The sequence below is a fragment of the Ammodytes marinus genome, assembly GCF_949987685.1.
Source record: "Ammodytes marinus genome assembly, chromosome: 11".
NCBI lineage: Eukaryota > Metazoa > Chordata > Actinopteri > Uranoscopiformes > Ammodytidae > Ammodytes > Ammodytes marinus.
The window spans coordinates 17,071,003-17,143,091 of NC_137215.1; the positions used below are offsets into that span (position 1 = coordinate 17,071,003).

General features: G+C 39.4%; 4 protein-coding genes across 4 annotated transcripts in view; 3 read left to right on the forward strand and 1 right to left on the reverse strand.

Moving 5' to 3' along the window:
* The first annotated feature begins 20,457 nt into the window (after positions 1–20,457).
* On the forward strand, positions 20,458–29,574 carry fam83b (family with sequence similarity 83 member B). Its single transcript, XM_080036676.1, has 5 exons — positions 20,458–20,627; positions 22,522–22,995; positions 25,113–25,277; positions 26,470–26,594; positions 27,003–29,574. Exons 2-5 carry the CDS (start codon positions 22,546–22,548, stop codon positions 29,011–29,013), a joined length of 2,751 nt encoding a protein of 916 aa, XP_079892802.1. The 5' UTR covers positions 20,458–20,627; positions 22,522–22,545; the 3' UTR covers positions 29,014–29,574.
* Positions 29,575–39,442: 9,868 nt separating this feature from the next.
* On the forward strand, positions 39,443–55,787 carry hcrtr2 (hypocretin (orexin) receptor 2; the record flags this gene model as incomplete). The annotated part of the gene is made up of 7 exons (XM_080037087.1): positions 39,443–39,647; positions 49,197–49,375; positions 51,192–51,435; positions 53,792–53,907; positions 54,461–54,681; positions 54,969–55,090; positions 55,618–55,787. 7 exons carry the CDS (start codon positions 39,443–39,445, stop codon positions 55,785–55,787), a joined length of 1,257 nt encoding a protein of 418 aa, XP_079893213.1.
* A 4,124-nt stretch (positions 55,788–59,911) lies between these two features.
* Positions 59,912–63,106, forward strand: gfral (GDNF family receptor alpha like; the record flags this gene model as incomplete). Its single annotated transcript, XM_080036891.1, has 8 exons — positions 59,912–59,948; positions 60,196–60,321; positions 60,749–60,904; positions 61,283–61,598; positions 62,259–62,518; positions 62,595–62,687; positions 62,832–62,913; positions 63,037–63,106. 8 exons carry the CDS (start codon positions 59,912–59,914, stop codon positions 63,104–63,106), a joined length of 1,140 nt encoding a protein of 379 aa, XP_079893017.1.
* Positions 63,107–67,170: 4,064 nt separating this feature from the next.
* The window catches only part of hmgcll1 (3-hydroxymethyl-3-methylglutaryl-CoA lyase like 1), a 12,850-nt gene continuing 7,931 nt past the window's right edge, over positions 67,171–72,089 (reverse strand). The window contains exons 8-9 of the mRNA XM_080036415.1: positions 67,746–67,871; positions 67,171–67,348 (exon numbers count right to left, since the gene is read on the reverse strand). Of these exons, the coding sequence (XP_079892541.1) occupies positions 67,244–67,348; positions 67,746–67,871 (231 nt within the window). The 3' untranslated portion in view covers positions 67,171–67,243. The remainder of the gene's footprint in view (positions 67,349–67,745; positions 67,872–72,089) is intronic.

Genomic DNA, 72,089 nt, shown 5'->3' on the forward strand with positions numbered 1-72,089 from the left:
AGGCCAAGTTACATGTTAACATAGGACCCCTTCTTTGATATCACCTTCACAATTCTTGCATCCATTGAACTTGCGAGTTCTTGGAGAGTTTCTGCTTGAATATCTTTGCAGGATGCCAGACTAGCCTCCCATAGCTGCTGTTTTGATGTGAACTGCCCCCCAACCTCATAGATGTTTTGCCTGAGGATGCTCCAAAGGTTCTCAAGGGAAGATGGGGGCCACACCATGAGTTTCTCTCCTTTTATGCCCAAAGCAGCCAGTGACACAGAGGTATTCTTTGCAGCATGAGATGGTGCATCGTCATGCATGAAGATGATTTTACTATGGAAGGCACTGTCCTTCTTTTTGTACCACGGAAGAAAGTGGTGAGTCAGAAACTCTACATACTTTGCCGAGGTCATTTTCACACCGTCAGGGACCGTGAAGGTGCCAACCAGCTCTCTCCCCATGATTCCGGCCTAAAACATGACTCCGCCACTTACTCTCTGCCGTCGCAGCCTTGTTGGGACATTGTGGCCATTCACCAACCATCCACTACTCCATCCATCCGACCATTCAGGGTTGCACGGCACTCATCAGTAAACAAGACTGTTTGAAGATGAGTCTTCATGTATTCCTGAGCCCACTGCAACTGCTTCAGCTTGTGATCATTGTTTAGGGGTGCGGAACAATAGGTTTATGCACAACTGCAAACTTCTGGATCCTACACCTTGAGGTTTGCGGGACTCCAGAGGCACCAGAAGCTTCAAATACCTGTCTGCTGCTTTGTGATGGCATTTTAGCAGCTGCTCTCCTATTCCGATGAATTTGTCTGGCAGAAACCTTCCTCATATTACCTTTATCCGAACGAACCTGTCTGTGCTCTGAATCAGCCACAAATCTCTTCACAGTACGATGATCACACTTAAGTTTTCGTGAAATATCTAATGTTTTCATACCTTGTCCAAGGTATTGCACTATTTGACGCTTTTAGGCAGCAGAGAGATCCTTTTTCTTTCCCATATTGCTTGAAGCTTGGGCTTACTTAGCAAACTGATTACCACAGGTGTCTGAGATTGATTTCAATGATCCAAAGCGCCCTGAGACACAATACCATCCATGAGTTTAAATTAAATACAAAAAATGTAATATTTATTACACTTAATTCCAATTTGCACAATAATTTGTGACAGACTGTATTTTACCAGCACCATAGGAAGAACTCATTAATTCATAGACTTACCTCATCACCCATCTCTCGAGTCTTCAGTTTTCCCTTCTGTTCCTTCTGTTCCCCCTTATATCAGCCTCATCAATATGCAGTATTGTCACCCCAGGTTTTGGGTGCTACTGGTGTGTACTCACACTGATCCTCAAGATACGGTCCTTGGCACGATTGCTTCTTAAAGGTTCATTGTAAAACATGTGTTTATTGTGTAAGCCAGTTGATATTAAATGAAGGGTAAACATCGATGCACTCATCTTAATTAGCCACTCCAGAATCCTCTTTGGTTAGGCAAACATCAGACAGGGTTATTTGAGTAGACCTCCTTTAAAGTCTGATCACAGCTTTATTTTCTCACGGCAACATTTTCAATTTGGAGAAGTGGTAGCCACTTTAAATGGCTCTTCATATCGTTTTGACTGATTGATTCTGATGCAAAATTCATAACGTCTCAGCTAGGGAGTTTTACGAGGTTCTTTTTTTAATCAGCTCTACTTTGAATGTTTCTTGTTTGGCCACTCAAATGATAAAGAATCAGCATGGCAAAAGCAACGAGAAAGTTATTATGATGGGATTTTGCTAAATTGTTATAATTTTAGCCGCAATACATTCCTGAGCGAGCAGCAGAGGAAATGAGTAATCCTTTTGATGTGCAGCGAAGAAAATACCTCATTCAGTTTTCGTTACATAATGACACAAATGTGCTTCCTAGACCACACAGAGTCGTTACACTGTGTTGTGACCGCAGCTGTTGGAGTTGTTTTGAATCACTCGTAGTACAAGTGAGCACACAGGCAATAACACAGCTGTGCCACCCAGATGCCCTCACAACAAGGGTTATGATGGACCATAGTTGACAAAAACTGTTTGGTTTAATTTGTGAGAAACTCTCAGGAAGAGAACCCCTCTTTGATATTTTATGACAGGTGGCTTTTTAGTGCATAGGATTTTTTTTTTTTTACAAGGATGACAATTCGTCTTTAATGGCAAGAGACATCATTGTTTGTTTGTTTGTCAGACACATTACAACTCCAGAGTCCTAAGTAATTTTCTGTTCTATTGCTCCATTCTGTATGTGATGGAGGGATGTTTTTGTGTTGATAGTGTTTGACGGGAAAGCACAAAGGACACAATGACAATTTCATTCTGGAGGTAGAGGACACACAATGCTAAGTCTTGTTCTTATAGTCTTTTTGCAGTTGCCGAGTAAAGCAACACTGCACATCTCAGAAATGTATTGGCACCATATAAGGCCTTTCTTATGAAGTTTACTTTGGGACTCGTATATAAATAGATCAGCACACACTTTGAGTGATATGAATGCAGAGAGAAAAGCAGTAAAATGCAAATATACAGCTAGAGATTGTTAAGAGGACAAAGACATAAACAGTGGACCAGAGATGCACAGGAAATGAGAGATGTCTGTGAAAATAATGGTGGTTATTTCTTTGATGAGCAGAAGCAGATGAGCAGAAGGTCTGGCAAGAACAGATAAGCCCATTAAAGGATAGCACACTGTGTACCAGCCCTTGAACATTAGGCTACTTTAAATGCAGGTAAATGCAGTTAACAATGCAAAGTCATGGCCTCAGGCTCTCTCTTCTGTCCTCTGCAAGCAAACCATTTGTACCAAGAAAATGTGAAACTACTGAATCATGATGTCAGAAAGCTGAAGTAAATGACACTTTCAGTAGGCATTGTTTCAGTTGCAGCTTATTTGCTTTCCTCATGCAAAGTGGAAGGTTAGCTTTGGTGGTGCAAAGTAGCACTGCAATACCACTTACTTCCAACAGCTAAGGTTTTTGGTCTGGACGTGACAGCAATGGTTTCACATCAAACTCTTACCCTTTAAGAAACAATTTGATGCAACATTGCAATAGAAGGGTCTTTCTGCTGCTTTATTAGGCTACACTTTTCATCATATTCTATTTGTATGCTGAGCCATAACAAAGCAATGTTACAATGCAACCTGCCAAGCAATAGTTGGGCCAAGCTCACATAAGCACACTGACAACTCCTTTAACCTCTCCCTTACACCACAGCACTGCCCAAACAATGAAAACCAGACAAACAAGTAAGCTTAACAAACAAAACTGACATTCCACTTGGCCGTATTACAAAAAGGACAATAACATAGTTTAACTTTCACCACCTCAAAAAACTAAATTTAAGATGGCTCTTTAAGGTTTGTTTTGATATTGACATTATGAATAAGAGCTAAGGCAAGAATGCACTGTGTTGCATTTTATCATATGATACCATGCATTCACTTCAACAATTCACCATCGTGATACAGCCAGAGGGTGTGCCTGCAGGGCTCTTCTTTGGAGTTGCTTTCAGTGCAGGCTCTGCTCTGTCGGCTAAAATGACAGAACAGGAGATAACAAACAGAATGTTTTTTAACCTCCCCCGAAAGACAACACTAGGTGATTCATTTACATTAGGCCCTATCCATCACAGCCAAAAAAAAGTCTGAATGTTTTATTGTTGCATATGTTCACCGCCAACATTGCTACCCCAACCAATATGTGTAAATTACCAAATGTTACACACGTGGGTAGACTATTTTTCAGTTAACATGTAGTTTCTGTAAAGAGCTTAGCATTGATCTGCTTTGTCTTAAAGCCACTACGAGTAACTTTGTCAGTTGGCGGCCCCTTTGGACAAAAGCGGTAGTATTTTTGCGACGCCAGCTGTCGTAAAGCTGTTTTCTAGCGCATGCCGGCCGTGCGAGTGTCAAATGATTAGGACGCAATATAGTGCATGTCCGTGTGTTGAAAGTGTCAGGGCACCGTGAGAGTGGTTAGTGACACTGCATAAACTAATGCCAGTCAGTGCCACACACACCTGGGGCCTATTTCAGGTAGCTGGTTTTGAGGCAACCCAGAGTTTGTTCGCTCTGAGTTGGTGGAAACTCTCGGTTTTCCGTTTCAGGTAGCAGGTTCAGCGCAACCGAGAGTCAGTTACTGCGGCAACATACGCCGTGGGTCTAACCTGCTGGATAGGTGATTTGACTTACTCTGAGTTTGTTTTCACTTTACGCCACAGCTCCGACTGAAGAAAGAGTGTCACTGTCACAACGCGTCCCTGTACAGTTTGAAGCAAAATCACCCCATAGAAATCTCCATCGGGATGTTTTTATAATTTCCTGATGATTTTACGTTTGACCGATCATTTATCTGATCAGTAGCCTTGTTCTCAGCCCTCGGTCCGTTCATATAGGTGGCCACATTACACATCGTGACATGCTCTACATTCAGATGAATAAACCTTTTTGTATTGTATACTTTTTAACGTCTGTGCCACTGAACATATTTCTGTCAGGTGGATTCATGTAACGCTGCAGCTGCAGGCGATCGTTACTGTTCAATTGTGCGATCCCAAAGTCACAGACGAGCCTCGTTAAATAGCCTAATATGAATATAAAAATTATATAATAATTTAAACTGTGATCACGTGAGGAAAAGGGATCTGGTAATAAATCAATCAAGCTCTTCAATGGAAACTGTCACCTAATGTGTCTGACGTTAATGTCTTTCACTCCCCATTTAGAAGAAGCGACAGTCTGTTTACTGCACAGTATTAGGCTACAGCTTCCCAACATATTATACAGCGAATATAAAACACTGTCAGCAATGCCGCGCCAGCTTAATACTTTTGCTGCTGCTGATATGCGTAACTTTTTTAAATAGACTATTGCTTCTCATATGGAAGCGAAATGATTCTCTTGACAAAAAATGTTTGCTCAGTTTTTTTCTGAATTGCTGAATGATTAGATCAGAGTTATGAGATAATATCCCAGTTAATTCTTCTTCATACCATAAGCTTATTCGTTAATATTTCTAACTCTAGTGGGAGGAGTGGAGAAGTTTTTTTTTCTTTTCTTTTTTGAGAAGTGGAGAAGTGGGAGGATCAATCATTTGTTTCTCCTGTTTCCATGGTGAATCATGTTATCAGCGATCCATTGACGATGGCTTTTACGCACATGCTCCACCCAGAGTGAACACGCTCAGAGTTGATTGACCCAACGCTGATCCACTGTTCTGAAACCGAAAACCCAGAGTTGCTCATCAACCCTGCGCTCTGAGTTGACCAACTCAGAGCGCAGGATTAAACTCAGAGTATGTAAAACCAGCTACCTGAAATAGGCCCCTGATTGCAATGAGTTGATGCAGGTTCACTAACCACTCGCACGGTGCCCTGACACTTTCAACACACGGACATGCACTATATTGCGTCCTAATCATTTGACACTCGCACAGCTGAAAGATTCTGTGTCCTCACAGAAAGCGAATGAACGCGATACGGCAGTATGGATCACGATGAGGTAATGTGTTTATGTTGTTGTAAATAATGACTATTTCAGATGAATAATGATCATCTGATGATGGTGAAGCAAAGTAAACTTTGTTTTAGTACCGCTCATTCATTTAGGAGTAAACACTGCAGTCTAGTTCGCTCCTGTGAAATTGTGTAGGCCTACACGTTGCTTGGCAACGCCCTCCTCCCGCCCGTCTATCACTCTCCCTTTTAGCTTTTCTTTATTGCATTTTCTTTTTTTTCTTTGATGGTTCAGCCCCTTTATCAGTCATTATGACGACAAATAACTGTCTCAAACAAGGCTCCCGCTCCCCTTCCCTCACCTGGAGGGATAGGCTTCTCAAATCGCGTTGCTGCGCTACACTGAAATCTGCGACCAAAACAAATATGTGACCATAGAGCCTGCATGCGCAAGCCGAAAATCGGACTGGGTGTGCGACCAGACCAAATGCAGTAATAAAAACTAATAAAAACGTCTTTCTTTGCACTGATGGTCTCGTTTGCTGTTAAGGTAATTTATGATTATCAGAGGAAACATTATTAATTATGAGGCTGTTTAAAAGATATTTAAATGTTACTCGTAGTGGCTTTAAGATATTTGACTATGATGCTCAGGTTGGTTATACAGTATGTCGTCCAAAAAGAAGATCAAATTAATTAAGTAAAGTTTTAATTTATTTTTTATTTTATTGATTTTTTTAAGCATTTTTCGGCATAGACGGATATGGACAGCGGAATAAGCTGTTTTCACATTTACAGTAAACAGTATATAGTATCTCTCTCTCTCTCTCTCTCTCTCTCTCTCTCTCTCTCTTTTCCATAGGAAGAAGTGGAACCCATATGGTGGATTGCACATGACTTCAAAAAGAAAGCAGAATAGGCCTAAGCAAACCAGTATGTGTTTTAAGCAAAGGTGGAGTTGATCAACACACTTAGGATGGGGGAAGAGAACTGGCAGAGGCTGTACAGCTGTATGTGAAGGAAATGATAGAGGGCTTGGATGAACATGAGAGGGTATCAATCTTGGAGCAATTCAGGTTTTGTCAAGATATAAAGCTTTGTCAAATAATTACAGATGGCCAAGGGTATTTGGCATATTGTGAATGAGACTGTATAATAAACTAGGGCTGTCAAATTAACGCGATAATTTCGATTAATTAATCACAGAAAAATTAACGTGATTAAAAAAATTAACGCAGATTATTCGCACTTCTATAATGCCCTTTGACCCGGTGCAAAAGTGGTGCACCTGTAGCTTGCATACACAGCCCGCACGGGTGAAAGAGAGAAAAGTAAAGAGAGAAGCAGAGGAAAGGGCGGGGCCGAGGGCTCTATGGACGGTTTATGGGATGCTTCGGGAAAATAAGAAGGTAGGAAGACATCTTACTTTATTCTTCGCCTTGTCTGTGCATTATTGATTCAGTGGTGCAACAATATATATATATATATCTTCCTCAGTGTGTCTCAATTTTGTTTGCTAGCTGTCTCGTCTCCCGCGTAAACGGACACCCGCCCCGTGTGTGTGTGTAAATATTTTTGCCTATGAGTACGACGATGGTGAATGAATCGGCATAGGCATCTGTGGCAGTGCAGCGCTGTCTGTTGTGGAGGAGACAGAAGGTACGAGAGATGGAGAGCGAGAGAGAGAGAGAGAGAAACAAACTGTAGCAGGCTATACAGCTGTTTATAAATAGGTATAAAAGTGTCATAAAAGTATGCGATTAATTTAGATTAATTAATCATATTTATAATATTACCTAATAATCATTTAGAAATGAGTACAACCTGGGAACAACCTCCCGGCCTGACTCCAGCCACCAGCTCCAGCCCTCGCCAGCCATCACTTCCTCCCGGACCCCTCTGCCTTTCTGCTCTGGCCTGCTCTCGCTCAGCTCCCTGGACTCTCCCCGCTGCTCTCCCCCTAGAGCCCCATTTTTTATGAAAAAGTAAGTACCTGAATGTATTACTCCGCTGTAGAAAATAACGTCACTTTCAAAACTTTTTATATTGTGTTTCCATAGGCATCCTTTTGTCCACAGTGAAACACCTAAATCAGAGAAAACTGTACAAAGTATTTTAATTTGTCAAACAGCAAAGGAGTGAGACACACAGCCAAGCTGACCAAATAATAATTTTATGATCGCCTCATAGTCAACTTAAATAGAGCTCAATGACAATAGCTCTCCAGAAGGATGGCCTTGTTTGTATGGGCCTGAGTACCATTATCTGACCAGTGCATAAATGACCTGCCGACGCAAACATGTAACTGATAATGACTAGAATATATATCTAAGCATTTCGCTACATTGTGTTTCTTTGTTTATCATCCACGATCTACCAAGCGACGTCTCTCCTTTTTGTCAATGATTGTATTCCTTTGTGATTTTCTATTCTTTTCAACACGATACATGTACTGTATTGCATGATGTCAATGGGAGACGGATACATTCATCCGTCACTCTGTTTCTCAATTTTTCTATTCCCGTTAAAGTTTTTTTTTTACTGGGAGTTTGTTTCTCACACGAGCTAAGGGGCTAAGGGCAGAGTGTGTCATACGGTATGGAATGTGAAGCCCACTGAGGCACATGTCTGTTTGTGATATTGGGCTACAAATAAAGCTGATCTGATTTGATTTCTTTTCAGCTATTCTAATATGTTAAATGAGTGAAAACAGATATAATGTCACTGTTCAAAAGCAAAAGCTTACCTTTTCCCCATATACTGAAAACACCAAACTTTTATATTTATTAAGTCCAGAGACCATTTTTGAAAAGCTTAGTTTTTCGTGAGAACTATTGTAACTAACTCAAACTTAAAAAACTCTTTAACATGTAAGGATGAAGTCTGAAGCTGTGTCTGTGGGATCGACAGCGGCTACTCTGGCGTCAGTTAAATTTGCAGTGAAACATGGATTGATACTTCCACTCTGTCTCCAAGAAATACCAGGGTCCTGACTCCTATGTTTACATGTTGAGTTTGGGCAACAGAAGAACTTCAGGTTATGTTATCTTGTAGCAAAACAAATCAAATGGTGTCAATAACGATCTCTATTTTCCACACTATGTTGAATTTAAATTATAATCTAGGAGTTCAAACTGTGTCTGCTGTTGCACATTACTATTACATAGATGCAATTTATAGGACACAGGTATGAATTCAAATTGCACCAGTCACCAAACCTGTATATTAAGTGTGCAAGACCTACAGGTTGGGTGAGTGCTGCAATTGCTTTTGTTTGTCATACCTTATTCAGCTGTCCTCTCCTTATGTACTGTGCTTTCTCTGTCTTCTTGTCCTTCAGTCTCTCTGTTACAGGACAAGCTAATAGACGTACTGTAGACTATTCATATATTTACTCTCAATAAAACAGGGTGTAATCTCACATTGACACGCATACTGTAGCATTGTAAAGGTTGTTAGATTTAGGGAGGCTTTATCCCAAGCTCTTCCATGCAGGCAGGAAGACAGTGGGAGTAGCCAGCCACCATAGCTCCACTGCTCTCTGCTTTTTATTTTTATGTTGACTTTTTTTACATCATTTGGTGTGAGCTATCCAAGAAAATACACAAATCAAACAAATAAATCATAATGAGAACAGTTAACATATGTTGGTTACACAATTAGAGAAAAGTACCCTCTTATAATATTACTCTAATACTTAGACATCTCTAAGCATAAGTTAATCGTCAGAGAATGTCAGATCAGTGTGATCCACACAGTAATAGTAAATACAGATGTGTATTTTTGTTTGAAAGAGGTTGTCTGTTTTTCATAATTTCTGGAGTGTTGTACAGTGACCCAGTAAAAGGCTGTGATTGAAAGCTTGTTTGCTAAAGGCCAGCGATGATGTGAGTCCTGTCTCCTGCCGCCCACCCTGGCAGGAGATTTGCTGCCTCAAAGGGTGTTGCTACCTCCCACAAGGAGACAGTCAGGAAATGTGGGGACTAAAGCTCAAATTCAAAAGTCAACCGGAAACAGTTTTTTCGACCAACTCATAATGAGCAAGCCAAAGAACTCTACCAGTGGAATTGGCCTCTTTCTTGTCAATTTTATTTTTTTAAACACAGCAATTCTGCAGCTGTCAATTTTAATAAACTGCTTATATAACGCAAATAATAGCATTATATTTAGTTTAAAAAGGACAGTCACATTTTGATCAATGGCTGACTTGTACCTAGCCTGGCTGTGCCCTCCCACCTACTTCCGCCTAGGGTTGCAAAGGGGTGGAAAGTTTCCGGTAAATTACCGGAAAGTTTCCGGAAACTTTCCACGGGAACTTTCGCTCGGGAATTTTGGGAATATTCAAAATTGGAAATGATAGGAATTAACTAAATGTCGGTAATTTAAATGATTTTTTTTTCATATCCAAACATAAATCTAAACATTTAAACACTATGTTTGGTCATAGGCAGACATCCATGCAAAATAATACAATTAAAAAACATTAGATTTGAACAGATTTATTTGTAAAAAGAATTTTCAAGTTTTGATTATTTTATGAACAATCAATAATTTCACTGAACAACAAAAAGATGTATGTTGAGTTAAATATTACTCATCTGTCTGACCCCACCCATTCAATGAATAAAGTAAACTGCCCCCCCACCATGTGATGGAGGAATGCACAGTGCATGTAGGGGACGTGGCCTCAGTACCCCTGCAGTAGGATGTGTGCTATGTGCAATTTGCCAAGTGTACTTGCATAAAATCTGGTTGTTTTAGTCAAGATTATGCTAAAATATATTTTCCCCAACTATATTTAAAATCACTGTTTAAGCCTCTGTAAGCCTGGTCTAGTAAAAATCAATAAATTATATCAAGTTGGGTGTCTCAATAAACTTTTTTTTAAAATCTGATTTGAAATTAAATGTTCATAAATATATTAAAACTTAGTTGAAAAAACTGCTTTTTACAGTCTAGAACATTTGCCTGGACTGAAATAACATAGTTAGGAGAATTTAGTGCATTTGGGCTGCTTTAAATTTAGTAAATTCCCGTTTATTCCCGTTAATTCCCAAAATTCCCGTTAATTCCCATAAATTCCCGTTAATTCCCATGGAAAGTTTCCAACTTTGAAAATTCCCGGAATTTTGCAACCCTACTTCCGCCCAAATTTAATTTTCCCTTCAGTAGTCAGTCTGGGGATGGGGTAGCCTGGCATTCCCAGACCTGCCACTAGGCGCTGGCAAATTAAATTTGCTGCGCCTGTTGGTCTGGACACTCTCCATTGAAGCTTTTTCAGAAAGTCCAGATATCCTGACTCACGTTTCAATTGGTTCTATCTGATATGGGCGGGCCAGAGCCCTTTGTGTGCTCTGGGGCGGACGTAACCGGATGACGACAGTGACGTGCATGCACCGTTGAAGCCGTGATAGTAAACATCAAAGATGGCTGCGGATATGTTGTTTGAGTTTGAGACTGCTTTGGCCTCGACCCTTTACGATTTGGAAGACGGCACTCAAATCTTTCATAAGCAAGTAAGTGGAATGTTCTGTTTTTCCGACCGACCACGGCAAAAGTTTAATTTAACAGTTTAACAGCTGTTCACTAAACGAACGGGGCTTAATATGTCACCTTGTACATCGCTCTGATTGGTTGTAGTGCTATCCAACTGCGTGCAGTGGCATTTGAAATGCACGAGTAGGAGCCGCCCTTTGAGTTGGAAATTACTATTGATCGTGGCCAGACCCTATCGTTCAAGATATCAGGGTCTGGATTTCCAGGCTAGGGATCGGGCGTATTAGTGGGACTTTGCTCGAACAAATTTCTGAGTGTCCAATCAGTGAACACAGGAAGTGGCTGAGAACGATGACGTCAAAGTCGCGCTCCAGTTTCAGTTGAATGCTGCGTTACTTTACACTCGGAACTCGGAAATTTCCGACTTGGTAGTTCCGAGTTCCGGCCGGTCTGTGTTCCAGTGCACCTGCTCGGGAAAGTATGGATGCCTACAACCTTTCTCATCCAAATAACTAAACGTTAGGCTCTAGCAAGTTACCGTTGCCAGGTCCATAGACTACAATATGTAGTGAAGTCGGAAATTTCCGAGTTCCCTGAACGCACCGTCAGAAGCCGGCTCATGACCAAACGCTATGCGATTGGTTGGCAAATTCAGAGTGGCACTGAGCAGATCCAATAGTTTTAAACTTCAACAAACACCCGCCTCCAAATGAGTGAACGTTTGCCAATTACAGCACTTCCAGACCTTCTGTACAAATGAAATTAAGTGCAATGGTCTGGTAGCACCAGACTAACTTGTACCTGTAATAAACCTGAAATTAGCTCACCTAAATGCAATGCAGCCGTTTTTGCTGTTATCAGTATCAGTTATCAGTAATACCTATACTTATCCTTCTTTGAAATGTTGAATTGTTGTCTGCTGTTTAAAAGGACTACATTGTCATTGCGAGTAGAGACCTGGTGGAATTTATTCTCAAACAATCCCAACACATTAGAGCACGCTGTAATAACCCCTTAACACTGATAAAACATGGGGCAGCAAGATATCTGCCTTAGTTTGTTGATTGGAGCCAATGTGTTGATTCAATCTGGTATCCGAGGCTGTCAGCCCAGATTAATGCAATCAACACAGGAGGTGAATAGTCCCAAAAAGGCAGATGAGTGGTAGCAGACTAAACATAATAGCAGTATACCAATATTACAATACTAGTCTGCAGAAACATGTTCACTCCCTTTTACTTTAAGATAATTTCTATAAAATACAGGATTTGTCATCTGTCAATGACAAACTCAATTAAAAATCCATGATTTTTTTTACATGAGATTTCACTCTGTTCAAACTATTCTTCCTCTGATGAACAGCAATCTACCGACTTCAAATTGCCCTTATTGGAGAAGAAAAATACTTACAAACTATACAAACGCAGTAAAATGTGTGTGTGCTACACACTATTACATTAGAAATTTCACCCATCGTAGCTACAATATGCTTGCAATATATATATCACAGACGGGATGTGATGACAGTCTGCTGAAAGGACAGAAATAAGACAGAAGCTCATATTTTGTTGTCTTGTGTATTTATTTTATTTGAAATCATTCATGGAGGATAAATGTTCCCTTTGCGGCAATATATCCCAAATACGGAGAGAAATTATCTAACCTGATGAAAATATTCAATTTCATAAACTTAAACTTCCAGACTAAGTGAATTAGTCGTTTTTCTTAGACTTTGTGAAGTTAGATGCATTCCCTTTCTTGCCCTGCTTTTCTGAATCAACAAGATGATTATAACAGAATTGTGAGTAAAGTTTTGTATGGAAAAAGATTCAACTCTGTTTTCTTCTGAATTAATGAGACACCTCAAAATAGGGTGAGAAGCTTTCACCTATATGGAGCAAATTGATACTGCTAACTGGCCCGACCCTCAGTCACTCAGTCAACACTTTCGGAGACAGCGGTGTGTGGATTTTTTATTCCCTGCAATTTCCCACAATTCTGACGATTCTCATGATGATCCTGCCTGGGCCTCTTTGCCCCGTGTTGTTTTTGCCCTTTGCCCTTGTCTGTGTCTGGTGTAATTGCAGGGTTTGAGTCAGGTGTGTTGGAGTCAGGTACCAGCGTTCACAGCTGCCATCTATCACCAATCAACTGTTCTTCTTAAACCCGGCCCAACCTTCCAGACCCTGCCAGATTGTAGACCCTGTTTCTCACAGTCAGTCGCGCTCGCTAGTTTACTTAAATGTTTGCAGCTCTGTTTGCATGTTGCCTCGTGCTAGCTCCTGTTCTCTCTGCCACAGCCCTCAGTGCTTCAAACTGTTGCTTGTTGCAGTTTATGATAGTGCTAATGTTGGTCTAAACGTGGCCTTATGTATTTAAAGAATACTGAATCCTTAGGAAGAGATGAGAACGGCAGCAAAGATGGGGGGGTAAAAACACAGTGGGTGGTGCAGTCACGAGAATGACTTGCTCTCTGTCAGATGACTGTTAGAATGAGGTTTTGCTCTCTAACAAGGCTTCTCATCCAGAAAAACAGTGTAGTCTGACAGAACCAGTTGACAATGCAATTTTAAAGCACCGTTCTATCTGACAGAAAATCTAAATTGAGATATTTTTCCTTATCCCATCTCCAACCACTTTAACTGCCACCATTAGTCCATGGCTGGAGAGGCTAGTTTGACAGTTTTTTCTCGATCACTAAACAGCGACATGTGCAAAACTCTAACAACACTATGCACAGCAGCAGTTAATGTGGACCAAACTCTATCTCGTTTTGTATTGCTTAAACACAATTTTCCAAACTCTACACACTTATCTCCTAGCTTAACCACAACCTGCACAAAACTGTGGATTTTCAGCACTTTGTTCAAATGCTAACACTCTGCTGTCACAGCTGTAAACCAGACGTTCAAAACAGAATTGAGATTTCAACTGAAACACTAATAAGGTGTCTTGTTTTAGACTTGTTAGTGAACATACAGTATAAAAATAAATAAGATGTATCTATTAAAGCAAACTTCTGATTTTAATTTATTTTTGCTGACCTAAAAAAACTGGTATTTCAGTGATTCTTGAGAAACAGACAAAAGGATGTCTTCCATATGTAACTGCTTTTATCTTTAAAACTAAAAATATTTAAAATTGTTATTAGGGATTAAGAATAGAATGTCTGGAGCACAATTATTCCCTTAAATGTAATTGTATCATTATTATGTCAAATATATGACACGTGCTATCTTTTCACGACAGTGTGTCCTCAGAGAAGGTTTGAATCTTTCATAAGGCAACAACACCTATTAAAATGTACTTTAATGACACGTCATTAACCTACGCTTAGATACATTACAAATTGCCTGGGACTTTTTGTTGCTAGGTTTGACACCCTCATTTCAATGCAAAATGATCCACACAATACATGGTTGAAAAGAAACCAAAATAGTTTATTGAAACCATATGGGGGAGGGGTTACTCCGCGCTGTCTTTACTGGGCGTCTGCATCACCAGCAACGAAGGGAGATTGATTAGTGAAACCTTCTCACTCTTCCTTTTTGTTTGGTTCTGGAACTCCTGCCACTTCTTCCTCACAGCACGCCTGTCACGCAGGCCACATGGGATGGAGGGGGACATCTTTTCGGCTATGGCCTGCCTAACACGGTTCTTCACCGTGATGTTCTTTTTGCCCCTTGTTCCCCCGAATAAAACTCCCCGGTGCTGCCAGACCTCGTCCACTAAGATGCCCATCTCCTCCGCGGTAAACGGTGCCCGCTTGTTTCTTTTGCTGCCGCTTTCTTCCATTCTCACATCACGTGTGTGCCTATATCCACGGGGTATATATGCGCTAATGGGCTTGATTACTACTTTGATACACTTGTTGCCACACACACCCGCACTCACACACACCCCCACACACACGATACATGCGTAGCCTAATTCCACCTGTGTGGGGGAGACCACGGGGCGCTGTGTGTGACTTATGCGCTGATAAAGAGGTGGGTGATCGATTCGCCTGGCATCGATTTATTCAGTTTCAGCACGACCGCGGTGGACAGCTCCCACTAAAGAGCTTCTTTCGCTTCAACTTACGCATTCTCCAAAGATGGCACACCCGTATCTTAGCGCTCCTTCTTAGGCAAACCCTTCTTTCGACCCTTCTTTGGTCCCAAAGAACGATCGAATCTGGGAAACGCGGCCAATATCTGAAGAAGTTTTGAAATTTTTTAATAATTTTATTTTCCTGAAATAGTTCATACTAGCACCTAACATCAACAGAAAAACAAAAAGGCTACTAGATAAATTCCATTTGTTATGTTTAAGAAACATAATAACAGTATTACAGTAAATATAACTTTTAAGAAAAAAACAGTTTTGAAAAAGCAGTTACATGAGTGCAACCACATTGTTTTTTTTGACACACTCACAATGGCCCTCATTTACATACTGTATAAGTGCTTGGAAATGTTCTTACTTGCCGCAAAAAAACATATAGTATGCAACATTACAGTGCGTACCTACCAATTCCGTTCCTACTACAGGGCGTACAGTAATTAAATCTGAGTAAATTACAATTAATATAACTTTTTCAAAAATAACACTTTTGAAAAAGCAGTTACATGAGTGCAACCACATATTTTTTTTGACACACTCACAATGGCCCTCATTTACTAATAAGTACTTGGAAATGTTCTTACTTGCCGCAAAAAACATATAGTATGCAACATTACAGTGCGTACCTACCAATTCCGTTCCTACTACAGGGCGTACATAATTAAATCTGAACCATTCTAAATGAATGGGTACGTAACAGTTATCTGCAATCAGCACACTGACACGCCCCCCTCGCTATACAAAGAAATACGTTTACCTTGGTGTATCACAAATAAATCGGTGAAGTTTATTGAGAGAAACATGGCCCTTAAAGAAGCATTTTACACCTGAATAAATAGACACAATTGTGTCCGAGGTGGAAGCCAGACAAGGCACACTTTTCCAAAGTCTTTCCTTGGGGGGTGACAATGGTATCAAAACAATTTGGTAAATGTTGTGTCGCTGTGGCTCAGTTGAAAAAGCAATAGTTAGGAACGAGAAGATCAAAAGAAAAACATTAAACAGCTGGAGGACAGACTGATCTGTCAGACCAAGATGAAAACGGAATCAGTGGCATATTGCCAATACATGAGCGCGACAGTGATTAATCCATTATTGTTTATCTTGCACTCACAGGTGGTAGCCTAAGGCTTTTCATATCCCTTCTATACATTTCCTTGTTAGCTGACCTTCAGTCACTGCAGTGACTGAAGGTCAGCTAACAAGGAAATGTATAGAAGGGATATGTATAGAAGGGATATGAAAAGCCTTCAAAGTGCAAGATAAACAATAATGGATTAATCACTGTCGCGCTCATGTATTGGCTAATGATAATTGTAAAAAACACATTAACTGAATTTACCATAAGCAACAGAGTTTAACCAGTCCCTCGAAATAACATTTCTCTACAAGAGTGATAAGACTATGGCGATATATTCTGTGGAGTGCATACCTACATACCTGACCTCTCTTTGCACTGACAGTAAAATATATTTTGGGAAGTAGCTCTTGTTTGCAAAACAGTAGTATTTGACTGTTATTTGACACAATTAATTACTTCCTTACTTCATACACAAATCTTCCTCATCTTTCAAACCAGCAAGCAGGTTGTTCTCAACTATCTGGCATAAACTGGTCAAACAACTCTCCTTCCTGTGCTTAACGGCGCATTTAAAGTGAAGCACATACCAGCTGACACCTATGATTTCACCTTTCACGACAACATGCAATTATGTTACTTGTGTTTTAAACAGTATCACCTTCACGTGGGGTGTAGATTTCAAAGATGCTTGATGAAGTTGTTATACTGAATTGGCTCTGAAAAAAAAACAATCATGTCTTACACAGTCTGTAGGATACTGTATTTGACAGAGGAAAAACTATGCAGACATTTTGTTTTTATAGTCAAACAAAAATAACAAAAGAATGGTGACTTGTTGAAAGATTATTTAATGCATTCGAGACAGATCTGCACCCGTTGTGCTTCATGTTGACATTTGTTTAAAGCATTTTAATACACACTTTAACTGCAATGTTTGTATTCATCTCCAAATGTCACCTTAAATCTGCAGTCACTTCAAATACAATTGTAAACGCTTCTTCAAATGTCACTTTTAATCCTTTGATAGACTCCTTTAAAATGCACCAGTTGTCACAGTTACAATGTCTGCTTATGCGGCCACATTGATGTGATATTGCTTTTGTGTTTTAACCTATACTGTATATTAAATATGTTTTTAAATATTACTTTTTATTGCTCTGTTTGCATTTAAGTGACTGCGTTAGAACAACAATAAAGTTCTTGAATCTTGAATCTTCACTCAATTATCAGCGTCATGGTGGTGTCTTGTGTCAGTCCTGCATATTCTGAAACTTGCTCCAACTTGCCAGCAGGAGCCAAGAACAGCTCAAGGAACTGATCATGACGATCTCACGGAGCTGGAATTGGGTGTCACATAGGGTGACTCACAGGGAGGCCCCTTCAGGTAGAGAAACTCCCTGTGATTTAACGCACAAGTTACTTAATCTACACACGCCCAGATTCAAGACACAGCTAAACAATGGCGCCGGTATCTTGTTCTTTGTGTCTCCTTTCATGTGAAGCACTGTGGAACTACCAGAGGTGTTCCACAGTGTCTACATATCCCTGTTACATATCACGCAATGATGGATAGGAATATCATGATTGCATTATCATATTTTCCGGTGAATTCTTGTCAATAAATTAGTTATTTGAAAAGATAGGGGGCTAAAATAGAATCATTTAATTAGAAGAGAGTTTAAATCTAGCCCGGCAAATTTTTATCTCATTACACTATTTTGCCTTAATTATTTAATTACCATATCATGACAAAGGTGACAGACTTCATTTCCTGACTAACTCAGTGATGATACAAAGTAATGGATGGGAAAAGAAGGAAGTACCTTTCACATCCTTAAGTTCATCTAATTAATTTGCTACGGGTAGAATGACATGAACAGAAGAAACAGATTAAAGTGAATTTATAATATATCATTAGTCTTTCACCAAATATAACTTTTAGTGACAGTTTGACAAAGCATATATTATATATATGTATATGTGTGTGTGTATGTATGTATGTGTATGTATATATATATATATATGCACAAAATGATTCGGTACTCAATGTATATATGCATTATTATAGCTTTTTATTATACTGACATGCTAATAACATAATCTATCCAAGCAAAATTGATCTGTTAAGGGGTAGGACTAGATAAGTTTTTTTACTTCCTCCTACCCCCTTTCGAGCATGTCTGTTTTTCTTTTGTTTTTTTTTTAATTCTATTTCTTTGTTTTGCTTTTGTTTGTTTGTTATTTATTCATCTATTTTTTTATTGCATGTTCGAAATAAAGACAATCAATCAATCAATCAATCAATCAATATTTCACTCGTCTCCCCAGAGTATGTGTGTCCTCTGATTAAGCGCACTGTGCACAGCAAAATTAAAGACCTGATAGCCTGTTATTAAAACCATTTTACTGTGTGGGAGGCTTGAAGGAATTCCTTAATGTTTTGGCAAAAAGGCTTATTTCCGCATTTTGGGAAGTTAGATAAGAAGATTGATGCCCCTCTCATGGACACTAAAAGGGTGTAATTGTTGTTTTTACATTTAGTTGTCTTTTGTACAGACAAACCAAATTAGTTATAAGGTGTAAAATAAAGATAACTATAGGCAAAACAGAGAAGTTATCTCAATGATTACACTGCATTTTTTAATCAAAGTCGACCTGGAGCTGCAAGGTGTAGTAGAGTATCTTTGTGAAAACTTGACCACAGTGTGGGTGGAGCATGTACATATTTGTATGTCCAGGTGGTGAGGTCAGTGTGTGTGTGTGTGTGTGTGTGTGTGTGTGTGTGTGTGTGTGTGTGTGTGTGTGTGTGTTTGTGTGGGTCCATATGCTACAGCCAGTGGGAGAATTGGTTTCATTTAGCTAAGTGTTATATAGAGCCTCAGGATAGTTTACGTATACACACCTGGACTGACCTGAGATATGCTCTGGGGCTGATTGTGGAGATTCACTGATGAAATCCATTCCAAGGTGAAAACATTACTCTTGACATGCTGGTGCAGAAATAATCACTTGGTGTTAATAAGGTATCACTATACTATAATTTTTTTTTTCAATTCATTACTTTGAGCATGGGTAAAATTATTCCATTAAAATAGAGTTTTTTGCTACAGTATATAGTAGTGATTGGTTGCAGCTTTTTCTCAAGAAATTGAGTGAGAGCTGACCAGACAGGGTAAAGAATACCAAAAAAAGAATGCCGGTTGGCAAGATTTTACAAAATAAGTAAAGCAAATGGAAGAAAAAAAAAATCTTCAATATGTCTTCATGGCAAATGCCTGGGTCCGTCCTACAATTACATTGGAAATCACATGTGCTTGTTTGCTCCCTTTAGATGCACGAACAGCTGAATACCCACACATGTTTTTATAGCATAGCACCATCCATCATCCGAGGTAGACGAAAGTGACTAATAATACCTGGTTTATTAAGATTTGTTCCATCAGGTAAGAAACATTGCAAAACAAAGGCCCATTGTGACCACAACCGAGATGGAGATGATGATTCACGCTGTTATTTATTCCTGTCTTGATTATTGTAATTCTCTGTTCACCTGTTTGCGGGTTAGGGTTACAGTTGGATCAAAATGCTGCTGCCAAGTTCCTGACCTGGTCTCCCAAAAGGTCCCAGGTTACTGCAACCCTAAAGTCTCGCTCCCAATCAAATTAAGAATCCAATTTAATGTCTTACTGATCACTTTCACAGGGTTGCAGCATGGTCGGGCACCACCCTACCTTACAGATTTACTCCACACCAACAGGAATCCCAGGTCCTCAGATCAGGGTCTGCTTGTTGTTCCACACACAAGGCTCGAAACAAAGGGAGACTATGCTTTGGGCAGTCATGACTAAATTCTTGACGCTCTCCAATTTAAGATCTTTTAGAGTATGTGGAAATACATAAAATAAAAGCTAAACTAAAGTCCCACCTTTCTAGACTTGCTTTTACTTTAATTTTTTACTACTATCTTTGTTGATGTTATTTTTATATATATATATGTGTTCTGTATGTAAGCTAATTCCCTTTTGTCCCCTGATAAAGCAAAAACAATCACACAAAAACTGAAGTAAAAAAGCAAGCCATACATTCTCATGTTCTTCACCAGACCAAGCACTATGGTGAGTTTCTGTTCCTTGAGTGTTCATCAAAGCCTCTTTATGTCATTATCTTGATTTTTCGTCAGAGTGAACTTTGTTCCTAAAGGGAGGCTGGGAGTGGCCAAACGTTTCAAACAGGTTTATGGCTGCCTGTGAGCGAGTTTCAAACCAGAACCTTTTGCATGTCAAAACTGGAATCCACACCCTCAATCTGCAGACTGCTGATCATGTTGAGACACCTACTTGTCTTTGTGTCTCCCAGCCGGCAGACTGTAGCTCATCCAAATATTGAACATAAGCTGAACATACATAAGAGGGATATTCTGCGAGCAGTCAAGAGGATTCTCACACAAGAATCAATCTTAATGTAAGTTACTGTTGTTTAGCTTAAGATAATTGTGTTGGGATTAGCAGGCTATGCTTTTGAAAAACACCAACATTTAAAATGTATTATCTGAACAGAAGGAGGTCTGCGGTAAAATGTGTATATTAATATGCTGTTTGTACAAGGTTATGAAGTGCAGTGTTGGTTATGATGAGATATGATGCAACGACAGCTGTTCAATGTTTCTTTTACAGTTTGACATATCTATTTAAATAAGGCACAGCAAAGTCAACAACTTTTGACTTCCAAAAGATACCTCAAAGTGTAAATGAGATTGTAGCCCATAAATGAGCCTCTACCTGGGAACAAAGAGCAAAGAACAGCTGTACGCTGGCCTATTCATTTGTAATGAAAGCTACCTGGTGGAACTCACCTGTGAGACATACTGTACACACAGACTTTCCCAGGGTTCCATGTAAAGCACTTAAAATAGTAAATATCTTTAACATGTCAGCTGTCAACTGCAAATCATGTTAGCTTTCATCCATTGATGTTTATGAGGATGTATGTAGTTAAGAATCTCAGAATTATTTCACAAGTTATCATTTTCAATTACTTATTTCAAATCTCAGTTAAAAACTCACTTTTATCAGAATACCTTTTTTCTTTCAACTTTATTTTAATGCATTTCTTGTCTTTTATACTCAGATCTTGTGTATACATTATTAATACACTTTGTCCTGGTTGTAAGAACGTTTTTAATTGAATTTCATGTTATTTTTTACTTAGATTTTGTTTATACATTTTTAATCTGCTCTGTAAAGCACTTTGAAACTTTGTTTTAAGAGCAATACAAATAAGGTTATTATCATTATAATTATTTCAACTAAAAAACACATTTGGATTAAGGTGTATAGTTAAATGAAATCTGAAAACATTCCCTATCAGTTTTTTAGTTAAAGCTTCATGCAACCTTCTTTGAAAGGTTTCCCTTCGTCTATGCAATTCAAAAATCTGTTTTATAGCATAAAGTTTGTCTTACTGTATAATTGCATGTTTGCATGGCCTTTCACAGTCATACGATTACTTCAATAACAAACCAAGCTGCTTCCTCTTCTACTAACATGAGGTTTATGTCTGCTGGTTATTTTTTACCGAACCTTAAAGTGGAGCACTACAGGTGCAGTCTGCGACAACATTTGCCCCCTGGGCATGCACTTAGTCATCCTTTAAATCCTAGCAGTGAACAGGTTTACCGTCAGATATTGATGAGTCAGTTTTCATGATGTAGCTTGTTGGAGGCTTACCTCATTGTTCCAAGCCATACAAATAACAGGTCTATTTGCACGTTAGATACTGTGTCATACTGTTAAAGAAAATATTATTGATGGAAATTATGGTGGTATAAATTATGGAGTATGCTTTGCTGTGTTTTTGAAAGTAACATTGATCTCTCTACTACTGTGGTACACACGATCCTAATGTCAACAAACAGCTTTACAAAAAAGGTACACAAAGCCCTTTTTTGCTACCAAGAAACTGATGTGGAGCTTATCAACAAACTGCTGATTAACAAGTAGTTCCTGGATAACTTTCAATCAGTGTATTTAGATTGTGTGCCAATTATCAGATCACCAACACATTAGTAACCTAGTAAATATTCACATTCATATATCTTATAACAGACACAGGTATTTATCAGTCTGTTCTCAAGTAATTCATATTATAAAGTCATATTTTTCTTTATTACTCAGAAACTATTGTTTAGATATTCTTTAATCAGGACATAGCTCCTATTTAGCTATTTTGTTGCCTTACCATAATTATCCAAAGCCTTCACAATATACAGTATTAGAGCATTATCCTCCCTGTAATAATGTTTGATCTCTGATCTTGATTCTTACATGATATCAATGATATCCATTATCTGTGACAGGTCCTACTAAAACAGTCTGGAACAATGGAGTCTGTGGAGTCTTCTCTGCTGTCGTCCTTGACGGGAGAGTTGAAATCAGACGACTACATCCAACCCCATTATAAGGAGTGCTATCGCCTGGCGATTGATCGCTTGGTGAGCGGGGGCAGTGATAAATACCAGGAGTTCCTGAAGGGAGAACGTATAGGGAGCTTCCTCTCAGAAGAAGAGCTTCTCTTCATCACTGAAAATGCAGAACAGTTCCGATCTCAAAACGATGCAGAGGAAATCAATGATCCAGTGGACACTGAATCATCCTCAGGGACATACTGGCCTGTCCACTCGGATGTGGAAACGCCAGATTTGGACTTAGGGTGGCCGGATATCTTGAATGAACATCTGCAGACAAATATAGATCTGCTCTTTCATCCAGCCAGACAGAACAGCCCCACCATCAAAGAGGTTGTCCGGAAGCGTATTCAGGAAGCAAGACAAGTAATCAAAACTAACAGAAAAAAATCTATATGTGTGGGTTCAGATGGATAAAACATTCACGTTCTGTTCCATCGCTTTATTGATTTATGATCCCCTCCAAGGTTCACTATGCAGTTTCAGGGGAGGGACATGTACAGTATTTACATTTGCAGAGCCTGTAGCCAGTTTACGAGACATATAAGACCCAACTTTACATGTTATTCTTAGTATTGAATAATTCTTTCATCATCAATCGAAAACAAAATTATCTTGAGGCTCCTGGGACCAAATGTTATACTAGAATATGTTTGTAGCCAAATATGTGGGCCCTGCTGCTGTAAATATCAACAGTGAAACAGTCACCTTTGAGCTTTCTAACTTCAAACAGTGTTCCAGGGATCACATTTTTCTGTGAGTAAAGTTTGTTTTTTCAGTTATGAGAATATACCTTATAAAATGTTCACTTCTCTGACACACCCAAAGTATAGTGCACCTTTAGGAGTTCCACAGAAATGTGTTGCTCTCAATTTCCAGCGGTAAGGAGTGTCTGCTGTGGTTGTCTAGGTCAAAATCTGGTTTCACAACTTGCTTTCATGAGAAGTCAGTGTGGGAATTAGCCGTCTATTAGAGAGTCATACCCTTCACACAAAGCCTTACGTAGTTTTCTGAAAAAAAGAATATTCTGCTTCATTGTTACAACCTTGTTACTTCTGCAGTGGTTCTTAATCATACCAATTTACACAGCCAAACCCCTTAACCCTGACTGACAGGAAGGACTGCAGAGAAATAAAAATGCAAGATGCCATCTCTTCTTCCAGCTCACAAATAACATCATCTTCTTAACTACTAATAATTCGAACCAGTGCAGGAAAAGTATTTCAAATCAAATGCAGATAGATATGTCACTAGATAAAACAGCTGGAAGGCCAAAACAGCAATTGTGTAAGTTTGAATAATATAAATAATATAACTTTAAATGTTGGAAACTCATTGGTCATCTGAGGAACAGATATCTTTTTATAGAAATCTCCAACACACGGATATTAAAAGAGGCAAAGCGATATGATCGGATGTAAGAGTTCATTACATGCAACTGGAACACAGTGGGATATTGCGTTTCATAAGATTCATAAATGTTGTAGGGGAGAACGGGGTAATGTCAGACACTTTTTACATGTGCTTCCCTCCTAGCGAGTTAAAATGATTTATCGGTAAAATGTACACATTTCCTATTGATTCAGGATGTTTCATAGAAATTGCCATTAGCAGAATTTATTCAGGACGAAGGGCAGTGAAAATATGATTGTTTTAAAACAAGTTGTCTTGTGTCTCACTTTACCCCAGCCTAGGGGTAAACTGAGACGGACCAGAGAAATCAAGGGGGTATACTGATCCACTTACTTTTTCCACTCTAAAAAACTGCCATAACATCACATGTTGTAACAGTTAGAATCCTGACAACTAGCTTGAAAACAAAATATTCCAGAATATAACTAATGTCGCACTAGTAACCTGTAACCTAGAATCATGGGGTTTGGTCAATTAAACACATTTTTTTCTAAACATTTGAAAGTAACTATAATCAAATACAACATATAATTCATATTCAATCATTAACATTCAATTGACAGATATAACCAGTCAGATTAAAACCAGTTGATTAAGTTGACAGCAAGAAAACGTACTTTTCCATGCAAAATAGACATTTTTGTGAAAAAAAACATGCGTACAACATCACCATGAGTTCCTCTACTTCATGGTCAAGGGGGAATGAGAGGGGCTTGAAAACATATATCTCAAATGACCAAAAATGGGTTCCGTTGCCTAGATACAGGGGGTGTCTCACATTACCTGATGTCTCACTTTACCCCGTTCTCCCCTATTAGGTTTAGATACAAAAATTACTTCACATCTCTATATTGATTTCAGTAAAATCCAATTGGCTACCTCACTCTGAGGTTTTAATCGCTCAGGTCTTTGTTGTCAGACTCTCAATTACTATTCATGCCTATAAAAGAAGACTGCGAGCATGGCCTGTATCTATAAGTCTCACTAGTGTAAACTGGTTGGATCGGCAATCTACACATTTTTCTTTGGCAAGTTGACCTGAACATAATTTAATCACTTTGTTCTTGCAGGTCATCGCCATTGTGATGGACATCTTCACTGACATAGATATATTCAAAGAAGTTGTTGATGCATCAATACGAGGAGTCCCAGTCTACGTGCTTTTGAATGATTTCCATTTGAAAAGTTTCCTTAAAATGGCTGAAAATCAAGATGTCAAAATTCAGCAACTCAGAGTAAGTTTATGACTTAAAAAGTCTCGATTTCATTAATTTTTATTTATATAATATACTAATACTCATTACAGTTAAACTTTTTGGAAATATTTTTTTAATGGTTCTGGTTATGGTTGGCATAATTTGGTGACATATAGAAAAAGAGTATCATAAGATAGTTTGACCTCTTGGAAACAAAGTCTTTGCCAAAGATGCCATTAGATGAGAAGATTGATACCATTTTCATGCTTGTACTGTGAACAAAAAAGATAAAGCGAGGAGATAGTGTCTTTGCGACTGGAAACGGGGAAATGACAAGCCAGCGCTAACAGAGGAAAATCAAGCCCTGAAAATACCCCAACTTGGGTTTCGTAAAATGTGTCAATTTGTTAGCTTGCTGGCATGCATATTTCTGCTACCTTAGCTAGCCAGGCTAACCGCTAAGCTACCAGCTGCAGCTTCATATTAAATAATAAAGTACAAGACTGGTATCAATCGTCTCACAAACTCTAAAGGTGTGAACACACTGCACTCCGCAGCGCGCGGTTGGCCTCGCGAACCGCTCCATGCCCGCCGCCGGCCGCCCATTGGCGCCACGCAAAATACATTGACTTTGTATGTAAACTCGCCAGTGCAGTGTGTTCACCCCTTAACGCTTGGCAAACATATAATACATACATAGTTTATTATAATTATAATACTGTATATACAGTATATAATAAGGACATTTCCCCTCCCCAAATGTTTATTTTTCATCTTTAATAAGAGGCTGTTAAAGGGTAACCTGGCAACTTGTGTACAATTGTGTGTGACCCTAAATGTACATGCATAAAATGATGCAAATGTCTATTTTAGTATACTGTGTTAGGGCTTCACTATTGAAAAATAAAATGGGTTCCTCCTGCTTAATGGGTGGAGTCATTATTATTAATTAAGCCAAAAAAAGCAAAGGATTCAAACACACCCTTTAAATTCCCATTAAGTGCATATCACATGACAGCAACATCAACAACAATCACAACTTAGGTACTAACAAAACAACAACTACATGTTTCAACTCTTCATTATGTTTTTTTTAACCAGCACAGTAGCCGACAAAACCGTTCTTCTGAAGTGTTTAGTCAGTGATTGACACACTCATTTCTTTCTGCTGTGAATTTTTTAAGTGCTCAATCTCTTTACTGACATTTTCCTTTCACTGCTCCAACCACAGAACATGAGGGTACGCACTGTGAAAGGGCAGGATTACTTCTGTCGATCAGGAGCCAAATTTCATGGGGCAATGGAGCAACGATTCCTTTTAGTTGATTGCCACACAACCATTTTTGGCTCATACAGGTAAATAAAACTGCAGTACCCTAGGAGAAGCTGTGGTGGAGGCCACTGAGGTGTAACGTAAATGCATTCATGACGCACATCGCATTTACTGTCTGTCACAATATCACTGATGCCTCTAGAAGCAGTATGTGACTAAACCTTATCAATCTAAAAAAAGAGGTATCTAGAAAATGTGACAAAAGTTACATGGAACTGGAAGAAAAAAACACATCTGCAAAAAAGAATTCCCTGGATTCGTAATTTGATCTTGCAGTGGTTGCTTTGTGTCTGTAGTTCTTTGCTGCAAAATAAGTTAAATTCAACCCCAACACATAACGCTACATTTTTAAAAGTGCTAAATGACTCATTGATATGACATTTTCATCACAATAAATTTATAAATATAAATGTTTTGGTGTTTGTTCACAGCTTCACTTGGTCATTTGAAAAGATCAATCTGAGCATGGTGCAGGTCATCACAGGACATCTTGTGAAGACATTCGATGAAGAGTTTAGAACACTGTATGCCCGGTCGACGGTACCACCTGATCTGTGCCCTGTGGAGGGTTTGTACCAACGCAACGGACCACAGGGACGACAGGTTTTGCCAAAATCTCATTCTGGCCAAATTGAACGAAAGGACCAGTTGAGGCATACACTGGACACAGTCTACAGGAAGACCTGTGAGAGGAAACTGGGCGCAAGAGACTTTGAGGAGCGACGTTATGATGAGGATCCTAACAAGCATGGGCCCTTGATTCAGAACGGCATTGGTGTTCATAACCGGATGACACAGTTACAGTCTACAGAGGCAATGGATTACTTGAAAAGGCACAGCTATGCAGGGGAGAGACAAGATGAATATGTGCCACAGAACATGAGGCCCAGAGCAAGCAACTGGAATATCTCTAGAGAAGCAGTAAACAGCACAAACAACTACCATACAAACAATTATGTACAAGGGCCACAGGTATTCAGAGGCCAAAATGTCCGTCAGTCATACAATGGCAAGGATAAAGAGGTTATGGCCGTGCAACAGAACATGCCAACACTGGAGAATACATCCAAGTCGTTCATGCGCACATTGAGGATTGAGTCTTACCTCAAAAACCCTGACGGCCCATACGGAGACTCTTTAGACCAGTTTGAATCACAGGACAAAGCTAGCTGCTACATGCAGAGAGGAATGAGGTCCTCCTATGTTTTCAGGTCCACCAAACCAGAGCAAATGGAGCCAAACAGACACATCAACAACTCCTCCACTTGTTTTACATCCTCAGCTGGGCCAAACACTCCTATGCACTACTCATCGATGCAGTGGAATCCAAAAGGAGCTCCCGAAAATAGACTAAATAGCGAAGAGTTCATGTTAAAGAGGCCAAGTTTGCAGATGTTGGATGGCAATCACTGTAACAAAAGTTATGGTTCAGGTAGAAACTCATATCAGTCTGCATACACTAGCCTAGACAGAGCGCAAAGTGGAAACATGATCCCAAAACCTGAGAGCCTGACAGACAGTTGGTACAAAAGGCATAGTGTGGCAGATCCAAGATCAAACACACATGAATCCTCAGGTCACGTCTATGGCTCATTAACAAGGATGCAAATAAACAGAAGCACAGCAGGGATCAGTACACAAAATGGAGGCTATAAGCCGAATCTAAACGAAGATCAGAGGTCTGTCTCTCATTATGATGTCAAGAGTATCCCAAGCACAAAGAGCCCAAGCACTTCCAGTTGGAAGGATCCAACATCTATGACGGTGTCTACAGCATTCCAGGAAGTGAAAAGCCAGGATTCGACAGCAAAATCCAGAAGCTCTCAACATTTTATTGATAAGAGTTCCAATAAAATAAAATCCATATTCAACATTCCAGTAAAAAAGGGCGATTCAATGCAATCCTTGGAAACGCTGAGTCTGAAGTCAGGCACTAGTACAGACACCATAACCGCTGAGGATGAGGTGACGATGTCAGGTGGAGGGGAAACAACTCAACAAACATCAACTGACTCTGTCAGGTCCTCCTCTGAGCACCAGAGGAGCCAGACAAAGGACGACCATCAAAAATCATCAAAATCTCGATTCAGAGCTGAGGAGCGCCGCATTCCACTGCAGATCTCTCTCCCCAGAATTACCACACACAAGAAACCCAGCATTCTTGACAAAAGTACAAGGCCTGGTCTTGACACACAAAGCTGGAGCAAAAGTCGAAGTACAGAGAATCGCGTTTACAGCAGATTTGAGCCTTTCTGCTCATTAGAAAAGAAACAATCTCCACTCTCAGGACACAGCACATACTCTCAGGACAAACCCGGAAGTCTTTCTAGAGGTGGGGCAGGCATTGAACATAACGTCAGTCGGACTGTACGAGGGCACCATGAAAATAAACTGGAGAAATTCTTTCACAGAGTGGGAAATCTCATACACAAGAACAAGTAGTGATTTATGCGTACGCATAAGCTATTATCTAAGCAGGTAAAGCACATTTTACTTCTAATGTTTATATTTTAACGGTTGGTCTTAATTTCTGTGTTTACTCCAGAAGGTGCTTTTAGTAAAAACGTTTTACATTTCGAACTGCTTATTTTATTGTGTACAGATGAATGTATTGAAAGGAGAATATATTTTATATGAATCAATGCAGCACACCTTTTCTCTCTCTACATACCACACTTGATTTCGATTCTCCACTTGGGCTTTTGTTGAAGTGATGTAATCAGAGCTGTCAACAATTGTTGCGGATGCCTTAAGCAGTTGTTTTGTAAAAAAAGACAGACATGAACAATTATATGTTTATATTGTATTGCTTCAGGTGTTTGACATACCGGAGTGCTCTTGTTACTTTCAAAGGATTATCCGACCTGAATGTAATCACTAAGTCAAGATGAAAGCGTTTTACAACTATGTCGACACATCTTTGTGATTCATGTGTCAGACAGAGGTTTTAGGAAAGCCGTGGGGTTTGCAAATATTTTTCTAAAATAAATGTTGTGTTTCCTTAATAAATGAGTGCACCTTCTTTCATTGAGTTTCAGAAAATAATAATATTATTGTCTTTTAATAAGTCTTTCGTTGAAGGTCCAACTGTTTTTGAAAATATATGACTTCCCTCTGTGAAAGACATCATCCATCCAAGGATTTGTTTTATTTTATGTGCTTTACAGCTAATTTTCAGTTGATTTCTCATCCTTTGCACAAGGTGATGCATAAAAACTTTGAGTGCAAAAACGAAACAAAAAATATATTTTGGATTCATAACCTAAACATTTTCCTTCTTTTAAAGTTATGTGCTTCAGTATTCAAAGGTAATATCAGCGGGTCCTACATCGGATCTCTGCGTCCTCGTAGTTATTCATGTATAATTTCAAAGACTGTTGCAGTTTCCTTTCTTAAGTGATACTGAACAAATTGTGACGAAAACAATAGCTGAAGATACAGTAAATGTGTTTCTCTGTGTTAGCCATCTACTGAAGAACCACGTAACTGATGCGATTATTTTGTAGTAAAGTTCAGCATATAAAGTTGTTAAATTATACTTTGGCAAAACATAAAAAAATAAGTGACTGAGTAAAATTTACTACAACCACTCCTGCCACTCACAGTGATTACACAAGGATAAAAGCTTGAATTTACATATATTTATATTTTTAATGTAATGGCTGATGGCTGAACCTACTGTATATAGCTATGAGAGTCACCACAGTTTTACGTACATACTGTCTGAAATGTGTTGACTGTTGAAGGAAATACAGTAGAAAAGTACCTGCACAGTGGAATCACAGCTCCATGAAGCTTTTGTTTGTGATAGTTAGACCCAACAAAGTTCTTCCAGTCCATGAGCTAAAAAGGTAAAACAAGAATAAGAGGAAGTAGCTTAAACAATTTAAATGACTACATGCAAAAGACATCCACAAGCATAGATGTCATATTAAATCATCCAGAAAAGAATAAGAAATAACCAAGCAAGGGAGGAAAAACATAACAGAAGACAACAAGTGAATAAATATTTGGTTATGATTTATTAATTTAAAAAATGTGAGTCACATCATGAATCTACTCAATTGATAAAGAATGTGGCCAAAATAATACTGAGTCATTGTAATCCAGACATTTTTGTCCAAATCAGTCAAAAGCTACTCACAATTTGCTACCTGTCCGTAGTGTGTGTGTGTGTGTGTGCTGAAAATAAAATCTGGTGTTTTACACAGTTAAGGCTCCTAAACGCAGCGGCTCGGAGAGAGCCACACAGTCTCACTGCCAGCTCGTCATGAGTCGCCGATGCAAACGGTCTGGAGAGCTGGACCACTCGCTCTGAGCATATAGTATAATAGTGCCTCAGTTAGTATGAATGTAAACTAGCGTTTTACCTTTTAAAAGTAATCACAGTTCATAGATATTAGAATGAAATATAAATTATATATTTTGCAAAAGAGATTTAATATTTATTTTCTAAATAATGTTTCAAAATGATTAAACATCTCAACCGTCCATGAGTAATACCTTGTTTGGTCAAAGTAGACCTGAACCTTGCCCTTAAATTGCTTTGAAAATCATAGTGATTATAATGTATCCATTTCATTGTAATTAGTCGCTCAGTTAAAGTACTGGTATGTGGTTAGAGGTAGAGTCAGCTATCCTAATCCAGAATACTTTTTGTCAAAATCAACTCAATTTCCACACCGCAACCTGTCTGTAGCGCCGGTGCACTGCAAAAAGTCAGGTGTTTGTACAGAGCCCAGGCTTTGAAAACTGCTATGTGTTCAAAAAGGGGTCGAACCAAGACCGGCAACACTGGCATCGCATACTACACCTTTAAAGGCAGCTGTTAATCATCCATTAGAGCACAAGTAATAAGTGAAAGAAACACCTGCTACTAATGTGAAGTTAAGCACAAAGTAAAGATACATAACAATATAGGATCAAACTTAAATGCTCCACATATTTGGATTAATAAGGAGAAGGCCGTCAAATGAAGCAGTGCAACTAAATTGATTTCGGCTTATGTCCCACACATGAGGGAGGAAGGAAAATTGTTGTCTGCAAATCTGGTTCTTGTGTGTAATACACGGTGTAATATGATAAATAAAACAAATGCAGTAAATCAGTTTTACACATGCCTATGAGGCTGGTTTATGAAGCTGCATGAGTGTCTCAGGATTGGCTTTACAATTTATAAGCCAAATTATGCTGAAATAGCTAAATCAAGGCAGTGCAATTTATCTCACTGACTGAAACAGGCTCAAACTGTCTCATATGTACAGTAACAACATTGTTGAATCATAAGAATGTGTCCAAAATATGTAAGAACAACAATTGTTATAATGATGCGATTAAAAGTGAAGAAAGGAATCCGTCTGACAAGTTTATTCGATTTATTTGTAGCGATTAATTGACATTAGGCCTATATGTTTTGCTGTACGTGTGGCCCATGAACCCCCAGCAGTTTTCCTTTTCGGCCCACTTGTTAAGGAGGTTGAATAGCCCTGCCGTACAGTAATGAGAGGATTGTATATTAGTGAGATTGGGATATTATTATTAATGATTAGGTTAACTAAAGCTAATGTGAAACTGAAACACAAAGTTAATTAAACAAAAGTCCTCCAGTCCCAAGTTTAATTGTAGTTGGTGAGATTTACAGCTTTGCCTCAGAGCCAGCAGTGGGATCAGTGCCAAGAAGCAGATAATGTTCAACAATGAATTATTAAGAATTAAAAAAAACTGAACAAAGATCTCAAAGAGTGTGTCAGAAACAACCTAATCTGCTGAAGCAGAAACTCGCTAAACAAAAACAAGAACAGTCCAAAGGTCATACCTGTCATTTCATCCCAGTCATTATACTTTAACGGGGCGTATTGATCAATTAGTATAAGTTATGTATGGAGACTTGGAGTTATAATATATGATTTTTTTTGTGGTGCCTCAATCATAGATTTCATTACATGGTGAGCAACAGCACACAGAGAGCACAGGAGGAAATTAATTAGTTAGGCTTCAGGATGGTTAATGAAAGTCTACAGGAGATAAACATGGAACATGGAGACTGTGTCTTGATAAGAGATTAATTTTTCTATTATTTAAACAATAATTGTATTTATTTGTTTATATTCATATGACACTTAATTAAAAATGGAAGTGTAATTTATATAAATTGCCATGATAAAGGTTTAATATGAAGGGCTTATTACTGACCAACCTTTTTGAGCGCAATCAAAGCAGTGCTCCACAGACAATCCATGATTTTCTGTGAACTTTCCTTTAAATATGCATCACGTGGGGAGTCTGACATAAATATATATTTAATGACAGCAATTGTTTTTTTTGTACATTTTATTTATAAACATTTTTCAAAACAACAACGAAAGACAAGCACATACAAAATACGGAATACAACAAAAAACAACAAAAACAGACAGCCAGCACTCACTCAGTACAAAGGAAAGAACATTTATTAATGCACATGTCGTGTTAATTAAACGAGATGTCTCAGAACGTCCACTCATGGAAATAATCAGAAATGTCCAGAGGAGACCGAAATCAGAGGGGATCAAGGCAGGCCTATAGCAATATTCATAGCAAAGACCCAGGATGTGGATACAACACAAATCAGTACAATGCAATACAGGTCAGGTACACTTAAAGAGGAATAAAAAAATGTTTTAATAAAGACCCAGGACCCAGTTTGAGATCTTTCCCTCTTGATGTGTTCTATGAAAGGCCTCCAAATCTTTTTTAAACTTGGCATGTGAGGAAGACAAAGTAAATCGAATTTCTTCAAGGTGTAAATAAGAAACCTATCATTTCACCACTTTTTGAAGCAGGGAGGAGAAGTTGACTTCCATTCTCTTAAAATAACCCGCTTTGCAATGACCATACCGAAAATGAGGGCTTGTTGTGGGAAGAGTCAGGGAATAGTCTGAGCAGCTCAATATCACCAGTAGACAGTCAGGAGCCAGTTGTCTGTTATATACGACAACAGGGTTCTCAACCCTCACGCAATGAGAGTGAGACACACGCATTTCAGGCAATTCACACGCTCCACGCCACACCTTGCATTTCTCACGCAAATTATAACTCTGCCAAACAATTTTTTTTATATAGCCTATAGCTTCGATAAATCCTGGCCTTCACCACCATCACCTAGTGTTGCCAACTTATTTATAGCCTACTATCTATGGTTGCCACCCGTCCCGTTTTTCCCGAAATTGTTCTCTTTTTTCACCAGCTGTCCCGAGGAAAGAAAAATCTCTCCCGGGACACAATTTGTCCCGTTTTTTGGGGAAAAACTCATTCGTTTTTTGGGGGAAAAACTAATTTGATTTCCTTCGTTCAGTAGTTAAGGCCGTTTCACACGGGCCGTGGCGTTTGTTGCGCCCACTAATGCATTCTGCGAGAGCCGAGCGGGCAGAGAGAAGGCGCAGCGTTTCGTCAGGCTACACGACAAGCGTGCAGGGGCGGTCCTAACGATCTCGGGGCCCGTTTCAAGACCCTGTGTGGGGCCCCCCACATTTATTTTTTATTTTTTTCTATGAATAATGCTTGTGCATGCTCCCCGCAAAAATAAAAAAGATTGTGGAAACTAGTTGGTTCATAGACGGATTATGAGATAATAGGCCCAGACTCTTAAAGCCCCCCGCCCCCCTCCCTATCCAGTCAGTTACATTGACTTTTCCGCAAAGATACATACGTTTACTGGCATAAACATATTAAGGGAGTCAGTGTTTCCCACAGGATTTTGGGATACTGTGGGAGATATCCTGTACCTTGTTGGGGGGTCCAGGGGCATGCCCCCCTGGAAGAAAATTGGTACAGTTTTAAAGTAAAATGCATCAATCTGAAAAATCAATCTGGAAAATTTAGATTTAAATCAAATCTTGAGCTGCAGAAGGAACATTATTTTTCTTAAACAGGCAGCACTCTTTACTCTGCAACTGTAAAAACATTTCAGAAGATTGGTCTGCAGACCCATGTTATATGATGGAGGGGCCCATTGCAACAGATACAGGGTGGAAAGCTACTTTTTATGAACAGTATATAATTTACATGTAGAAAGTTTATTCCTGTATGTGTGTGGGGGCCTTAGAGGCCCCTCATGAAGCCCATAATGCTTTTGTTTTGCACTTGCTTTTCGATTTTTCACCTACTAGTTGAGGGGCTAAGTTGGTTTTAGTGCTCCCACATTCAAATGCGGATGCCAAAAGAGTCTTCTCCATGGTTGGTCTTCACCAGCACCAGAAACAGACTAGCCCTAGAAGGAACATTGTCCTTCATTATGATGGTCTAAATGGCTGGTGTGGAGCCACAGTGCTTCAAGTGGGAGCCAGAAAACCCCTATCCTGAAGGCCTCAAAATCTGCCACTCGAAGCTACAACAGCGAGCATCAGTAATATCCAGTATCCATATTTGCTGAACTGAACTAAGAGTTTTACTGAAATAACTACCCCGAAGAACTACCCTAGGCCTACACCCATCTCACTAGTCTGGCATTTGGTATTAATCCAGTTATACTTTCATCATAAAATTACTACAATAGGCTATATTTTAACTAAAACAAAGAAATTATATTGAACTGAACTTGTGTTAAAAACCATTATTATGCTTTAAATTAATAAATAAACACACAATAAAATGTCGCTCGCGCGCTTCGCGCGCTCGCATGGGAAATCCGCTTCTGTCTCACTCTAAACAATTTCCAAAAGTTGAGAACCCTGCGACAATGCACAGATGAAAGACTTGACAGACTTGTATCCTACTCAGCCATTTTTCCCATAGCTCCAGCCCCAGCATTCTAGCTATCAGCCCCAGCATGCTAGCTACCAGCCCCAGCATGCTAGCTAGCAGCTCCTGAAGGCGCTCAAGCAACCACAAGAACACTGTCCAGTTCCTGAGCCCACTCCACATTTTCTTAAGGGGACCCGCCCTCTACACCCTGGGGCCTTTTTCTGGCCGCCCGCCTGTCACCCCGTGCACTGCCCCACTCCAGTTCCCTGACCAGCCGGTCACCCCCGTGTTCTGCCCCAGGCCATTTATTTTGTTTCCCTCCTCCTGGCTCCCCTCCACCCACCATGTTTGGGTTTGACTTATTTTTTACTGGTCCCTCCCCTAATGTGTCCTACCTGTTCCTCGTTGTCTACCTGTCTTGTGTGGTGTATCTAACTCCCTGTGTGTCATTGTTCCGTGTCTTTTCATTGTGCGTGTTGGTGAGTTCTCTGTGGCCCTCTTGCCTTCCCTGTATTTGTGCCTTTTTGCATTTTTGCTTTCCTTATTTTTCGGAGCTAAATAAATTAACATTTTCTGAACGGTCTGCATCTGGGTCCTCCCTGCCTGCCTGCTAACCACCCCGTAACAGGCTGACAGGGAAGTACCCGGAAGTGATGTAGTGTTACAAAGTTCAGACAACCTAGGGCCAGGGCCGCACACCTCACCTCCCCCAACCGAAGATTGATTCCAGAAAACCGATGCTCTTGCATTGCAGGCCCAGTAGTCATGTCGGAAGACAGGGAGTCCTAAACTCCCTTCCTCCGTGGACTTCTGTAAGTGAGCTTTTGAAATACGAGGGGGTTTGGAAGCCCAGATAAAGGGAATGACAGCGATTATTAGTGAAGATTTTGTTTCACTTCAGGCATGACGAACAACAACTCTCAACAGTCTCGTCAGGGTTTGAAATTAGGACAAGCACAAGAAATCAATAAAAACACAAGATGGGATCTGCTCTTCTCATGCAGCAAAGTACTTGAATGTGGTGTCTTGGCAACAATGTGTTCTTGTCTCCTGGACAACGGGTATGTTTAACGGACAGAAAGACATCAGGAACTGTGCTTCAGAACCACTCAACTCCAAGGTCCTACTTGCGGTATCTACGTCTGAGGGTGGTGAGACACAACCGCCATCACGTGACACCTATAAATGCACGCACACATGACAGAGGTTCTCCAACACAGCAAATGTCAGAGGCAATGTCCTGAGCAGGCTCCCATGACAAAAAACTTGAGCAAAGGAAGGAAAAGTTTGCTTATATACTTGTTTATTGGTTTTTAGTTGCAAGCACTTGTTTGTGAGTAGGGAATTTGAAGTACAGTATTATGTTTTGTTGTAAGAATCACTCTGGTTCCCGAGTTTACACTTTTCTTCTTCACAGGATTTAGATAGGGCAGACCTTTCAACAAAAGAGGCAGAATAATCCTATAAGGTCTGAGAGGCAGAGGCAGTCTAACGTTTTTATCTCTAATGGGGAGATGTGGTATAATTGCACATTAGTATATCACATATTGATGATGTGTTTTGACCAATAGAAAGCTTAACGTTATAGGAACCTATATGAATGGGAGTTGGGGAATACAGTAGGGGAAGGAAAGTCATGTAGTTGTTCTGAAGGTTGCTGCGCTAACAATAAAGTTGCAGTTAGTTAACAGTCGACTCATGCCCATAATTTTTCATCTCGGTTCTGCTCTCTTACCCTGAGCCAATAAGCATGTGTTGTGCATTAATCGGCAGAACTGACTGTTGCATCTGCTATTATTTTATTTCAGGGCATTGTTGTGAATTCCCGTATGCTGTCTAAATGCTGACCACTACAGAACCGAATAAAAGTGAACTCAATCATGAACTGCAGACCACTGGGCTCGCCAGCCAACCTTCCTACCTTTGTTCCTTAGCTTGTAAGACTGTTTTACTTATCTGTAATTAGTTACCTTCCTTTGTATTTTGTTGTAATTTGTTTTAGTTAATTAATAATTGACGATCAATTCCGCTTAGTATTGCTAAATCTGTTGTTTAGTATTTAGTGTGTATTGTAAATTCTGGATTATCTTTTCACTGCAGAAAACCTTGAGCAAACAGTCAAACTTCCTGAATCTAACAAAAGTGTAATTTGGTCCTTTGAGCCGAAGTGCTGACTAGATAAGTTCAAGACAAATGCAAGAGGAAAGTAATAAAAAGATTGAGGATGAACTGCAATCCAGGTTCAAGAAAAGTTATTTTGAGGATAAAGAGTCCAGTGTTTTGACAAAGAGGCTTTCCACCATGTTTGACAAAGGCTTTGTCAAACATGGTGGAATCACTGAAGGAAACTATAATGGAGGAAACTAATGAAATGGAACTAATTAAAAGTAGAATAGAGGAGTTTATGAAACTCGGCAGAAACAGTAAATCAGTAGGAAAACAGAAGTATATTGCTTAAGGAGCAGAGCACAGATCAACCTTAAATTCAAGATGATCCACAACTCAAGGGGGGTTGGAGTTGGTCCATTGGACTAACATTTAAATGAAGTAAATGAAGCCATGCACCAAGAAATGGCTCCTACCTCTCATAAACCTGCCAATTCCAATTCTAATCAGTCTATATTTCTTCAAGTAAAAAAGGGGAATAAACACTAATCATAATGCATATGTGGAAGCTCAACATGACAGAATAAGGCGTCATACACACATGATGAGCTTATCAGTGGCAGAGGACAACGTGTACAAACTCCATACATTTCCTCTCAGCACTGCCAAATGTATAAAATTAACAACCAAAAATATAAGCTGGTAAAGCCATTTAATTCACATAGCTCCAGAAATAAAGTCAGATTGAGGATGCATTATTTGGCAGAGGCGTATCTATTTTCACAAGGAACATGCAATAGTACTCAGTTGGCAAGCAGTGCTCGGAATAATACAGATAGATATATATGTAGACCTGAAAACAATTTGGTACGGATGTTTCTGTCAATACTGTTGTATACCACCTTCGTATACTGAGCACGTCAGGCACTGTGTTACTGTTACCTTGGTAATTCATAATGTTGCAATCAAATTGCTGTTCTTTCAGTTTGTTTATGTTTGTCCTTTTTTTCCATTTTTTATATTTAAGGGAATACAAAAGTTGTAGTTGTAGTGCCTCATCCAAGCCTTGAACACTTCCATTGTGTTGACAGCATGAAGGGTTTTTCTGTTGCATTATAGCTTTTAGGGGTTATTGTGTTTTTGACTCCCGTCGTTTTAGTATTTTCAGTAGGTTTGCTGTTGATGCATTTTTTTTTCTTTTGCATTTGCCTTGGCTTTGTCGGCCACTGTAATGGGGCAGTGGGGGTTTGTCAGATATAAAAAGGTTGGGAACCAAAGCTCTGTTATCACAGTGTGGACATCATGAACAGATTAACAACTTTTTCCTTTCAAATTGTGATTAGATCCAAATTGTGCAGTTTTGTCTGATTTGTCTCACTGCTGGTTTTCCCAATTTTTATCATCTGACAACTCTTTGCTCACAAATAGAATCACATTTTGCTCAGAGGTGCTGTCATCAGCTATTGCAATTCTATCAGGGAAGTTAACTGTGTGGAAAGTCGTCCCTGCCTGGAGTTATTTATGCTTGCATAGCTCCTAAAGAGTTCTGTGCTGAATGCATAATATATAAGCTGTCAAACTGAATTTATTTTGAATCTTGATTAAAAATCTTTGGATATAACTTTTGCAATGATATGGGATATGTAAAACCCATAGATAGTATAATAAAGGTAAAAACGGTAAAAACCCTGAAAGTATCACCCCGCATTATAAAGAGGTCAAATCCATGTGGGAATATTTCACATATTCAACATATCTGAAAATTAATAGCAGGCTGTTGATTAAATGGGCTCACAATGATTTGCTTCACCTTTACTTTCCCCATCCAACCTCTCCATCCCTCCCTCTTTTTTCACTTGCTAAAGTAGCGTATTGCTCTTACGGTCAGCTGTATGGTTGGCATATGACCCTGATTTGGACGTGCGTGGAGCGCGTCATCCTGACGAGGTCCGTGAAGCGCGCTATACAGTGCAGAGGTGCAGAGCAGCGGTTACTGCACATACCCGTGATGAACAACGGGGACACAGCTGTAACACCTGCAACGATGTCTGGGATCACTGGGAATTTGGATTGCGATGAGTGTTCATCTTCTGTGGCGAACAGCACGGATCTTCACCCCACCTTGGATGATGACGATGAACTTCTGAGATACATCTGGAAAGAGTACTTACATCCAAAGCAATATGAATGGGTTCTCATTGTGGCTTACATTATTGTCTTCTTCGTTTCACTAATCGGGAACTCGCTGGGTAAGTTGGATGTTTGGTATAAATCCTTTCAAATTTCAACGTAATATGTCCTACAAAAAGCATATAGAAGAGGTACACTTTAAACAACTGTTTTTGTGTGAATGTTAACGATTAGCCTATATGACGTGAGCGAAGAAAACATAGCCCAGTGACAAAAAAAACTGAAGTAGTCCAGATTAAATGGAATCGCAGAATTGACAGAAAAAAGAGGAAAGTTCACACATAGAGTCTCAATGCAGCATAATGCATCTCGGACAACCGCGGATTTATTAGAAGATACTGATTGTATGAGAAATTACCTGACTTTTTTAACGTTTTCATTATAGTCGTGGTGGTGTGTGTGTGTGTGTGTGTGGGGGGGGGGGGGGGGGGGTACAATCTTGTTGAATGAAAAGATTATCATCGTAAATAACAGTAGTTTTTTTCGTTTTTCTCAAAAAAAATCTTATCTGTTGTCAAACCTCTGACTCATACTCAGACTAAGAGGAACTTGCAGCAGCAATTCTACAATATAAATTCAGTGGGACTCAAACTGAGCATCCAGCTAAATTGAATACTGCAATCTGTTATTATCATTGTACGTGGAACGGAATTGAATGCAATCTTATCAGTACAAACATCAGAAAAGCGAAAACCAATTTCATCTGTTTAAAACCGATTGTATATCATATAAAAGACGTTCACTGCACATTCAATTAGCATTAAGTGAACCTATGGCTTTTGGATAAAAACAATTTCTTAGAGCTGGAGTCAGCAATTCTGGACAACGCTTGTTGTCAAAATAACCTTCGCTCAAAGTCAGCTACCACTACCTGTCCGTACTGTGTGTATGTGCTGAAAAAAATATGGTGTTAATACACAGCCTAGGCTCTGTAAAGTGGTACGCAAACAAAGGTGGTCCACCAGTGGCGGACTCACCTTGCCCTCAAGAGTGGTGAAGACGGGAATGCCTTATTTGCTGCCCTTTTCACGAAAAAAACATGATTGGGTGCCCTCTAGGGTGCCCCTTCATACAATAAATGATGATGATGTGCCCTCTAGACCAATAAAATTCGATGACGTGCCTTAATGAGTGCCCCTATAGTCCCCTTCTGCCCGTCTGGTCCTTCTAGTGCCCTGATAGTGCCCTTCTGCCCGTCTGGTCCTTCTAGTGCCCTTCTGCCCATCTGGTGCCCTTCTGCCCGTCTGGTCCTTCTGGTGCCCTTCTGCCCATCTGGTGCCCTTCTGCCCGTCTGGTCCTTCTAGTGCCCTTCTGCCCATCTGGTGCCCTTCTGCCTGTCTGGTCCTTCTAGTGCCCTTCTGCCCTTCTGGTGCCCTTCTAGTGCCCTTCTAGTGCCTTTCTGACCGTCTGGTGTCTCCATGGTTGAAAAAGTGTTGCTAAAGTGCCCTCTATGGTGGTGAAAAGTGCCTTAATGGCTGCCCTTTACACACGTGAACAAAAATTATTGAGTGCCCTAGGTTGCCCCTCCATACAATAGGCCTACATGATGATGATGTGCCCTCTGGAGCAAGAATATGGCAAACCGAAAAGACATGTTGTGATTTGCTAATGAGGTGCAGACGTTCCTCTCTTTGGTAGCCGACGAACGGGGAATGCGAAAGAGGCGTTGCTTTCATGTGGCGTCGCTATGACAAACAGCTACATCGAGTGGTATTTAAATCTCTATTGGATAACAAAGCAAAAAGCGGATTAAGAGTATGTCCGTACCCATAGTAGAAAAGCGCAATTAGATGCCAAGTTAGAAAAACTTAATATTTTCGGTTTGCATAATACGTTTAAAATTTATATACATTTTTTGAGTGTCAAGATCCGGTCCTCATTCAAGTGTAGGTTATGTCATGCAAGAGAGACGATAATAGTCAGCTATCACCTCAACATGAAGGTAAACTTCCTTCAATATTTCCGTAGCTGGCTGTCAGCGGTCAAAGAGTAGCGGCACATTATATATATATAACATGATGTATTTTTTTTTTAATCGCAGTATTAACTGTAGGCAGCCTGAGCTGATTGAAGAGAAAGCTTTGGGACTGGGCAACCTGGATGGTGGTAGTCCAGAGCTATATACTCTACACACTATATAGATATATAGTCTTTCCACTATTGGCTCCGATGTCCAGCTGGGTGAAAATAGTAGCCAGCCGAGGTCACGACCCTGCTAAGGGCGTCCGGGGTATGCCCCCCCGGGAGAAATGCATGAATCTTGTGCACTTTGAGAGGAAAATTAAGAGTCTAAATCTGAGGAATTTTGTGTGAACAAATAATTTGGAGACACTGGGTCGGATGAATTAGAAGCTATTGAAGAAAGACACATGGATTTTCCATAGAAATATAATTTTTAAATAAAATATTATGCAGGGTCCTCTGGGATGGGCTTGGTGCTCTTTTTCTTTTACGGGACATATTTTTCTGTAATATAATGAATTAATTGAAATGCAGTGAGAGGAACGAAGCAGAAAAACTCTGTTGTCCAGTTATCTTTTTTTCCACAGACGAGGCTGAAATAGGCTATAGACCAGGGGTTTTCAAAGTGTGAGAGAGTGAGCCCCCCCTCAGAGAACAAATTTCAGCGGAGCCCCCCCCCCCATTTTTTTTTCTAAATCCCTGTGTTTTGAAAGATCTTTTAATTATTTTACAAATTTAAACATATTTTTGAAACATTCTAAACATTTTTGTGCATTTTTAAGCACATTTTTTAATACATTTTAACATCTAAATCCAGTGTTTTAATCCTGCTTCCTTTAAGCATGGATAGTAATGACTGAGTGTGCAGCGGAGTGAGAAAAATAGACAGACAGACTTGCCCAAATTATTGACTAGTTAAATGTCATTCACACATCCAGTGTTTTTTCGCTAGTGCCTCCAATGTCCTGCTGGAGGAAAATAGTAGCCAGTGGAGAACCAGACCCTCCTAGCGGGGTCCGGGGGTATGCCCCCCGGGAGATTTTTTTTCACCTTTTTAAAGTGAAATGCATGAATCTGGTGCATTTTGAGAGGAAAATTAAGAGGCTAAATATGAGGAATTTTGTGTGAACAAATAATTTGGAGACACTGGGTCTGATGAATTAGAAGCTATTGAAGAAGGAAACATGGATGTTCCATAAAAATATTAATTTAAAATAAAAAAAATTGTGCAGGGTCCTCTGGGTTGGGCTTGGCGGTCTTTTTCTTTAACAAGACCTATTTCTCTGTAATATAATGAATGCATGTAAATGCAGTAAGAGGAACGAAGCAGAAGAACTCTTGTCCAGCTATGCCATGATCTTAATATAAAAACACAAACTCAAAAAAAAAAAATTGGCGCCCCCTGCCATAAGCCCCACAGTTTGAAAACCACTGCTATAGACTATACACAGTGCATGGGCAACTGAGGGCAGCCCCATTTTCACATATTTTTAAATAAACTCAATACACACTGTGCATGCCATGGACTTGAACGTGATCAGTTAACCTCGGATTACCTCCCAGATGAACTGATTAAATTATTAAGCTATTAACTATCTACCAAAACATTGTATTCCTTTTATTGTATGATAATTTACATTTACATAATATGATGTTGATATCAAACACACACAACAAAATAAATAAATAAATAAAAAAAAAAATTGGGGGGGCCCCCCTGGCAGTCGGCACCCTAAGCAACCGCTCATTTCGCTTATGCCTCGGGCCGGCTCTGCTGACCAGTGACCACTATAAGCGGGTGGGTAACTTGGAAGCAGGCTGTCCTGCCCATCCAATAATACAACTAGAAGCAATGCATGGTAATGGTATATTCTTTAGTATTAATTAATTGTCTGAATTTTATTTGACATTTTCTTGGACAGCGAATGAACAGGTCCATCCGATAGTGGGTCTGGACTTCCACCTAAAAAAAAAAATATATATAGCTATATATAGGGGAGAACGGGGTAATCTGAGCCACTTTTTACATTTGCTCCCCTCTAAGGGAGCTAAAATTATATATCACTCAAATGTACACATTTCCCATTAATTCAGGATGTTTCCTAGAAATGGGCATAAGCATATGATTGTTTTAAAAAAAGTTGTCATGTGGCTCACTTTACCTCAGCTGTGGGGTAAACTGAAAAAAACATGCTTACCAAAGCACCATGAGGTCCTCTTTTTCAGGGCCATGGAGAAATGAGAGGGGCTTGAAAACATATATCTCACATGACCACAAATGGAGGACCTCATGGTGCTGTGGTAAGCATGTTTTTTTCACCAAAATAGGTATTTTGCATGTAAAAGTACATTTTATTGCTGTCAACTTAATCAACTGTTGTGCCAAAGCAAATGTATTCACGTAGAAAAACTTCTATCATACGTGTTGATGAACTACCAACATATGAAACCATGTGATGCTGATAACTGAAGATTAGCCTGAAATGCTAAGAGAGGTAGTTTTTTCTCAAAATGTGGTGGTGGGGGAAAGTGAGCCAAATGCTGTGGGGGAAAGTGAGCCACTGTCTCACTTTCCCCCACCATGAGGCACAAGTTAAGTTTATTCTTAAACATATTTCAATGTAATATTACATAACATATGTTTTATTTTAATGTCATACACATTGTTGAAAAGCCATCATGCCAAGGAAATACACCAGGAAGACGACCTGGGGCAACCACACGGAAAGAGCACCTTCTCATCTTTCCCTGTAACCTTCAGGGCCGGAATGTAGATTAGGCTTAGTTGTAGAGTATGACAGGCTGATGTTATAATCCAGTTGGGTCTTCTCGCTGGTTCTGATTTTCCTATGCTTTGACCCCCAGACACTAGCTGGCTCTAAGGGTCCTGTGTTCTGACCCCCAGACTGTGTTCTAATCTAACTGGTTCTATCTTTCATTTGAATCTTATTAAAACCTTTTGAATTATAATATGTTATATTTGATTTTGTTCAGAGTTCCTTTCAAGTGTTTAGAAAATTTGCTTTGCTTAATTGACCAAACCCCATCATTCTTTTACTAGTCCGACATTAGTTCTGGAATGTGTGGCTAGCTTTCAGGATTCTTACTGTTACAATATGTGTTGTTATGGTAGTTTCAGAGTGGAAAAGGTAAGTGGATCAGTTTACCCCACAGCTGGGGTAAAGTGAGCCACATTTTTTAAAACAATCAAATTTTCACTGCCCTTTGTCTTGAAAAAATTCTGCTAATGCCCATTTCTAGGAAACATCCTGAATTAATGGGAAATGTGTAAATTTGAGTGATGAATCATTTTAGCTCCCTTAGAGGGGAGCAAATGTAAAAAGTGGCTCAGATTACCCCGTTCTCCCCTACTTGTGCCTATACCTTTATTCACTGTGAATGAAGTTACTGCTATGCATAGGAGTCAGTGAAAAAGAAAACTAGTTAAAAGATTAGGATTAATGTTAGTCACATGCAGCAGATAATTCACAGCATCCTGCCATACAGCTTAGTCTAATGCACAGATAGGCTGGACATAACATGGGCATGCACGACAGTTGTAATTGCAGTAATCAGACACTACTATTGATCACTCCAATGTTTCCAGGCTAATCATTCAAGGTTTCTGCATTCGGCCCAACACGTACACTCGTAAAACATCAAGCTTGTATTTTATACTAAAAGTAAATAGTGTAAAAGCAACATATAGGCAGTAACACACCTAATTGCCTCCTCTCCTACAGAGACATTTTTAACAGGACAGTGTGTTCTGTTAATGCTGCTTCAGTAATTAGGCCATGAACTCTGCAGAAGTTGTCCAACAGGCTTTCTCTGATTTTGTTTTCCAGCTAAGATTTATACTTCTTTGTCAAACAAATTCAGGGGGATTTTGCATGGGTTCCTGGCATATTTCATCGTGGGGATTAGTTCAACCTCAGAGCTGACAGGTTTTCATAATAATTGTCTACTTTTGATGAGTAAGCAAACACAGCGCCTTTAATATCATCTTAGCCATGCTATTCTTTGTGCTTTTCAGCCACTTTACCTGCTGTTGACAGCAAATCACACTGGAGCTTATCCAAATCTGAGCATATATAGGACACTTTACTTTAGTGAAATACTAAGGTTTCATCCTTGATAGTTGCATAAGGTAAATAACACAGTGTGAGAAGAAGAAAGAAAAGAGAATACAGAAACTGACAGTGTCTTGGTGGTATTGTTTTTTTTTAAGTTGGAATCTACTCCTCTCCCAGATAGCAGGAGACTGTGCGAAGGGTCGCTGGGGTCACCCAGAATGCTGTTTGCTTTGCGGGTGAGGTGGGATCCTGCTCTCTTCAGCTTACGGAGGAAGTAGAGGTGCCACTGGGACTTGTTGACCAGTGATGTGGTGGTTGTCCAGGAGAGGTCCTCACTGATGTGAACCCCCAGGAACTTGGTGCTGCTCACTCTCCACAGCAGCACTGTCGATGGTCAGTGGGGGTTTAGGAGTGGGGATTCTCCGGAAATCGACAACAACCTCTTTGGTCTTGTCGACGTTCAGGAAGAGGTTGTTATTTCTGCACCACGCGGTCAGTTGGCTGACCTCCATCCTGTAGTGCGTCTCATCGTTGTTGGAGATGATACCCACCGCGGTTGTGTCGACCGCAAACTTCCCAATGTGGTTGCCGCTGAAGGATGGGTTAGCGGCGGGAAGAGCAGGGGGATGAGCACACAACCTTAGGGGGCCCCCGTGCTTTGAACGGTGGTTCTGGATGTGTTGCCACGACCCGTACTGACTGAGGCCTCCCACTGAGGATGTCCAGCAGCCAGTTACACAGTGAAGCAAGCACAAGCCCCTGCATCCATCATGTGCACATTCTACCGAGGCACCATTGAGAGCATCCTGTTCAGCTACATCACCGTGTGGGGCGGGAGCTGCGCTGAATACAGCAGGAAAGCACTGCAGCGTGTGGTAAACACAGCTGCAAAGATCATCGGTGCCCCACTCCCCTCCATGCAACACACATACAGCACCCGCCTCACCCACAAAGCGACCAGGATTGTGAGCGAGGCCAGCCATCCCGCTCACAGTCTGTTCAACCTCCTGCCCTCTGGAAAAAGGTATCGGAGCCTCCGTGCCCGCACCACCAGACTCAAAAACAGCTTCACCCACCAGGCTGTCAGAAAGCTAAATTCTCTCCCCTATCTCCCCTCAGCCACATCAACAGGGCTGTCAGTTAGCTGAATCCCCCCCCCCCCCTCCTTTCGGCCTTGCTAACCTGTGGACTAACTGTCTTTTCACTAATACTAGCACTATTACTAGTACACACACCATACATACTGAAATTGCTGCTTTTTATTTATCTATCTATCTATTTATAAATGACTGTCTTTCTGCACTATACTGATTACATCCTACATGACTTTTTGCTGCCAGTATTGACTGCCTTTTTGCACAATTAATTACTTATTTATTCATACAGAAAAATCCTATATTTTATATGTCATTGTCTATCTTGTCTATTTTTAGTGTTGTCTTGTATATTTGTTGTTTGTGCCTGTGCACTTTTTATATGTTCACTGCGGGGTAGGGGGTAACATTTTCTCGATTCCCATGTCTTGTACATGTGAAGTGTTGACATTAAAGCTGACTTTTTGACTTTGATGATGAATTGTGTTAAAGGCTGAAGTCTATGTATAGCATTCTGACATGAGAGTTTTTGGTGTCACGATGGGTGAGGGCTGGATGAAGAGCAGAAAATATTGCATCCGCGTTACCTCAGTATGCAAACTGGTAAGGGTCCAGGGTGGGGGGAGGCTGGATTTAATGTGGGGGCATGCTGCTGTGTGCTTCAAACCTGGCAAAGAAGCTATTGAGATTGTTCAGTAGAGAGGTGTTGCTGTCACAGGTTTGTAGCAAGGGTGTGTAGTCTGTGATGGTCTGGACACCACGCCACATATTTCTCTGATTGTTGCATTATTTGTTGGTGATGTTCTTCTTTCTCAGATTCCTTTTCCAAGTAAACCAGTGATCTTCCTTTGTTTTAGCTGGTGGTGGCTGGCTGCTTTCAGGTGAGGGTGGTGAGGATATATTGGAGGTGCTGGAGGTACTGGGGGAGGGTTGGAAAAGGAGCTGAGGATGATGAAACGTTTGGCTCACTTTGGAGAGTGTTCGAGTTAGACATGCATGAGGCATTGAGGACAGACTGAGCAGGCTTTGTATTAACTTGGCTTATACAATGGCTTGAAAACATATATTGAAAAATAAATTTTACTACTAGGCTTCTTTGGCCTCATTTCTTTTTTGCTTAAATTTTTTAATTGTCATAGATCCCTGGTTTTATCCAGAGTCCCTGAAATTTAGCAAAATAGGCATTTAGTCAAATCAAGTGGGTTTTTTTCAGAAAACAAAATATGTTTGTTCCAAAAATACAATATTTCCTCCACACCGGGAATATTTGATTTGCACATGTGCATGAAGTGGAGGTTGGAGTGTCCCTTGATGCACCATTGGTGTTCGAGGGCATTATAAAACACTTCCTCTTAAGGCAAGATGATTCAATCCATTGACAATAACTAGCTGCCATCATGATGAACATAGAGTGGTCGCACAGGAGCTGTTCTTCAGGATTCAGACATTTCAGTCCAACTTTCTCAAGTTGTTGATACAAAGAACCGACATGTTGAGTAAAGTTTTTGTTTTTACGGCAAGATTATCCACTTCACAACCCACCCACTAAGTCAAGCAATTGACATCAGCCCCACACTGTTTTATTCCGATCGCAAACTAGCCTAAATGGTTCACCACACAAACTCTGTCCGTGTGACTTTAGAAATACGATATTACTAAAATAAAGGTTAGCTGATTTCGCATTTTGCCAGTTTGGGTTTGGGGTAATTGATAGCACAGAGCCATTGTTATTGCTATTATTAACTTCTGTGAAAGGTGAATGATAAAGGTTTTTTTAAATAATTTGTCAAGAAGCTGCATAAACAACACTTTTTTAGCCTGCCAGAGAAACATAAACTGGCAAGTTATTTGGGATTCTGTACCCTACTACTGTACCCTACTTGAAAGGGTTTAAAAGACTCAACTTTCTAAATTTTATTTTATTTTAGAACCATAATGATGCTTTTTGTTTGCATTGATTTGTGTATTACGTTGTCATGATATATTATATATTGCAACAAGACACGTTTAATGTATTTTGACATCCTCTGTTGGTCTAATAAGGAATTTATAGTGACATTTTTTAAAGATATTTTGTATCTTTTAAACCTGGTGTACATCATAATTGCACCCTCTAAGTTTGCTCCCTTTCCCTTTCTTTTTTAGACATTCAAAATGAACTCTTTACTTTATTTTTTGCTTTTATATTATATTAAATAATACCATAGATAGATACCATAATATGATAATCAGTGATAAGTGTGCCCATTGATTGCTTAAAGGAAATGCATTTGATCAAAAGGGCTGTTTGTCTTATGTTCATAATTAATAGAACAATTTTAGACAGTAATGATACACTAACACAAAGATCGGAAAAAATACTTATTAAACCCAATGCTTGACTGCATGCCTTCAAGACACATTTCACACTACTACTGTGATAAATATTTGCATTCATTGAGTCACTGGGAGATCTTTGACTGTCCATCATTTTCAGTTTGTTTTGCAGTGTGGAAAAACCGTCACATGCGCACCGTGACCAACTATTTCATTGTGAATCTCTCCTGTGCTGATGTGTTGGTCACCATCATCTGTCTGCCTGCGAGTCTCGTGGTAGACATCACAGAGACGTGGTTCTTTGGAAACTCTCTTTGCAAAGTTGTGCCTTATTTGCAGGTAAGAGACCAACTTCTACTGCTTTTACAACCAGCAGATGAAATACCTTCACCAGATCTAAACCACGTTGCCCGTAAAAGTTTTATGAATACAAGCCAAGACCCTCTTTATTTATTTATGTTTTTTTCACGTCCCATCTTTGATGTTCTCCTAGGGTAATTTAATGCCTGCTGGCAAGTCATTTGCCTTCTCTATTTTTCCAATTGTACTGCAACTTCACCTAAATCCCCCGCTATATGCAACGGCGTGATACCGGGTTGCTATATGAGCAAGTCCTACGTCCTAAGCTTAACAAATCCTACTATATTCTATACACAGTGAATACAGTAGGATTTACCAAAAGGTCAATTCTAGCTTACAAAACACGTCACACCTGATACTGAATTGGGGGTCTGCATTTCATGTGACAATTTGCTAGATCCTCCATGCTGCAATGTTGTTTGACCGCGGGAAGAATCACCCACAAGAGAAAGAGAAAGCTTGTTGCAAACCCATTGACATACCCATTGACATACTGCAAAGGAATCATCGAGAGGAACTCTATCATGGATCAATGAGACGAGTAAAGTTGAAGTCATTGGTTTGTGGTTGCAGTTAATTAGTTATTGCAGTAAGAAAGGGAATGGCACCACAAGCTGAATATATTGTAAGCCCTGACTTAATGCTGTAGCCTATGCAGCTGGCTTAGCTTGTGTTGAAGTTCCTTTGCCTTGTCGATTTTTCTAATTGTACTGCAACTTAATCTAAACCCTATACTATATGAGCAAGTCCTACATCCTAAACTTAACAAATCCTCCTATATCCTAGTGTGTAGAATATAGTAGGGTTTATGAAAAGGTCTGCTTGTCAGTCAAAACACCCTGTTTGCTGTTGAATGCTTCGCTGTTTTGTGCTTTGTTACTTAACTAACTGCTGCTACACGATTTGCAATGGACACGTCACACTGCTTTTATGAAGAAGAAACAATCTCTCCGTAATAAATTCCCACTCTGGAATTGTGTCAGCTAGATCTTTCATGCTGCATGCAGTAACAAAAGGGAATGGCACCACAGGCTAAATATTTTGTAAGCCCTGAATCAATGCTTTTTGCAGCAGCTGAGTTAGCTTGTATTGAAGTTACATTTAATGGATTCTCTGCAGTGTGCCAGAAAAGCCATTTATGACTAAGTTCTCCTTCCACTCCTCTTTCTTCTTCTAGAGCTGGTTGTTTAATTGTCATGACGACTGGTCATTGTGTGTCTGTATTTTTCAAATCAGCTTTATTTATATAGCCCAATATCACAAATAGACTGGTTTGCCTCAGTGGGCTACACAGTCTGTACACAATATGACCCCCCAGTGGACACTTATGTGAAGATGTTTCCTTTCCTGCTTACAGGGCAATGTTCGCTCCCCTCTTTTGTAGACCTTTAAATAAACAAAAGTAGTCCACAAAGTTGATGTAATATACCACTTGCCTCCTTAAGCTGGACATGAAAAATCAATCTCTGACCTGAAATTGGTGGTGCTGCTGTGAATACATTGGTACCCCCTTGACAACCATCAGCAACTTGCTTTATAATCATGTCATTTTGCAGAGATTTAAAGCAAACTAGAGCCTTTGAAATATTTCTTCAATAATTTGTATTATTGTCCATAATCTCCACCAACTGTTTCATTCAGGTGAATGTGTCACCATTTTGAAACAGGAATTGAATAAGAAGCAATGGGATCTTTTTTCAGTTTTCTGACATTAAACAACCAAAATTATGATTCATTCACAGAAGACTTTTGTATGTACAACTAAATTGTGTTTCTTTTGTATCTTTTTTTCCAGACCGTCTCAGTTTCTGTGTCAGTTCTTACACTGAGTTGCATTTCCCTAGACCGTTGGTATGCTATCTGTCATCCATTGATGTTCAAGAGCACAGCCAAGAGGGCTCGCAAGAGTATTGTTGTTATCTGGGTTGTGTCGTGTATCATCATGATCCCTCAGGCTATTGTGATGGAGTGCAGCAGCCTGCTGCCTGAACTAACAAACAAGACCAGCCTATTCACAGTGTGTGATGAACACTGGGGAGGTAAGTTTTCCCAAACTTCCTTTGAAAGTTAAATTAAGGAACAAATTACGAACTGAATGGACTAAAAACACAAACTTTTGTTACATTTACTTGGATAAGACCGTTTAGCATTAGTCATTGTGTGAAATCAATGTATATATGTCTGATGCCATTACCTGGTGTTTGATATTATAGTATAATTATGAGAGCAGGGTAGACAAGGACCACTGAAGTGGTACAGATTTCCTTTACTGTAGTTCAGATGAGCTAGTCAAGATCCAATTAAAGTCGTCATGGGAAGCAATTCCTGAAGAGATGAAGCTTCGTAACTCCTTCCCATTTATTGGGGTAAAGTAATTGAGGCAGGTTGTAGATTTGATACCTTTGAAACATTGATTGCTTACTCATTTACTTGTCAGAGGTCCATGAAACACACACACACACACACAGACACACACACACACACACACACACACTGCCAACCTAGGCTGATTGTGTCAGTTTACACACAACGTTCCAACTTCACGGACAAAAACCTTCTGACAAATGGGAAAATCTTTCAGTCTGAACTAGGCTTCATATTTAATCAGAAACAAACCTATGATTGATTGGAGACATTTTGTGATTTTGAGCTTTTAAAAAAGTATCTGGAGGGGGCAAGATGGAGGGGGCGCGAGCAGTGTCATACTCGGCATTGCATCGCAGGCTCTGAGAGAGACAGACATAGATTTTTGATTTATTATTATTGACACATATATCTGTTCACATTTGTTCGGGCTTTATGTATTGACAGATATAGAATTTAAAAAAAGTGGCACCTGTGGCAATTGTTTGCGGCTTGAATTCTACCATCTCTGCGCTTGTCTGAGATTGCAAACAATACCAGCACTTTTCACACTCATCCGTGGTCCTTGTTAGTATTGGGAAGCATACATTTAGCATACATATTTTTGGCCTTAAAAGTAATCTCAACTCCAAATTTTCCTTTTACCACACCATTTCATCCATCCACGAGTTGAGCGAGGAATGACAGCTGTTCTTGTGTTCAGTTTGGTCTGCTTTTGCGTTCTGAGCAAAGATCAACATCTTAGTATTCATGGTTATTTTAGTCTGATAATGAAAAGGCTTCTTAGATCCACTAATTGTTTAATGAGCTGCCAGTGATGTCACTACATGGCTGAAAATCAGACGAACATACTTGATTAGTCATTATATTAGGCTATTCTTGGTTTCTTCATCATTGCAATTATTTTTGTTTAAAGGGATGAAGGTATTTGTGTTGCTGACTGGTATCACAAACTGACACAGGGAATTTGACAATTGCATGCAAGAACTCAACAAAAAAAAATGTATTTATTAATGTTTAAACTAAGGTTACTGCAAATAACAACAGTGTGTAAATCAGCAGTGTGACCGTTGGATTCCACTGGTTGCGCTTGCGTTGCCTTAGAAAAATATTACGTATATCCTCATAATGTAATTCACCTGACCTGAGATAAGAGATGCATTTCTGGGAAGGTAAAACAGTGACATTTTTACTGCATCTCCTCTAAGCTGAAAGAACAGGAGGTTGCGTTTTCTCAGCAGCTCTCAAAAATGTTCTTTCGAATAATGCTACCCCACTTGTATTTCTCTGGAGTGACTTCACATAAGACCAAATTATGCTACACGCATAACATTTTCGTCTGCAATTCTCTACAGAAAAGCCATCTGTTGAATCATGCATCCACACTGAATAATTGAAGATCTATTCATCACATTGTTGAATCAGCACTAGGCAGTGTGAATTGCATACATTTAGAAAATGGCCACAGCTGACAGAGATGTTTTTACTCTGGTCACTGCAATCACTTCTGCCTAATAATATCCCCCACTCCTGAACACTCAATAGGACGCCTATAGTCAAAATGTGATGTGAAGCAAATGATCAGCTACCAGCACAAACTGTATCTGATTGAGTCTGACTTGATAGGGTTACGTTGACACCAATGCTCCAGCAGCTCCATCCAAATGTGTAAGATAGCGTTACATTTGCCAAACAATCATAATTCTTCATCTTCAAAGAGTTGTTTAAAAACAGTAGCCTGGTGAGACCATCCTGATCATTACATTTCAATAAGACTGTATTATAATAATGGGGAATAAGTAAGTAGCTCTACCTTGCAATACACAAACAGCTTCTCCTACTGGATTATCACCTGGTGAGACATACAGCTTTAGCTTCAGTATTTTAGCATTACATCATGAATGTAGTCATCAAATGTGCTGTGTAAAAATTATTGACATGCAGCAATAAATTAGGGGGTGTAAGTGAATGGAAATCATGGAGACAGATTTCAATCAAGTTTTGATTTTGATTATGTTTTTCTTTCAACAGATGAGGTCTATCCCAAGGTGTATCACACGTGTTTCTTCATTGTCACATACGTTGCACCGTTATGTCTCATGGTCCTGGCGTACATACAGATATGTCACAAACTGTGGTGTCAGCAGGTGTGTATTACAGCTCTTTTATGTTTACAGTATATACAGGTGAAACTCAAAAAATTAGAATATCGTGCAAAAGTTCATTTATTTCAGTAATTCAACCTAAATGGTGAAACTAATATATTATATAGACTCATTACATTAAAAGTGAGATATTCCAAGCCTTTATTTGTTATAATTGTGATTATTATGGCTTACAGTTTATGAAAACCCCAAAATCAAAATCTCAGAAAATTAGAATATTACATAAAATCAATAAAAAAAGGATTTTAAATACAGAAATGTCGGCCCTCTAGAAAGTATAATCATGCATATGTACTAAGTACGTGGTTTGGGCCCCTTTTGCACAAATGATTGCCTAAATGCGGCGTGGCATGGATGCTATCAGCCTGTGGCACTGCTGAAGTGTTATGGAAGCCCAGGTTGCTTTGATAGTGGCCTTCAGCTCCTCTGTATTGTTGGGTCTGGTGTGTAGCTCTCACAAAGCCATGTTTTAACAGCCGACTGATCTTCCCTCGGTGAGTTTGAATCATGATGTATGCACCCATTTGATCAACAGATTCCTGGAAGCACATCAGTGATGCAGAGAAAGTGGAGGTCGATGCAATGCTCGGGTCCCACTGCAGGGCAGGGAGAGCCTGTGAGGGTCAGGACCAGTACAGTCACTGCTGAGATCAAACAGGTCCGAGCCCGGCGCAAGACAGCACGAATGATGATGGTGGTGCTCTTTGTTTTCGCCCTGTGCTACCTGCCAATCAGCACCCTCAATGTCATGAAGAGGTAAATAACTCTCACGCTCTGCTGCTGTCCAGGATCATAAGACATTCATCAGTGAGACATCTGAAATAGCCACTCTGAAAAACCACTGCTCACATTCTCTATTTATTTTCCATTGGATGCTCATTGCTCACCGCTCAGGAGTTTCATGTTTAAATAATGAACAATGCGGTACGCTTAAAGTACTGTATTGACTCTCGTTTCTCAATACTGATTTAAAATATCAGAATGTATAGTGTGCAAAAAGAAAATAATCTTGAACTGATACCATGTCACACTTGTACCTGCAGAGTCTTTGGAACTTTCAAGAACACAAACGACAGAGAGACAGTGTATGCATGGTTCACTTTCTCACATTGGCTCATATATGCCAACAGTGCAGCAAATCCTATCATCTACAATTTCCTCAGCGGTAAGTTTGTAACCTTGAACCAGTCGGCAAGTTTATTTATTTGGGTTCTTTACTGCCCTCTAGTGGACATGGCGACAACAACAACAATGCACCTCAATGCTTTAAATTCCTCATCTGAGGAAATGCTGAGCATGTTATATTCATTTAAAGAACAACACTTTTGTTTTTGCTCTAATTTTTCTTAAGTTTAAATCGAATCAAATATTTAAGAATTGTTCTAGGCTTATTTTTCTCAAATGTTCACACATGTATCTATCATGTATCACGCAGCACAGTGACACAGATATAGCAAGTTTTGATGGATCGTACAATTGGCATGATGACTGCAGGAATGTCTCTGGGCTGTTGCACGTGAATTGAATGGAAACGAGTCAGTATCTGGTGTGACTGACTAATAGCCTAACTAATTAAAGTATAGTTCAAAATTATCGTGACATTGAAAAACTGTTTTCATGCAAGAGAATGTAAAAGGGTGTGATTTCAAGTGATTCTGAGCATATTTCAAGGTTCTCTCTTTGCCTATGCAGGGAAGTTCCGCGGGGAGTTCAAAGCCGCCTTCTCCTGCTGTTGCTACAACCAAGGCCAAAACCAAACAAAGGCGAAGGGCACCAGAATGAGCACTGACAGCCGCAAGTCCCTGTCAACTCAAGTAAACACCACGGACAATGTGTCACACGTATCAGATCAGATAGTGTAGTCTTCTGATGAGTTCAAAGACAGACATCGCTCATCATTAAGGTAGACTTTTTAAAATGTTCAGGGGGCACCCTTAGCTCAGTTGGTAGGGCGTCCCCCCCATGGGCCTCGGCCAGCAGCGGATCCGGGTTCGATTCCAGCCCGCGGTTGTTCTCTGCATGCCACTCCCCTCTCTGCCCCATTTCAACTCTGTCTCTACATTATCAATAAAGCATAAAAAATGCCAAAAAAAATATCTTAAAAAAAAATAATTCAAAACCGACCTTTGAAGGGAAAAGAACATCTCAAAGTGGTTCTGGTATGTTTGGTTAGCTAAAATTCACAGAAACTGGTTGTTTATTATCAAAGCACATAGTTGTAATGTTAATTTAATAATACCGTAACTGCTCACATTATGTACACGTAATTTAGTATTCTTGTGTGTACCTTGTTGATTCAGAAGCCAGTATCATTATGATTATTTATCAATGTTGATATTTATGGATTTATTTGTTGGATGTATGGGTTCTCATAGCAACATAGGAACAGGTGCTGAACATAATGAGTAATAAAACAGCTCTGATTTGTGTTTAGTCTGCTATAGGCAGATGTCCATCTTAAGCCTTTAGCTGAAATGCCCATGAACAAGATGTCATTTTCTGTGGCACATCAGCAAAGTGGACTATTTTTCTTTTAATTTACACATTTAAAGTGGAGTTTTATTTGTAGTTATTCAACACATAGGTTTAAAGTCACATCATGTATCATTAAGTCAAGAACCCTTGTTCTCATGGTTGAATGGTTGGGTCGATGGGAGAGCCAGTCTTTAAGAGGCAGAAGATTTTCAAGGCTACATTTCTAAATAATGGACTCAAGCGCTTCAGGTTCACAGACCAGGAGACACTTTGATTTCAGAAAACTAATGTATTTTTATACTTATACTGAAGCACACTTTAAAATGCAATCAGGAAACAATGTCCTCAAATATCCTTCAGAGATCTTTTTTCCAAACCTATCATGTCCTCAGGCATTTAGGTATTGCTCAAAGGTCACCTTTTGTAAAAATAAATTAACCTTTCAACATTAATATGGGTCCCTAGTGTGTTTAGAGACTCCTAAATTATGAAAACAAGAAACAACCCTCTCTCTTTTGTCCACATCCACCTTTCTGTAAACCTGTGTTCAAAAAGCCCAGTCAGATATCTCTCCCCTTGTTACGTTATAAGAGACAGAGGGTTTCATATAGAGGGTAAGAAGAGGAGATTCAGCAATGGCACTGTGAGAAAGATGAAGGTTTTTCAGGACACTACACTATGAAAACAGCTTCACGTGGAAAACCAAATTACAATTTGAACCTGAAAATGAGTACATCATCAGGATGCTTGCTGTCTCTCTCCCAACCTTTTAGTCATGTCACTTGATGTCATTGAGGCCTGTAAATAAATGACTTTATTCATTTTGACTGTCAACTAACAGTACAGAAACAGATCTGCCACAGTGCAGCTCCACTGGAGCAGTCAGGTTAAGGGTCTTGATTGACGGCATCTCACTGCTAACAAGCAATGTTTTATTCACTTTCACCTGAAGAAATCATTCTGCTGGGGCAGGGATTGATTGACCTTCCACTCTGATCTCAGCTATTTAAGGCTGAATACTGAATCCCTGATTCCCTGAGAGGCCAAAAGCACAACGTTTACAATTACTTTACAATAGTTATTCTCATAAATATGTTTTTAATCCAGCACATGATTGTAAAATTGCATTTGCAGCTGATAAGCTTTCGTATGGAGTTGATGATGAACTATGAGCAAACTCAAAGGGCCAAATCCACAAAAGGATTGTGCAGCTTGTGTGGACACTAAACCTGTGCAAATGAGAGAAAAAATAGCATGAAATTCACAAAGCACATGCAAAGGGGGAAATGCACACAAAAGCATTCAGGGGTCGCCTGTTCCATTTGTGTGTTTGTAACTAGGGAATATTAATACATTTGCAGCAAAATGTCCCCCTTCCTACGCAAACAGACCTCTTTACAAATACCATCTAATTAACAAAGACCCGTGCTTATTAACAATTCTGGCGTAACATGATATAGTAATACTAAAAAATAACTATAGAAAAATACAAATACAAATAAATACAACCTCTCTCTTCAAAGTTTGTGAGCTTTGAATCAAATTGAATAGATATCGAATAGAATGATAGTAAAGGCATAATCTACAGTCAGGGGTGAATCGAGTGGGTTTTGAGGTTATCTAATCTGTTCTGGCTGCCGCAGTTGCTTCATTTAGAAGAAACAATGGGAAACACTGGGAAAATATCAGCTGGAAAATTGTTGCCTGGAAATCTAGACCCACATCTAGAACAATGCAGTAGGCTGAGCATATTTAAATTAGCCAGCGGCAGGTCTGGATCTCCAGGCTATGAAATGTATGCTCAGCTGCCAAACTGTGTGGACGTGTTAGCGCAGATTGCAAATTCTCAGCAAATAATTGTATGTGAATCTGGCCCAAAGTTGGCAACATCTTCAAGCAAATGGGTTTGCTTCAAGCAAATGGGTTTGGGTTAACGCGGTTAATAACTCGTTAAACTGACAGCACTAGTTTTTATATATTCTTTTCACATTATTTCTTCAATTTGAAACTCTGACAGACAAAGGATTATCTGGAATAATGTAAAACCAAATGTTATCTGCCAAAACTAACGGAAATGCTAGTTCTGAAGACCTTGAAACACCATTTAATAATGGAGGTGATTTGTTTGTTCCGTTCTGCACAGATGTGGTTTGTTTACGATGGAACCCCCCAATTAATGTATCTCCAATAATTGAATTTGTGTATGCAGTATTATTTCAACGCATTTGAGATGAGTTCCATTCTAGTTTTTTTCTATCTTTGTTTCTGAAAATGAATGTATGTTTTGTTGAAAGTAAATAATCTAGTTAAAATGATAACTCAGTGAATGTGTTCCAATATGTTGATTAATGCTTACTGAAAGGCTAATTAATGACACTTCCATTTGACATATGGCTAAAAGGTGGTAAATAAGTTGTAAATTGTGCTGTAAAAATCCCAAACAGAAATAACACATTCTGTTTAACAAACAACTACGCAACAAAGACAAATAAGTATCAGACATTTTTATTCACAGATATGTTGTTTGGTTTTTGGATTTGCATCACCACCTCTCAGGGGAAAAAAGTGATATGATTTGAAGTTTCATACAACAAATGGCTGCACAACCTTTATCGGCATTATGAAAACCTCCAATGGGAATGGACGTGTAAAGAGTCAGGCTGTTGAGAATAATCTTTTTGTGATGTTCAATGCATGTATTCATTGATTTGTTTGTTTGTGTGTTATTTATTTTAAAGCTTAATGTGAATACTTTCAATGCCTTGAGTTGATGTTTCTGTTCTTGTGAGCTTTAAAAGTGTATTTCATTGAACAGAGTGTCTGTATTGTTGCACTTTTATTAATAAAGTATCTGTATATTTTATATTTTTTAATTTCTTGCATGGGCTTACATTGATTAGGTGAGATAAATCTCCGATATTGTTTAAGTTCATGGCAGCATGGAGTGGCAATTAGAATAGTCATTTTGGGGAGACTTTGTTTTAGAAATTTGTGAAAGCCAAGCTGCTCCCACGAGTAAGTCTTGTTTTTCACATCATTTTGCGCCAGATGGGAATCCTTTGTTCTGCTGTAAGAGTTATCTCTCTCTCTCTCTGTCTCTCTCTCTCACGTACAATATGAAACTGTACAATCGAATAAACTGGCTTCAGTGCAATATGTCCCATATTTGTTGTAGGAGCAACACATATTTTGATACCAAACTCGTTAGTCATCAACAAACAAATCTGGTTGTTAATTGACACCTGTAAAAACGACAAAAACAACAAACAAAAAATCACCCTTACAAACATTCACCAACAAGTCACACAAACACCATGACGATATATAAAGACGATTGGTTTCTGTTGTTCTGTTTTGTTTGGGAATAGCATGTGTCAGTCTCCGGTAAATGTGTTACGTCCTGTTGACTCTGGGCGGTTTGTCCCAGCTTTAAGTGCCGGGCACCAGCGAGAGGGGCAGACCAGCTGCAGGAGCACTCCAGCTGTCCACTGACAGCTTCACAACAGCTATCATGCAACGGATATGTTTGGAAGCTGCTGTCATACTTGGTGAGTGAAATGACATTGTAAAAATAATCGATTTCTTGACAGTAACTGCTTCAATTAATGGAATTCATCTCAAAGTTGCTGTGTGCTGTCAGGGAATGTAACTGAAACCAAAGCTCTAAGAGCCAGCATGCCTGGTAGTCTATAATCCATGTGCATATGTATTCTTAATCAGTAGTGTTCAACATGATCTGATGTCTTTACTGATGTTTTCAAGTTAAATAAATCCATTCATGTGCTTGAATTTCAGGGATTGTTATTCCTCAGATATTCTGCATCAGCACGTCTGTTCCACCTTCTGACTGTTTGGCTGCGGATACGTGCATGTCAGATTTATGCAAGAGAGAACAGGCATTTCAAGGCGGAATCTGTGAGGGTAAAAACAATCCCAATTTACCTTCTTTTTTTTGCTGCGCGGAACACCTGGAACATGATGTTATCCAGTGTCATTATAAAAGTACTGATTACATTTTCTCAGGAGGCTCAGGACATGAGGCTGTTCAATTGAATTGCATTTCTTGAAGTATAGCTTAAATGTAATAACTGAGGCAATAGCCCAGAGCAAAGTGTATATTATTAAATAAATTGATGATAACAAATAGCCTTTCAAATGCCTTTAAAATGTATGCTGGACTTATAGACAGTTTACCGTTCTCTGCATATATCATACATACTATATCCATACAGAAGAGAAACAATCAGAGCAGCAGGTACATGATAAACACCTGCTGCTCAAACAAAACCTTGCTCGCTTATGGAAAATCCTGTTTTTCTGCCTCCCTCTCGTGTTTGTGTTATTCAAGATGGAGGCTGCCAAATAAACAGCTTTGAGGTCTGTAATTTGACCATCCAGACAGTAATGGACCGATTTCCCTCCCTGCATGGGTGTGTGTGTGCCTGGGAAGAGGAGCTCTGTGACTCCATACAAGCGCTGGCCACACAATGCCACCAAAAGCCAGGTGCAGTATTCTCAGTGGTCTCTGAGATTAAATTATTTTTTTGTTTACCAATGGAGGTCTGATGCACTGTGTGAACAAACACTATTGTGTGACAGAATGAGCATTGTGATCAAAGAACTGGCTTGAATAAGCATGTGGTGGGAACAGATTGTGTCTCAAATTGATTTTTCTATCAGCAGCTCAGCAGATGAGGAGTCCCACGATGGACTGGAAGTCAAGTAGTCTAATAGGCTATGGTAAATATTTTATTATGGTTCAATGTCATCTAAAAGATGACGAGAAGATACAATGGTGTAGTCATCTTACGTCAATCAATATGGAAGTCATGTTTCTGCAAATCTCGGAACTCACTCACTACATTTGCTTTTTTTTTCGCAGTGTACGATGGTGCTGGATCCTGCTTGGACCAAATGAGAGTCTGTGTCAGCGATGCAGTGTGCAATAGGTTCCTCGCACCTGTTCTCCAGACGTGTATGGCGGAGCCGTGCGACCGTCAGCGTTGTCATCGAGAAACCCAGCAGTTTTATGGCAGCATGCCCCACAATGTTGCCGAGATGCTGGTCATGTGCGAGTGCAAGGCTTCGGATCAGAGCTGTCTGCATATGAAAACTGCTCTGCACAGTGGCACATGTGGAGATGAGACCACAATCTGCCAGGATACACTTAACCATTGTGTGGAAGACAAAAACTGCAGGTATGTTTCTTGTCACTCTCTACAATGTTCATTCTTTACCTCAAGTTTATTAAAACATTTATTATATTTGGTAACATGTTAACAGTGACAATGCTAACATGCTTAAATAAGCTGAGACTGATGGGGGTGTCATTAGTTTTGCAGGCATTAAGTCATAAAACAAAACTGTTGGACAAATTATAATGCTGCTCTTATGATGGATGAAAAGTCTAAGGTTCACCAACATTCTTACAAGGTTATTACAAAACGACACATGTCAGAAGACCTGAGGGTAATACTAAGCTAGAGTGTAACTGCATTTATAGCACTATTCAGAGCACTTTACAGTTTGCTTCTCATTGACAGACCAATGGAAATGAGCTACCACGGATGGTGCTTGCCGGAAAATCTGGAGAAATGTGTGGTTAACAAGTAAACTCATGGCTCTGTGCATTTTACTGCCTGCTTGGTTTTGGGGCACAGACCCAATTTACATATGATAAAACTGAAATGTCCACCGGCAGTTATTTAGAAAAATATCACATTGTAAACACATTTTCTACAGGTGTAGATACCAGTGTTGTAGTGTTCCCAAAATATTAATGCAATAACAGTCATTAAAAAATGTAATAGGTAAAATCCCAGCGCTGGTATCTAAAACAAGGTTTATCTATTTCCCAGAAACCTGTTAAAAACATTCCGAACCAAATGCTGGAGCCCTGAAGATGCACAATGCAGCGACAGCGACCTGCAACATGACGAGTGTTTCACCCGCATGGATCCAGCTCTCATCCTTGGTGCAGATTCTGAATGTAAAATGGCCATTGTGGCCACTTTGGGCACAGCACTACACCACTCTTGTACATGCAGAGGAGTGCACAATGAGGATCTGCCGAAGTGCAACATGATTCACGATGTTCTTCATAATAGATCACGCTTCAGTGAGTAGGACTTTGCTTTACAAGACGGGCTTCTTTATCAATACTGTGGAAACAGCTTTTTTTATGTGTATTTCAGTGACATCTTGGAATAGCAGCAGAGGCCCTTCTAAAGCTCAGGAAATAAACACATCTGAGCAAGGTCTCCCATGGTCCCATGGTACATTTCTATGTAAGTCTGCTTCACTTGTGACTCTAGACTTCTGCCCTGTGACTAATGATGGACCCTGTCCTTGTCTGTCCCCCACAATCCCTGATGATAAGAGGGTTTAGCAGCTTTCGATTTTTGAAATGTTGAATATTTTGTCATTTTCAGATTATCTACTGTATGCTTTTGCAACTGTGTTCCTTGTTGGAGTTGTTATATTAATGCCTCTGGCTGTTGTCAGCACAATCTGGTAAGTACATTAACATTAAATCCACACAAAATATGTTAAGTTGTGGTATTGATAAAACAGCATCTTTGTTCTTTTTCATATATATATTTGTAATACTTACTTTTTATTGCTTTTTTCTTGAAGGATGTTAAGAAGAAGAGACAAAACAAAACATCACCACCCACAGAAAAGCACTTGTGGTGTTATTCTCTGATTTTTAGGAATCTATTAAATGTATGTTACGAGAATTCATTAATTTTGTTCCTTTTTAACACATTAGGATTTTAGATGATGCATTTATGTGATGTATTTGTGTTGTATAAATAATGTATATCCATTTTTTTCTTTTTCAGAAAATGTATCAAATATGGTGGCATTGTGAGATATAAGATTACATATTTCACAAATGTCTTTTGTAATGTACTCCAGTCTCCAGTTGATACAACCTATATTCATTTTTTTAAATCAATTATTTTATGTAAACTATGGATTTTCTCTTGAATCACAAAAAAAACCTTTCTATTTCTAATTCAGTCATTCATCTTTCCATCTGCTTCACACTGACAAGAGCTATCAATCCTTAAAAGATAAAAACAACACTGGACACCTCTGAGATTGCTTTTTGAGATCAGTTGTATTTTTTCTGATGGTTTATTGATGTTCTAGTCATCCATCGTATATGTCATAATAAACTTGATGTGAAAATATAGTATACATTTCTGAGTTGACGCGCTGTTTTGATACAATATAGTTGTATATATATATATATAATATATATACTGTATTTATATAACGTTTATTTTTTTAATCTCGACCAAGGTCAGAATTAAATATTTTGTTGCACATGAAAGACAACCAGTGATTGCCAGTTGCCACAGTCTGATATGCTTTTTGAAACAGTATATTGTTGATATTTCCAAGAAAGGAGGGTGAGGGTGACAATGTTCAGCAAGGTCTTTCACCAGAGGTCATTTATTTCGTACCTGTAGGGCGCACTCACACTAGGTGATATTTGCATTGTAAGCTGGGCCAGGACACTTGGTTTTTAGTTGAACATTTGAATTATAACAATAACCAATGGGGATTAGAGGGCATAAAAGTAATGGTTTTTAATACATTTGACCTGTTTAAAGCCTTTTTTTAATGAATACCATTTTTAAAGAGAATTAGTTAAGGAGTGTGCTTATATTATATCTAAAAAAGCAAATACTTCCAAATTTCTGCATAGGCTTGGTCTGAGGCAGTTCCAAAACCTGTTTGTATGAGCAAATGCAGGTAAGAATATATTTATGAATCATGGACTTCGCACAACTTCCATTGTCTTTCTCTCATCCCTGGCCATGTACAAACGTGAACTAAAAAGAGTTACGTTTGGGTCTGTGCACAAGATAAAAATAATATTATTGTTCAGGGCTTCGGGGTAATATAAATACATGAAAGAAAGGACAGAATCACTAGTGAAATCACGGGCTGTTTAGATTCAACGTTTCCCCTGACTGCCATGTCTGGACTGTGGGAGGAAGCTGAACCGCCAAGACATGGGAGAGATCGTGGCCGTAAACATATAGCCACATGCAAACATTCTGCACACAGACAGACCACTGATGGGTGGAAGCCAGAACATTCCTGCTGTGAGGTCGTAGTGCTACACACTGAGTCAGTCAACCATTAAGATGTGGGATATAAACACAGGAGAGGAAGAGGTGGATGGAAGGTGAAGGGTTTGCTTTGCTCCGGATGCTCTGTCTTCTTCTATTTTTGAAAAAAACGTTATCTTCTTGTTCTGCATTGAACAGCTTGTGCTATGATTGTTGTCATGTTCTAGGCAGCCTCCCTAGGGCCAAAATATATTTCTGATATGCTGATACGTTATGAACCATCCAGAGCTCTCTTGGGACAAGTTAGGACCAAACATGGAGAATCAGCCCTTAGTTTTTATGCTCCAAATATCTGGAACAATCTCCCTGGTCTGATGCAACTCTCGGGTCTTTGAAATCAAATCTGAAGACTTTTCTGTTTTCCTTTTAACACTGTCATTTTTATTTAATTTTTATTCGCTTTCCTTTTTATTGTCTTCTAAATGCAATTCTTTTAACAATTTGTCTGCCTGTTTTTGGTCTTTGTTTTTATTGCCTTTTAAATGCAATTGCTAATGTCTATCTTGATGTTTTGTATGCCCCTGTAAAAGCACTTTGAATTGCAGTGTGTATGAATAGTGCTATATAAATAAACTTGCCTTGTCTTGCCTAAGCTTCTTGATAGCCTGGTGATCGATGAACAATGAATCACCCTGTTTCCTTCTCTTCTTTTCCACTATCTGCCACCATAACTTCTTGTCACAGTCACTAGACTTTTCCAGGAGGAATAAGGGAGGCTTAGCTGGTTGGCCTCACATTTTATCCCAAAGGATGGTGTTATGAAAGGTTAGGTTATTGGTTGCAGATTAAAAAAGAGTTTGTCGTATTGCCTTATGGCTTCTGCCGGCAGAATGAGGGCAGCTTCCACTTCCTTTGGCTTAAAAGTGGAAATATACTGGTGTTGTCATGTATGCACAGACAGTGTTGTTGTAATTACTCAGAAATTCTCATGGAGGCGACAGAAGTTTTGCACTAAACTGTAGTCTTGTAATCTGTGAAAGAGTGAATGGGATGGGCTGTTTATACTGCAGGAGATGGGAGAAGTGGGAACAGGTAGTCAGGTGATGGTTAATGGTGGTAAAAAAGGTGCAGGTCAGAAGGGGTTGAGAGAAACTGAGATGACAGGAGAGTAACTGTAAGACAGCAAAACAAAGCAGACAGAAAGTTGCTTGTGTTGAAACAGTATATTTGTATCAACATGTTTGCCAACACTGACATCGTTTATTTATGAAAATCCTCCTCTAAGCTAGCCTCTCAATCACACAACTCGACTAATTACGTTTAGGATCTGGAGAGGATGAAAGATTTATATCCATTCAAGTCTGAATCAAAACCCCAATGTCAGAAATATGGGGTTAAATGCTAACCCCAAAACTCTCAAAAAGGTAAAAGGACCAAGAATTAACTTTAAAAAAGAATTTGGATCAAATTCCACCATGTTTAATCACTACCTTAGCGATCAGCAACTGAGATAGCATACATGAATATGCATGTAAAACATGTACAGTATGTGGCAGATGTATACTGGAATAGCAGTAGAACTGTATTTTTTCTTTCAAATGATTAATTCTGTTCAATCTTTGTTGTTTGACCAAGTGTGCTCATTTTGTTGCTCGTCTACAAACAAATCTTACCCTAAGACGTATTTCTGAACATGTAGGGTCTGAATGCATCTTTAGTGGATAGTTCATTTCCTGAAGATGGATCATTGGCAATTACCACATTTTAGAAAATTTATGAAAATGTGAAAGTTTTCTACTTATCTATTTATGAGTTGACTTTATTTGAGTACCTGTCGGCACCCAGCTTTCATTTTGGCATTGTAATTAGACTGATTGACTATATTTCAGAACGATAGCTAGCCGAATAGAAAACCAGGTAGTCCTGAGGAATTATTTGGATCATCTTAAGCCTCATGTGAACATAAAAAGATAGTATCAGATTTAATTTTTCTCAAGCACAATATAAACAGAATGTATTCTCTGCCATCAGAAATAAAACTCACAGTAAATTTTTAACGTTATATTTTATTATGTCTAACAGATAACATTGTACAATTTAAACTAAAAGGAAATACATTTCTCCAACTCAGATCCTCCCAGACAGTAGCTTCTTTCATGGTAAAAGTTTTTTTAATGGCAAAAAAAGATTTTACTGTTTACTATTTTGAAAAACATCAGGGCAAAAACTTTTCAGAGACTGCTTCTAAATGGTTATTTGTGTGGTTTATTGAGAGTAATCTTTTTGTTAACTGCTATTCACACAGTATCTGACCGGATATTAAAGGCTTAGAAGGTCTTTGGAGAAGTAAAGTGCATAATGCAATATTCATATTTAAAAGGAGATAAGGAGATTTTTTATTTAGTTGCAGTTTGCCCTCTATGGCAAATCATTAGCACCACATGTGATTATTTTCAAGCTTATTTAACCTGTCCTTACTCCTTTTTTAATGTCCTAACATGCAGAGCAAGAAGTAAGACACCAAAATATCTCGTTAAAAATCTGACAATTAAGTACATTTTAAAAGTTAGGGAACTGTTCTTGAAAGAGCAGATTTTGAGACCACAAAACAAAATGTTAAAAATCTTCAAGCAAGGAAAAACATTCTTCAAATACAGCAGCATAGGCAACATATCTGAAGGCAGCAACAACAGGGAAAGCACTTTGAAGGTAACAGAATCAAATAATTAAATATATTCCTTTACAGAAACACATCACAGTGCCCTGCATTTTGCCTGGGCAACCTTGGAGTTTGTCTTGCGACATACAGCATTGCAGATAAAGTCACCAGCCTCGATCACTTTGGCAAGGTTCACACCCTATCAAAAAAATATTTATTGTTAGATCAGTTGAAATTAATGAGAAGATGATATAATCCTAACACCTTCAAAAAGTTTCAGCCTAAAGGCAAACTGCCTATGAATTTTAATGGATGTGTGCAACGGGTGACTAAACTGTAGTGACAGCATAATACCAGCAGGGGTAGGAATTGTTAAATAAATTGTCACCAAGACTGGGAAGGCAACACTGTGGGCTAGTGCAGGTTGTCTAAAACCACTGATATTGTAAAATAAACATTCACAGAGAAGTATTTTTTCAGAGCGATCTGTTTCTATAAATTAGTTTTGAAAGACTATGAGTTTGGTCGATCTGTGGGTATTACAGAATCATAAATTGCAGCAGGGCTGTTTAAGTGCCTTGTGGAGACACACTTACAGTTTCAATGCCCATGCCATGGAGCATGTAGAGAACATCCTCTGTTGAAACATTGCCAGATGAACCCTGAGCGTATGGGCAACCTCCCAGGCCAGCTACTGCAGAATCCACCACAGAGACCCCCATCTGCAAGGAACACACAACAGAGACATTCAGCGCCTCCGCACACGCTTCACCCCAGGTAAAATCCAGGAACAAAGATCCTTGTACTGTCGGATTATTCTGCCCGCGCTCTTGCCAGGGCTGTGGTCATGTTTTACAGCTGTTTAGGTGACCTGTGGGCTTATGTCTTAAAGATGAGTGGGCACAGAATGTCCCGCAGTATGGCTTAGTCATCCTCTTTGTCAGCGTGAACCACTGGTACCACATAATTTCGGCCTTGTTCATATGAGAGGAACATTATAAATGCTGAACAGAACTTTTCATATGTTTCTGATTTTCCGGGTTACTCGTGTTTTTATAGCACTACTCTGCCCTTAAACCATGGGGATTCACTTTCTTGCCACATTGAGAAGACATTTTTTCTTAAGATGGATAGCGTCCTCTTTCACGTTCCAACAACACAGGAATTGTAATTAATGTGCGGAGGCTAGAAATAATCATTAAGGTCATAAATTATTGGACTAATCTTCAAGTCCTCTGATGTTCATTTGGCACAAAGATTTACACCCGTAAGAGATATAAACTTTGTTTACTTTGTTATATGTTTGACTCATTGGCTGCTTACAATCATCATAATTGTTAGATTGTGTGGGAAGCGTTTGTTTTTTTTGTTTTTTTACTGCCTACAATACCAAGTGTCTAAAGCCAGACCTTGGGTTTTTCAGTCATTACGGACTAAGATTCCGGGATGTTTTCCACATGTCCCTGGGATTGTCATGAGAATATTAAAGATGTTTTCCAGCTTCCGTGGCAGAGCCAGATGTCAGAGGATCCCACAGAGAGACACAATTAACACGCTGATCTTCTCAGTGGCATTGGGTCATGAAGGACTTTTACCCCATGGAGTAGAACAAAGCACACTAAATTGAAAGATTCTGATGCCCTTTTCATTATTTTTTCTTAAACAATGCCACTAATTGGTTGCTTTTCCTCCAGACAAGAACCTACTTCTTTCAGAAGGCTGTCTGAGCCAGCCGTAATTGCTGTTTGTGTTGGCAAGGTAAAGGAGGGGAGGTGGGGTAGAAGGGGGAGGAGATCTACTCCAGTGTGTACAGCGCACAATATTTCCAGACCTTGGTTAAAGCCAGAGCAGGATATTATACTACGCAGATTTTTTTTCTAGTATAAACACGGATTTGTAATCTACCATGCCAATCCTCTCGCTTTCAGCTGGCAAACCGTCTAAGGCCAGGGGTCTTCAGCATACTTTTTCCGTGAGGAACAAAACAGACCCTTTAGCAGCGTGCTCTGCTCCTCAGGACACTAATCGTACAGGAATAGGTGGTCAGCAACTGGAGCCTGCCAATGCTCAGTTAGATTCACACTGCCTAGAAACCAGATGTGCGCTCAGCGTTTAAAAGCCATATTCAGTGAGCTGTGGCTATATAAAAGCAATGCATTCCTGAGTAAAGACACAGTGTATTTTCAAACTTGCATGATTTCAGGATAATCTTGTTGACATTTTACTCTCTGAGTGGAAAAGGCTGAAGATGGACATGCTCCCATTTTGGTTTTATAACTGCGTCAAAGAGAGGGAAAGAGACAGCATGTATTCACTGAAGGATATGAGGCAGTGATGCTTTACCCTCTCCTACATAAACTGGGAAGCTGAAAGAAACTATCATGGATCCACTGCTGACACATATATCACCCTTTTCCCAGGAACGCACAAATATGCTCGCCACTCAAGAGCTTAACACAGATATTGGACGGCAGCTAAAATATAGACAAAACATGCATATATAGAATAAATAAATGACAGTTTTACTTCATGATTTATTTGAGCATCAAGAATTCTGAATTATATTATCAAGCCTTCTTCATAGATAAATGAGTCTCATGAATGCAGAACCACCAAAAACAACGGGGGTCAGTCTATATATTTACTTATGTAAAGGTGGAAGTCAAATCCCACCACAGTTTACTTTATTACCCTAAAGTAATACATGTTCTTGGTTGGAGCTGCCAAAAATACAGTAGGCTTTAATAAATCTACAGAGGCTTTCCATAAAAAAATCAACCTGTCAAAGAGTTGCAGGTAAAAATCAGCGGGAAGGGCAATTTTGAAACATTAACATCATACTTGATTTTAATCATTTTTTATTGTCTGAATTATGATATCAAAATATATAACATACTTTACACGTTGAAATGTACTTATCTTTTCATAACTAATATCATAATAATAATTAGAATCCAATAGTACTTTGCGCTTGTAATGTGAACAGTTCTTTGTATTGCTCTATAGATAAAATGTTTGATTTTCAGTGAAATTTTGTGATTTAAAAGAAGCATTTTATCAATATTCAACCTATGGATTTCATAATTCTTCATTATTAGATTTGATTGTGTTGGTGTTTACTTCAAACTTCCAAATGACAATTAAAGTGATGGTGAACATCATTGTGGAGATTATGGCCATTACGTTATACAATACATGGAAATTCTAACATCATCATATCATAACATCTACTAATTAAAAGTAAAATAAATAGTAAGAATACAATTTAAATAAATAAATAAAGACAAATATAGTTATCTGAAGTTATCAACACAGTATCAATAGTAGATCTTTACATGTTAGTAAAAGTTATTTACGCTGCATGGCCGTACTGATGATTGAATGTTATTGTTAGTGGAGAGCTCAAGTGTGAGCACTAACAAGTCATACTGTATTCCCCAGCTGCAGCACCTCACAATACACCAAAATTGCGGTTAGGAATAAATCATTTTCCGTGCCAAGCCTGTGAAATCTAAGTACATACATTGTCATTGTGTGACCTGCCAGGAGTCGGTTTGTAACAAAGCCCCCCCAGACCTCCTGAATAAGGTACAAAGCCTGAGGAATGTCTTTATCAGGAACAAAAGAGGTGACTCAGGGCTGACAGCGCTGGGGGAATTCATTTTTCTCCCGGTTGGTGGTGTGCACCTCTGGCACACAGTAATGAAAAGTCATGATAAAATCTTTCATTTCCATCTTGTTTATGGGTGAGCAAATGGTAGGCTAAATATTCCCGACTGCTATTATCCTCTGTGGCCACGGGGCAGCTGTGATGAATCACTTTATATATGATCCACGGAGAATTTACACTGTCCCTCTGCACTTATTTGCTCTGCCATTCAAGCTAACTTTGGAAATATTTGCTACATTTCACATGGACATTATTTTTCTTCAAGTCAGTGTTGCAGATGTTCCTGATTAATAGCAACATGGATACTCAAAAGAAAAGCCTAAATATGAAAAGTAAATAAAACCATGAATTCCTCCAAATAAATTCTTTACAGTTAGTTGTAAAACTAGCAGAGGCTAGTATTGCGTCTACGGTGCCCACCATCTCTACCATTGTGTCCTTGAGCAAGACAATTAACCCCAAACTGCTCAAGGGGCGCTGTACTGCAGCTGACCCTGCCCTCTGACCCCCTCCGAAGTGTGGTAACTTGAGAGGGGATATGCGAAAAGACAAACTTCAATGTAACCAACCATTGACTATAAAGTAACTTAACTTATTAGTATAAGTTAAGGGTAGTTATTGGTTAACACACTAAGGTGCTTTGTCCATAGTGGGTGTGTACCTGTGACATTTTTAATCAAATGTTTGCAAGTAAAACTAGGTCTTTGTTATTTTTGGGTGATTCAGTGCCAGAGAGCATATGAATGACATTACCGCAGAAATGATGCAAGAGTCACAAAGCAGCATAATTAACTACTGCACAAGTGCGACCAAAGTTTCTAGGGTCGTGTCTGCAGCTGCCTTCATCACTTGTTCAGCAGCGAGCAAATGAAAGGATCATTTTCCACCGGTCTTTAAGCACAGCATTGTCAGGGTTCAACAGCCAAGCGACAGATGAGTTAGGAGCCCCCCAGGGCCCCCCTATCCACCTAGCTCTCGGTGGCTTTGTCCGTCAGACACAGAATAGGTGAGCCTTTGTGCTGACCCCCCTCACATCTGTTGACCCGCCCAGCCCTCAATGAGCTTCTTCCTCTGCAATGACAATGTGCTCTAGAGATCTGATACAGCCATATCTGCGTTGCCTTTGTTTTATGTCTGCATTTATGTCAGTTTTGTCACTCGCTACGGGCAAAGTGGTGAAAAACACCCCGGCAGGAGCTCTTCCACAGGGGGTTTACAACTTACTTATATTTTTGTGAGCTGTGTAGAAACAAAAGAATATAACTTATTG

Excerpts from the sequence above, each read along its gene's own strand:
- fam83b (XM_080036676.1), top strand. The coding sequence starts at position 22,546 with ATGGAGTCTGTGGAGTCTTCTCTGCTGTCGTCCTTGACGGGAGAGTTG. Across the intron at positions 25,278-26,469 it reads TCAAAATTCAGCAACTCAGA|AACATGAGGGTACGCACTGT; the intron begins GTAAGTTTATGA and ends CTCCAACCACAG. Across the intron at positions 26,595-27,002 it reads ACCATTTTTGGCTCATACAG|CTTCACTTGGTCATTTGAAA; the intron begins GTAAATAAAACT and ends GTTTGTTCACAG.